Here is a 72,089-nt window from a genome sequence, read left to right on the forward strand (position 1 = left end):
ATCACCAGGACACCCACCTCATTCAGCAGGAGCCCCACATTGTCCCTAGTCTTCCTTTTGCTACTGATGTAGTTAAAGAAGTCCTTCTTGTTGTTTTTGACATCCCTTGCCAGCTTCAATTCCAGGTGAGCCTTGGCCTTCCTTGTTGCATCCTTTCACGCTCTGACCACATTCCTGTACTCTTCCCATGTGGTCTGCCCCTCTTTCTACATTCTATGGACCTTTCTCTTTCACCTGAGCTCCACTAGAAGCTCCTTGTTCAACCATGCAGGTCTGCTGCCTCCTTTGCTCGATTTCTTTCTCAGGGAGATGCACCGCTCCTGAACGTGGAGGAAGTGATGTTTAAACAGCGACCAGCACTCTTGGCCCCCCCTGCCTTCGAGAGCCCTGGCCCACGGGATTCCTCCCAGTAGCTCCTTGAAGAGGCCAAAGTTAGCCCTCCTGAGGTCCAAGGTTTTGATCCTGCTTATTGCCCTGCTTCCTCCATGCAGGATCCTGAACTCCACCATTTCATGGTCACTGCAGCCGAGTCTGCCTCCAACCTTCACATCCTCCACCAGTCCCTCCTTGTTTGTTAGTACAAGGTCCAGCAGAGCGCCTTTCCTTTTTGGTTCCTCTACCACTTTCATCAGAAAGTTGTCATCGATGCTCTGTAGGAACCTCCTGGATTACGCCTGCCTAGCTGTATGGTCTTCCCAGCTGATGTCAGGGTGGTTGAAGTCCCCCATGAGAACCAGGGCCTTTGACTGTGAGGCTGCTTGCAACTTCCTGTAGAAGGCCTCATCAACTTCCTCTTCCTGGTCAGGTGGCCTGTATTACACACCCACAGTAATGTCACCCTTATGAGCCTGTCTCTTAATTCTAACCCCTAAGCTCTCAACTCATTCATCTGCCTCCAGGCAAAGCTCAATGCATTCAGTTGCTCCCTCACATTCAGAGCAACCCCACCACCTCTCCTTGTAGGCCTGTCTTTCCTAAAGAGTCTGTAGTTATTCGTAGCAGCAAGCCAGTCATGCGAGTTGTCCCACCAGTTTAGACTTCATGCAATGGCAGCTACATTTAAAGTAATTTTAAAATAAATTAGTAGTATTGTAAGTGTAAAATATTCTATGACTCATTACTGTTTAAATGCATTATGCCCTATAACTACTACACTGATGTGACACAGTTAGATATTACTTAAATTTTGTGTCATGGTATCAATGATACACGAAAGTAACTTTATGTTATTAAGAACTCATATACATAATGAGCAATAACACTATGGAGACCTAATTTAAAATAAATAAATAAATAAAATAAGCATCACCCACTTTTTACAAATCACATACCAGCCTTTCTCCGGTTTTGGTCCATCAGTCTGATCTGTCTTTTCGTAAGACAAGTCATATAAGCTGATTCCTCTCAAACCTCTGAGCTCTCTAATACAATTTTTAGGGATCAGAACCATTCCCCTCATTGTATTAATTAGTCAGTAAAGGGGATAACGAGTGGTCTGACCAACTATGGAAGCAAAGATTTTTATGTGGATGCGAACACTGGAAGTAATTTGCAAAAAGAACCCACAACATCCTTTAAAAAGTTTTCATTTCTGTTCAGCCTCTTTTCACTCCTGCAAATCTATGTCTGTTGGATAGATAATGTAGCAGTAGAAAATGGCTCCATGGCAGGTAAATGATGGTAAAGGCATTGGAGAGACAGCAGAGACACAAAGGCTTTTGGAAGCAACCCACTAGGGTACCACACAATCAAATAACTTGTTTCCCTGTCATTTCACAAGTTCTGCTGCCTAACTTTCATGCCTAGTTCCAAGTATTATTCTGGAATAAATCATCCAGTTTGCTTTAATACAAAACCCAGGTGAAGTGCTGCAGATTGCTTGCCCTATAGATTGCCTGCCATCCTTTTCATCAATAAGAATGAGGCTGTACTAGTTTTCTCCCTTCTCTGTTGTGAATCTGCATGAATCCCTGTAAAATCTTAGCAAGACTTGCATCTCAAATCTCTCTCTGAGTAAGAGTGTATGCTGTCATCCACATCCCAAGAAACACATATTTTCGTTATCTGCTACAAAATATGTCTCTGGGAGTTGAGATATAGTCATTCTTCCATTATGTTAGCAACTATGAAGTTTAAACCACTTAATGATGTACCATAATGAGCCAAGATGACTCCATGTTTGACTCAGTTTGACTTCTGCACAAAATCATATAGAAGAAGTAGATATCTGACCTATGCCTGAATGTCTTTTGCAATAGGAACTAAATGGAACTCATGGAAACTGTTTCAGAAGTGAGGTGGACGTGCTGCAACTCATAGCTGATGACAGATACATCCCTGTAAGAAGACTGAGGCAAGCCCTGTCTTATCACTGTGGGAGAGTAATACTTAATTATCCATGAAAAGGACCCTCTGGACCAAACAGAGTGGCTTGTAAGTGTAATAAACTAGCATGCACTGTTTATCAGGTCCTTTCATCTGAATTATTTTTGCTCAAGATCAGTTGCTTTAGTCTTTCACACAGAAAAGGAAATTAGTATTTGGTGAAAGCAACATAAGTGACAGTGCAAAGTTCAATCTTTTTAATCCTGAAAGACTGTACTTGCTTTTTCAAGCATTGTTTATTTTACGTATCAAAAAAGTGTTTTTCAAAGATAACAAATATTCCAGGAAAATAAATGTAACTTCTGTGAGATTGTGAAAATAATATGTCAGTTATTATGATGTCATCTGACTGTTAAAAACCTGTTTATTTGGAACTGGAGAGAGATAGTCAACTCCTTCTTATAAATGAACCAATTTTATATTCATTTTTAATGATTATTCAAACAGAATCTAATATTATGTAATAGAGAGTTAGCGTCTATCTGTGTATTAAATTTTATTGGATGTAAAATGTGAGGTTTTAATATTACACAATTTTCATTATGAACAGTGTGATATCTGTACCTGAGGTCACAGGCTATATTTTAGACATTTGTTTCACCATAAAATGAATCGTACCTAATAATTTTCTGTTTCTGTCAATGGGTTATAAAGAAAGTTTGAATTACCTATTCATAAGTAAATACACTTCTTCTATGGTGGTAGAATCTTACTCGGCATGTCTGAACCCTCTAATAAGCTATGTCTTAGATACTCTGGAGACTCCTTCCAACCAAAAAGGGCAAGGCAGAGCAGAGCAGAGCAGAGCAGAGCAGAGCAGAGCAGAGCAGAAAGGAAAAGAAAAGAAAAGAAAAGAAAAGAAAAGAAAAGAAAAGAAAAGAAAAGAAAAGAAAAGAAAAGAAAAGAAAAGAAAAGAAAAGAAAAGAAAAGAAAAGAAAAGAAAAGAAAAGAAAAGAAAAGAAAAGAAAAGAAAAGAAAAGAAAAGAAAAGAAAAGAAAAGAAAAAAAGAAGAGGAAAGAAAAGGAAAGAAAAGAAAAAAGGAAAGAAAAGAAAAAAAAGCTGTGAAGTGAACTTTCTTATGGCTCCCTTGCTTTAAAAATGGCATACAAAAAATAAAGACTTGATGGTTCCAACTATGATATCATCTCATGCTCGGAAACATGACTTTTTTTTAAGTTATTAGGATAATACAAATAAAAGTTCATTTATATTTTCATCATAAATACTTATTACAAAAATAACTGCTTGATGTAGTAATATTCTCTTATTTTCTTATCATAAAATGACTTACAAGCTTATTAAGATCCTTTAATGGATGGTAATATGAAACACTGCAATAAAGCAATATGCACATTTTCTTAAAACTGTGTATGTGCCTGCTATACTTAATGTATGACTTTAAGTTATGAAGTGTGCTATAGAGTACCATATAATTTGATAAATATAAAGAATTATGTACAAGAATGTGCAGATACAGTATAAGTAATTTCCCTGAGGAGACTGGTGACAGAATAATAAACCTCAAGAACTTAGCTCAAATGATTTGTTAATGTCACAAGTAGTCCCAAATGGAATTACAGTTTCTCATGTACACTACAAGTGTATGAAATTTTTATAAAATAAAGTAAAAGAAATTATTCTTTCTGATCAACACTACTAGTTTAAAAATAAATACAAGCTATATTTTCTTCTGCCATTCCCTCAAACTGCTCTCCTTTCTCCTCTTCTTCTCCAGTCGACTTTTGTCACTTTCTTATCCCACTGCTTCTTTTACTCCTATTCTCTATCCATACTTCTCAATTCTCTCTAGCAAATAATATTTTCAATCAAATCCACTTATTGCCATATATTTCCCGAGGGGAGGACATGAATCAATAGCAGATTAATGTTATTCAGAATGTTCAGTGAGATACTAATGAAAGTATTGAATACTCACCAAAGAGAGCCTCTTTTTTTAGAAGGAAACACATTTAAGAATATTTTCTAGGGACCTACCTGGGACAATCCCCACGCAAGAAAAAAGAATTGTGTAGGTCTCTATGGTATTTCTTTCCTTTCCATCAATTATTTCTCATATAAGGCCTTAAGAATGACAACAGGTTTCCCTTCTTCTCTCTACCTCCTAAAACCCACAGCTTAATGTTTCCTCTCCTAACAGAAAACCAACCACTACTTTAGAGTTTTAAGGGAATAAGCTCAGAATTCACTCTAAATAGATTGTTTTCCCTCTCAGAATCCATAATACCAAGAAACACTACACCTGAAACAAGTATTCAATATTTGATTATTTGCTCTAAGTTAGGGAGCAAATATGCTGCACTGTGTTTGAAATGAAATGCTGTTTGCTACTGAAATATTTTTGCTGCCTAAAATACTTACTATTACTTAAATTTTAAACATCTGTTCAAATCAGAATGCAATGTAGAAAACCACCTATGGCATATATACATTTCAGTAATCTTCTAAAAGAGTAAAATTGAAACATGAGAAATTCCTTATGCACTAAACCTCAAATTTTACCCTGCTAATATAATAAACAACTTTGACGGATAGATTCTGTTTACTTTTTTTTCCTTAAATCTTATAAAATTTATTCCATCTCAGGTGAAATATTCTGCTTTTTCAAAGACAAAACTCCAAATTTATGTTTCAAACAAATACATCCTGAGTACCACATGCAGTGCTTCAGGTTTCAACCAGGGTAGATCTAGAGATGGTAGAAAAAAAACACCTGAAAACATCGGTTAGATGGAGTTTCTGACTTATGAAATGATACTAAAATGTCTAGGACTCATCAGTTTGGAAACAAGGTGACAGAGAGGAGACAGGACTAGAGTTTACAAAATCACAAAGACAGGGGTTGAGATGAGTATAAAGCTATTATTCACCAAATCTTGCTGTGCTAGATCTCTGAGGACATTTGATGAAAGAAGGACAAAATATATTTAAAAAACATAGAAGAAATCTCTTATAGAGCAGGTGGTAGTGAACTTCTGGAACTTGCTTTGCCACAGGATTTTTTGGTGCTAGACACCATCATCAGGTTCAAAAAGGGACTGAACAAACTCAGGGGCAACAGGTTCCTAAACAGAAAGAGAGAGATGTGTCCTCTAACATCCATACTGCAATAGCTGTGAATGTTCAGGGGAAGAACAAGGGGAAGAGCAGCAGAAAGTGGCCAGGTTCATGTGCTCTACCTAAGCGGTGTCACCTACTCCAGTCACCAGAGACAGAAAGATGGGGTGGATGGTGTCTTTGTCTGATCCAGGTATGGATAAACAGGACATTTTTTATGTTTCTGTGTAGTGTCTTAAATAAAAATTTTTCGTTTTGTCAAGATACATGCCAACTTAAAAAGCAACTTAAAATGTGATACAACTATTGTCTCTTAAAAATACCTGGAAGAAAAAAAGAAGTCATGGCCAATATGGAAGAGACTTTTTTTTTTTTTTAGCTTAGACAAGGAAGATTGACCAGAACAACAATAAACAGTGGTAGGTAGAGTCCAGCTTAGCTGAAATAGTTCTATACTGGAGGTTGTCTGTTGCAGACAGAGGAATAGAAAACCATAAAATGAAAATCTCTAACTGAGCTCTGACTGAGAATTTTTATTAGGTTCAATTGCAAAACTAACCTGTATGGGAATGCTACCTGGTCTTGAATGAATACCAAAAAGACAAAATAAAATGTATGTATGTATAATTGAAGCATTTAAATACAAAGTATTACAGGTAGACGTTCAAGAAAAAATGAAAAATCACAGTGAAAATATTACTATCATCTAAGATTGTAAAAGTAGATTTAAGCTGAATCCTCTTAAAAGCGTAGTTTCAAAGAAATCCATCTTGGTCTACATCATGACATTGAAGAAAACTAGAGTAACAAATAAAATGGACAGCAAGGGCAATAATTACTTACTTATTACTTGATGGAGCACTGGAACACGTTGCCCAGAGAGGTTGTGGAGTCTCCTTCTCTGGAGCCATTCAAGACCCGCCTGGACAAGGTCCTGTGCAGCCTGCTGTAGGTGACCCTGCTTTGGCAGGAGGGTTGGACTACATGATGCACAGAGATCCCTTCCAACCCCTAGCATTCTGTGATTCTGTGATTCTGTGATTATCATAGAATCATAGACCCATAGGTTGGAAAAGACCGTCAAGATCATCAAGTCCGACCATCCACCCAATACCACCATTCCTACGAAACGATATCCTGAAGTGTCACATCTACTCATTTTTTAAACACCTTCAGGGATGGGGACTCCACCACATCCCTGGGCAGCCTAATCCAATACCTCCTGACACTGTTCTAGACAATCAAAATCGGAATTGTTCTGGAAAATTACTGTACCTACTTTTCACAGAATCACAGAATAACAGAATCACAGAATGGTAGGGGTTGGAAGGGACCTCTGTGGGTCACCTAGTTAAACACCCCTGCCGAAGAAGGGTAACCTACAGTAGGCTGTACAGGACCTTTTCCAGGCCGGTCTTGAATATCTCCAGAGAAGGAGACTCCACAACCTCCCTGGGCAGCCTCTTCCAGTGCTCCGTCACCCTCAGAGGGAAGAAGTTCTTCCTCATGTTCAGACGGAACTTCCTGTGCTTCAGTTTGTGCCTGTTGCCCCTTGTCCTGTCACTGGGCACCACAGAAAAGAGCTTGGCCCCATCCTCCTGACACCAACCCTTCAGATATTTCTAAGTATATATTAGGTCCCCTCACAGCCTTCTCTTCTTCAGGCTGAACAAGCCCAGCTCCCTCAGCCTCTCCTCGTAGGAGAGATGCTCCAGTCCCCTCACCATCCTTGTAGCCCTCCACTGGACTCTCTCCAGTAGATCTTCATCTTTCTTGAACTGGGGAGCCCAGAACTGGACAGAGTACTCCAGATGAGGCCTCACCAGGGCAGTGTAGAGGGGAAGGAGAACCTCCCTCGACCTGCTGGCCACACTCCTCCTAATGTATCCCAGGAGCCCATTAGCCTTCTTGGCAGCCAAGGCACACTGCTGGCTCATGGTTAACCTGTCATCCACCAGGACACCCAGGTCCCTCTCCAAAGAGCGGCTCTCCAGCAGGTCCACCCCAAGTCTGTACTGATGCATGGGCTTGTTCCTCCCCAGGTGCAGGACCCTGCATTTGCCTTTGTTGAACCTCATCAGGTTCCTCTCTGCCCAAATTTCCAGCCTATCCGGGTCATGATGAATAGCAGCACAGCCTTCTGGTGTGTCTACCACACCTCCCAGTTTGGTGTCGTCAGCAAACTTGCTGAGGGTACATTCTAACTCTTCATCCAGGTCGTTGATGAAGAAGTTAAACAAGACTGGGCCCAGTACTGACCCCTGAGGGACACCACTAGTCACAGGCCTCCAACTAGACTCAGCGCTGCTGATGACAACCCTCTGGGTTCTACCATTCAGCCAGTTCTCAATCCTCTTCACCGACCACTCATCCAGCCCACACTTCCTCAGCTTCCCTAGGAGGATATCATGGGAGACCGTATCGAAAGCCTTGCTGAAGTCTAGGTAGAAAACATCCACAGCTCTCACTTCGTCTACCCAGCCAGTCGTGCCATCGTAGAAAGCTATCAGGTTGGTCAGGCATGATTTCCTCTTGGTGAATCCATGCTGACTACTCCTGATAACCTTCTTTTCCTCCACTTGCTTGATCATGGCCTCCAGGATAAGCTGCTCCGTCACCTTTCCTGGGATGGAGGTGAGGCTGACCGGCCTGTAGTTCCCTGGGTCCTCCTTCTTGCCCTTTTGGAAGATTGGAGTGACACTGGCCTTTCTCCAGTCCTCGGGCACCTCTCCTGTCCTCCAGGACCTCTCAAAGATGATGGAGAGTGTCTCAGCAATGACATTCGTCAGCTCCCTCAGCACTTGTGGGTGCATTCCATCGGGGACCATGAATTTGTGGACATCCAGATCACTTAAACGATCCCTCACACAGTCCTCCTCGACCAAGGGAAAGTCGTCCTTTCTGTAGGCTTCTTCTCTTACCTCCGGGGCCTGGGATTCCTGAGGGCCTGCCTTGGCATTGAAGACTGAAGCAAAGAATGCATTCAGTGACTGCCTTCTAATTAGAGAAGTTATAGAGCATTTATATTTTATGTTTTATACACCTACATGATGTACTAAAATATACATTCAAAAATACATTATATTTAATAAATTGTTCTTGTAAATATCCAAACACAAACACAATCTTGTACCACGTTTAAAAAAAAGAAAATATTTGTTTGCAAAATATAGTATTTAATAGGGAGAACTCTTATTCTTTTAATATTAGGATTTAGTGCACTGTATTTTGTCAGAAAACTAACCACATAGACAACATGCCTTTCTTTAACTGTTTTTCAGTCCATTTCTTCAAAATAATACAGTCTTAAAATTACAAATATTTTCAGTAACTGTGCAAAAGCAGTCATCAAAGTATGAATCACTTTTATGACAGAAAAGCAAAGTGTTCCCATCCAAAGTGTAAACCATCCAATCTGTTTATTTTTGAGCAAATTATTGCAAGTGGTCTCACTGTATGTTTATTGATAATATTACCATTTTTGAGGCCTGTTATTTAAGAAAACTAAAAACTGAATTTAAACAAAATTTTGAAGACAGAAAAATATCTCTAAAGTTAACATAACTGACAAAATATTGTGTGCTACCTTGTGTAGAAGAGTTAATAAAGTGCCGTCAACTTAAATAATACTTTTTGGCAGTTAATTCAGCTTTTTTTTGAAATCATGATAAAACATAGTAAGAAAGCATGGATTTTTTTTTTTTTATTTTTTACTAATTTAATTTACTTGAAAGATCATTCAGAATATATTCAACATTGTTTTGAAAAAAAGGGCTTACAGCAAAACTTGTTCTCTGAAATTAATTTATTAATAAACAGAATCACATTCATTTATGCTTTTATTTGTTATATTCTTCTAGATTAAGGTGATGCAAACTCCAGGAACCATGTACATTTTTTGTGAGAAAACAGCATCTTTCTGACTTTGAAAGTGATATAGTTCTTCCCATTAAACCCAGTTCAGTCTCACAAAAAATAGGTTTTTCTAGTTTTTACCTGTTTTGGTCTGCTGGAAAACTTTTTCATGGATTATTGGCAGTCAGAAATTCTTACTGGACCCATGACTAGAAGTACAGCGCAGCTAAATGTTTTTTTTTTTCTTTCTCTCATTGTATTGTTTAGAATATGAAAAGACATTTTCCATCTTCTGTTTTATTCATGCAGCTAGTAAGTGTGGATCTAAATGTAAGTAGCTGAATGGGAGGGACTCATTTGATATCGCATAAATATCTATGTGACTGTTCTGACAAAGTTGGCTAAACGACAGTATTTGTCATTATGTGGTTTGTAGGATAAACTACTCAGCCACCAGTAGACAAAAATTAAAAAAGATTTTTTAGAATGAAAAATAATTTTAAAACTTCTTATTTTAGAGACTGAAATTTTGAAAAAATGGCAATGAAAACATATTCTCATGTTTTTTTTTTCTTGCTAGATTTCTTCAAACTGCAGGTGGGTGGAAAGCAGAATAATTAAATTTCTCTGGAAGCCAATGCATAAGTATTTTCTTTCCTTCTTTATTTTTTTTTTCCTATGAAATCCACCAGAGAGTATCTTCTTCAAAATTCCATTCATCTTCTTGAGTGCTAGTGTTTGCTTTGGGAACTCTACATTATTGGTTTGTATAGTAAAAGTTTGGAGCTATATATCTTCCTATCTCCCCAGCATACTCACATCTGAAGAATCCGTGCATGAACTACTCTACTTAAAGGCACATATAACATTCACCTCAACTGCTCTTTCAAGTGAATGTCAGAGTAGGGGAATCTAATATAGACATAAGAACAGAATTTTTTTTTTTTTTTTTGGTAAGCTGTTAGCTGTTTTGACATAGCTACAAAAGACCATCTTGAAAAAGAAAAAATGAGATCTTAAGAATATAGAAGTTTCTTATTTTGAAGTCATCACTTGAATAATATCCTGGCCAAGGAGGAAGAAGGTCAGATGTAAAGAACGTAGTTTAATCAAGCTACAGTTTTATTAAACTCCTTTGGGAAAGATCTAAAATGATTTTGTAAAATACAGGTCATTATTTTGTCTAATATCATTCCACCTGGGAAAGTGCTGACATCAGTTCCCTTTTCTCCACTGCTAGTCTCTGGCCTAAGACTCATACCTATTCTCCCATTAAACCAGCAAATAAGAAAGGGAAAGACTATTTTTCTCCCCTTATCCCCCATTTTTTGATATATAGGCTTAATAATCTCTAGAATCAATGTCCTACCACATTCCATTCTCCAATGGAACTTTAAATTATGAGATTTTTATTATGTCTGAGTCATTTCGTGTATCTTGCAAAGCAATTCACAGGGCTGCTAAAATGATAAAACTAGGCAGCCCAGTCCACTGATGGAGAAATTTTATTTTCTATTAGAAATATTTTTAGACATAAACTTGTATGCGCGAAGGTTTACAAACACACACAACTATGTAAAATTAAGCAGTAGTATGTAGTCTCCACTGACAAGCTACTACTATTCCATTGACCAGATATCATTGGAATATCAGGAGGGTGGAGCTCACATACTCCAGTCTGAGGATGCTGTTTTTTTAAATTCAAGCTATTTGCAATTTGCTCTCAGTTTCCTTGTCTGGTGTCTTATAAGGTTTCCTATACCTTGTACAAAGCCTGTAACTTTTGTTCACCTATCCTGAATGACTCGGTGTGAAATAAGACAGTATGTCATTGCAGTGGTTCTGGTTGGGTAGTTGGTTGATTTTTATTTTTTTTTAATTTAAAAGGAACATGTTTATTTGGATTAAATGGGAGATCATATGGTAATAAAAATAGCGTGAAAGTTAATACTAATATTGTCATCAACTTAGGTAACATCAAGAAAAGAGTAGAATCTTCGTTAATTGCTAATTTTTGCTATTTTATTCTTCTGAAAAAAGATTTATATAATTTGATTATATTTAGTTACTTGGCAATTCACTCAGATTTCATTTAAATGCTGGTGTACATATTTCCATGCTATTATTCTTCTTGCAGGAATACGTGTCATACATTCAATTAACAACTTTTAAAAACTTCTGTGTAATTTCCAAAATTATTTTCATTAATAAATATGTGTTTATAGGGTAAAGCCAACAGAAGATTAATCCATGCAGTATATTAAGTTGCGTCAACTTAAAAACTCCTGACCTATTCAGCATGGATAGGGAAGGTGAAAGAAATCACTATGCCTAAAGCACTTTGAGAAGTGAATCAATCTTCTCAAATCCCAAAGTAGACTAGCACAGTCACTATGTCTAACCAGAAAATTGATCCTATGCAAAGATGAAATGCATGTCTGACTGACAGGAAAGAGTTTATATAGCTTCTCAAATGTCCTCAAGAAACAAAGGCTAATGTGCAGAATTTTTTCAAGGCGGCTTTTTCCAAATGCTAGCAGGGTAAGGGAAATCCATAAAAGCACCAATACCCTCACAGCAACTCTCAACAGAGCCATGACTTCACTCATCGTAGACCTCTCAGTGCTACATAATATTCCATTGTGTAGGAACACTAGCCATTATGTACTATGTATTGTAATTTGAAAGAAACTGCTCTAAGTGCCAGTCTACTGCTGACTTTTGCAAGACTCATCATAGAATGAAATCATAATGAGTAATAGTGAGAGAAGCAAACGTTAACATCATAGATTTTGTGGGTAAATATGATCCAGATTTATTACTCTTTGCCCACTTTTCAAATTTTGGATGTGAAAAATTAATATGTAAATATCAGTTATAGTTGACAATAACAGTAATTTGAAAATTCAGAGAAAATACTGGAACATTATAAATAAAAATATATTTTTAATGACAATGTCTAGTTTCAATGTGGGTTTTTTTAAAGTTTCTTGGGTCAAGAATAGAAGGTATGAGTTATTTTTCTGTCTGATTTTTCTCAGTGTCTAGGCCTCAACACCACCGTCAAAACAATTATTTTAATCTCCAGGCGGTGAAGTATTCTCAGATAAATGAATGTGCCTCTCTGTCTCTGATGTTCTGTGCAAAGTATATATATCACTTTACTGTGACTAAAGCAAACCCTGATCTGTGTAGTACAGAACGATTTAGTATCCTAAACTGGCACTACAAAAAATGTGACCAAGACAACTGGCATACTTTCTAGCACCAATTAAGAGTTTAAAAATGCATCTCACTTCAGTAGTGACAGATGTAGCAACTTCACGATATTTGAATAATTGTTATATTGAATTATTTGTTTCATTGCAGCAGAGATAATAATGGGGCCCACAATAAAGAATACTATAAGGATTTTCCTCTAGCTAAATTAAAACATTAAAACTTAAACATCATAAGAATATAGAAGCTGTTTTGTTAGGTGGTCCTGCTTTATTAGGAGCCAGAGAAACTAAACACTTTATTGAAGTTGATAAAGGAATCAGGAAAGAATTTAAAAACATGTTGTCCTACACTGCAGCCACTTTTCTCTATAATGGACATGAAGATGACAAGTTGTTCCGCTGAAAACGTCTGAAATGAATTTTAAATGTTTTGATAGATGCTTAAATTAATTCCTCTATCTGCATAAATTCACGATGGTTGTTAATATCATTCTTTACATACTGTGAGCTGTGAGAACTGAGAATATCGGCCAGACCTTTTCTGTAGGTAAAAGTCACATCTTATAACAGGGCTAGTAGTATGGCTAGAAAGAAGTAGCTGAGACTTTGGGAAGGCAAGATTGTCTTCAGGACTATGTAGATAAACTACCTTCCTAAGGCCTACAAAAATATCTTAGCCTTTATGTTCAATCTTTCTTCTAAATACTGTAACAAGCTGCAGTTTTAAAAGTTATTATTACCTGTGCAGACTCCAATAGCACCCATTCTGTCTCTTGAACCATATAAAGTCCATACAGACTGTGCTTTCACTTATTTCTAATAACACAACGTATTCTACACAAGCTTGTTACTATTGGTTACTGTGCCATATTAGCTAAGATTCTTCACTGCATATATCAAGTATCACTCAATTTCACAATAAGACATACAGCTTTCTGGGTTTTTTTGTTTTGTTTTCAGTTTGTTAAGAATTGTGACATAAATCCAGAATCTCATCTGATCCACCATTTAAAAGTGAAATGCTGTGGACTTCTGTCCTTCAGACATGAATTTATAACGGATATATATGGTTCTGAACCTCTGCATTTTTAGATAATTAAAAAATTTTACCAAGTTAATGAGCAGGAGGATTGTCCTGGGTTCAGTTGGGGTAGGGTTAATTTTCACAAGAAGCTGGTTGGGCTGACCCAAACCAGTCAATCAAATGGCATATTTAATGGCATGCTCAGTATTTAAGTGGGAAGCTGTCTGAAGGAAGAGGATTGTGCTACTCAGAAGCAAGCTGAACATTTGGTGGTGAGAACACTGTGTGTTGTATATTCTTTTTATCAGCGTTGTTGTTGTTTTCTTCTCCCTTTGCCATCCTGTTAAACTGTTTTCATCACAACCCATGATGGTTTTTTTTCCTTGTGATTCTCCTTCCCATCCCACAGTGGAGGGTGAAGGAGTGAGGGAATGACTGTGATTTTTTGCTGCCAACTCAGCAAGGGTGAAATTGAAGGCTTCTCTTTTAGCTGCAGCAATTTCAGATAAAAGAGGTGGAGCAAGAGGACTAGGGGAGAACATCAAAGCATCCCCAGCAGATCCCCTCATTCCAATAAAGCTGGGGAATGAAAAAATAGATTTCTTGGTAGATAGTAGAGCCACTCACTCAATTATAACTAGTTGCAAAGTGCCTCTCAGTAAAATTGCTGTAACAACTTTTGGTGCAATGGGAAAGAGAACTTTATGGCCATTTCTACAACCTATGGAATGTATGACTGGAAATATTGTATTAACTCCTGAATTTCTATGTACTCCAGAATGCCCCCTTCCTTTACTAGGACATGATTTGTTGTGTAAACTAAATGCACAAGTAACTTTTTCTGCAAACTCTGTGCAGCTTCACCTCCCACCCGAGACTGCCTGGGAAGCACAGATTTTCCTGCTGACAGAAAAAAATCTCAGAGGACCTTCAAGAAAGCATCCTGAACATGGTATCAGACAGTGTGATTCTTCTTGTATGGGCTTCAAAGAAACCAGTTAAAGCAAAAGTGTAACCCCAATTAACATAAAACTGGAACAGGGAGCAAGACTAGTAATGGTAAATCAGTACTCTATTAGATTGGAGGCAGGTAAAGGACTGGAGTCTTTGATAAACACCTGTATGAAATATGGACTGTTTAGAGAATGGCAATCTAAATTTAATACTCCTATTTTATTAGCAAAGAAACATCGCTCTGAAGAAAGTGTACTAGTACGGGACTTAAGAGCAATAAATCAAATAACTATGCCCATACATCCCTCCGTACCAAACTCTTACACCCTGCTAGTTTTGGCACCTGAAACAAATGCTTATTTTACTTATTTTTACTTAAAAGATGGTTTATTTTATATCCCAGTGGACAAACAAAGACAAACAATTTTTGCTTTTGAATGGGAGATCCCCATAATGGGAAGAAATGTGCAGCTGCGTTGGACTGTGCTTCCCCAGGGGTTCAGAAATAGCCCTACTCCATTTGGTAACATACTGGCAAAAGATTTAGAACCGTGGTAAGGTAATAATAACAGTGTGATTCTGTTACAATATATGAATAACATACTGATAGGGACTGGTACTGAAAAAAGCCGTCTGAAAGCAACTATTAGTCTGCTCAAATCTGGTTTTAGCAGGATACAGTGTGTCCCAGAAAAGAGGCCCAGGTAGCAACAGAAAAAGTTCGATGTCTGGGCTGTGAGATAGCAAAAGGACAATCAGAGCCCTGATACCTGATGGAAAAATTGACTTGACTGTGTAGAAGTTGAGTACCCTGAGGCCAACTGTTTTTGTGTTTAGGTTGCTGTTTATGTATAGAACAAAATTTTTATTGCATGAGAAAAATTATAAGACCCCCTCAGAAAGTGTAATTCATCTAACTCTGCTAAAATGAGAATTGTAAATATTGTAATCATATGTTCAGTATCTGCTCTTTGTAAAGAAAATTTGGTCTTAGAACTTCTCCAGCCATTCAGGAGAATCCACAATATGAGCAGTGTGACTGCCTGTCTACTGTTGCCAAAATCAGCAGTTAGCCACTTGGAATAGGGAATCTTAATTTTAGATCTAAACCAAACGTTTGAGGCCGTGATAGATAATGGAACAGGAATTTTGACTGTAAAAGAAAGTGAAAAGATGTTAGGATTAGGAAAATAGAGGCTTTTAATCTGACATTCAAAAGGATAATAGATATCTGTTGGTGTCTAAATGAGGCTCAGAATACTCCCTTTGGAAAAGGGAGAGAATCCAAATCAGGAAAAAATGGATCTGAACCTTGTGAACGTTATCCGTGGGGAATGGACCTATCTCAGCTATGGACCAGCCCAGGAGAGGGTAAGAGACATAGTATGCAAAGCATATCATGGTGTATTGAATGGACAGGGGAGGGAAGATTTGATCAAAAAGATAGAAACATTTGAGATATTAAACTATTAGCAAATACAATGGCAGCAAAGGTTGAGAAACCACAGTATTTTATATGGTACTGCACTTGAGTTTTCAATTGTTCCACAGTCAATTATGGGATTCAGCGGTTAGGTCCAGTTGAACAAGCACTGCAATTAGGGTGTCCCTGTAGGAATTATTCTACTTATATCAATCATACTTGGACTGATACTAGAATCGAAAGCAAATCTAGTAATTGCAAGAAAAAAACTGTACCCCCTAGGGGTCATACAGTATGGGTGAGTGATGACAGCACTTGGACGACACCGTTGCCTCTAGGAGGAAAACAATGACAAAATACGTCAGGTATGTTAACTTTATGCCCTCTGTGGAGAAAGAGATGTTTAAGACCTCAGTTAAGGGGGAAAAATAAAAAGGGATGAAGCAGATCCCTGGAGATATCCCTCTACAGAGACAAAAGTAGGGTGGACACTAGAGTCAATCTTTATTTCCCAAATCACCTCCTTTCAAAATCATGTATGGTTATACAATCTGACAGGACAAATACAATTATTCGCAAGTGCCACAAAAACAGGATTGCGGGATTTGAATATCCAACTACAAGCCACATGTAAAATGGCCTATAGAATAGACTAGCATTGGATCTATTACTGCTACATTAACACGGAGTATGTGGATTGAAATTTAAATGGTAAAGATTGTTGTGTTCATATTCCAAACATGACTGAACATTTAGAGGATCAGTTCAACAAAACAAAGCAGGTAGCAAAGTCAAGTTGTCACCTTAAGGCTACTGTGGAAATAGCATAGCTGAATACATTACTGCACAGGCTTAGATTCTCCTGTACTGGATGGCTGGCAAACTAACTCAAAACTGTAATCATAATCATAGTCATCATAATCATAAATTGCATTGCCTTAAGTTGTATCAAAAGGTTAATTATACGAATGACCATGGTAAACTATATACTGTTGATGAAAAGAAATAGAGAAATATGAGACAAGTAAGAGAAGGTCTCATAGTCTCAAAGGGGGTAAATTATATCAGGCAGAATCATAGTCTCAAAGGGGGTAAATAATGTCAGGCAGAAAGGCTTGGGTCATAGTGACACTACTTAATTTAGGCCTGACTACTTTATAAGGACAATGTGTACGTTACTAATGACTATGCCCTTGCAGAGGAGCTAATAGACGGATAAAAGGGGAACCCCCTATCCAGAAGCTGCATGATTGCCGAAGAAGCATGAAGTTAACAAAAATCTAGAGTAACTAGGAAAAAGTTAATGGTGCCAGGGGGAGATCGCAACCACCGACTCAATTCAGAACCAGAAAGACTGCACACCCCCAAAACTTGCAAGCATGCGTAGTTAAATAAAGAAGGAATATACCTTTGAGATGAGTGTATAACACGATAAGCCAATCAGAATGCTGTTTCACAGAATATCACAGAATATCACAGAATATCACAGAATATCACAGAATATCACAGAATAGTAGGGGTTGGAAGGGACCTCTGTGGGTCATCTAGTCCAACCGCCCTGCCGAAGCAGGGTCACCTACAGCAGGCTGCACAGGACCTTGTCCAGGTGGGTCTTGAATATCTCCAGAGAAGGAGACTCCACAACCTCCCTGGGCAGCCTGTTCCAATGCTCCGTCACCCTCAGAGGGAAGAAGTTCTTCCTCATCTTCAGACGGAACTTCCGGTGCCTCAGTTCGTGCCCATTGCCCCTTGTCCTGTCACTGGGCACCACTGAAAAGAGCTTGGCCCCATCCTCCTGACACCCACCCTTCAGATATTTGTAGGCATTTATAAGGTCCCCTCGCCGCCTTCTCTTCTTCAGGCTGAACAAGCCCAGTTCCCTCAACCTCTCCTCGTAGGGGAGATGCTCCAGTCCCCTCACCATCCTTGTAGCCCTCCGCTGGACTCTCTCCAGTAGCTCTTCATCTTTCTTGAACTGGGGAGCCCAGTTCTGAATCTCCTACAGACAAATACAGATTTGAATGCAGTTCTCTGGGCACCGGATGCATAATTCAGCAATCAGGTTTTGTATTTGCTGCAGCATGACCTTGACATCTGTGTGCATAATGTTTGTTATATTTTGCACATATTTTAATACCTAGCAATAGAGAATTATACGAATTGAATATGGAAAACTATGTAACCATCTCTGTCTTTTATGCATATTAATGACTATACAAATATTTTTATTATGGTCAATGAGCAAAATCATAGATATTTGTCTAATGTACATTAGATGTATTTTCCCTCAACAGAATTTGTTTCAGCATTTATTGCTGGTGAGTGTAATCCAGAGTTGTCCTTACCTTATGTGGGTACGTTTTCCTTAAGGTTTTGTTTTCAAGTAAAAGTGATATGTGCAGTTTAAACATTTGTGTGGATTGTTTTTGTTTTATTTTCCTCCTTTCACTTGGAGAAATCTCCACAAGATGTGCTTGACTTCAGGATGGAAAGAGTACAGCTTGTAGCAGATCTTACTTAAATTAAACTTAAACCCAAGATGCACAAGAAGTAAGTGAGGACAGAACAAAAATGAAAGTCTTAATGTACAAAGCAGAAATCTAACTCACTTGACATGCAGTATCCTACCTGGATGTCAACAGATGGTTTCAAACTGTAGCAAAGGTTGAATTTCTTTGACATTTGAAGCACAGTGGTCTTTAACATCTGCTGTCCCCTGATGCGTGCTTGACAGCTCATTTCAGTAAGGGATACACAACATTGTACAGGCATTTTTTCCCAGCTTGTACTACTGGGAATAACCTGGCTCACAATGGATAATACCTTTTAAAGTATTTGAATAAACCATCATATTTTCTAGATTTTTTCAATTGTTTCAGCAGCTTCTGACATTTGCAATTAAAGGTCTAATCTGCTATAGAAAAAAAATATTTGTTTACACAATAGCATGTTCTTCTCTATTGCTTCAAAACAATTGAACTAAATACTAATTTTCTTGTATAAATGTCAATCATTCATAAGCAAATTTATTCAGCAGTAATCTTGATGGAAGCAAACAATTCTGACAGAAAATATTGTTAACATATCATTTATTGAACCACGTTTTTTAATTCTATCCGATTCTTGCAGGGTTTTTTTTTCTTTGCTTTTTTCATAAAATAAAAGTGAGAATGCAAGTAAAAGAGGATACATAGAAGTTTTTGATGTATTTTATTTTTTTGATAAATAAAGTCTGTTAAAATGTGTTTTAATTGTGAAAATGTAATATTTTCAGCTGCAAACAGCAGCACATGCAATTACATAAGACAACTTTAAGAAGATGGGGCTACCTTGAATTCATAACTTTGCTCTCTACTTCCTTTTTCTTACCAAAATAAAGACCCTCTTCCCCGAAGGCGAGTAGAGTTAGTGAGTTGATATAAATGGCAGAACAGTACTATGTATTAATGGATTTCCACAAGAAGTATATCCCAACCGTGAGATCTCCAATTTCTTTGTTAAATGTTGAGAGACCACCCTCAGGTAGGGTGTTACTTTACGGTTGCCTTCAGCTGACCTAAAATTGCTCTGCTGTTTCCTGTCATTTCCATTTACTGACTCAACTGAAAACTCCCCATGGTGGATGGGAAGTGATGGTTTTTATTTTATTTTTTTCCAGCCAATCAAAAATAAAAGAAATAGGAAAAATGAAGATTAGCAGATGTTACTTTCCACTACTAACCTGATCTGCAGTATCACCAAATTCTTTATCAGCTTTGCTGTTATGAAGACTAATTGTTTTTCAGTTTGACTAAATTAACTGATTTTTATGACTACTATTATTTATACTTTTCAGTGATCCTTCTTGAATATGAGAGGTGACTCTTTTACAGAAGAAGCTGAACAAACACAACTGCATAAGAACCCTTCTAGGTGAAAACAAACTTCTGCGATTTTAGATATCAAGTTCTTACAAAAGCATCAAGTCTTTAAAAATAATTACGGAGTCTGTTCAACTTTAGAATTAACACCTAACATGCTAAACTTGTTTACTTCAAGGCAAATTCATTGAAGAATTTTCATGTGAAATTGGCCACGGCAGACGTCCCCTATTGATCTTTTGTCATATCTTTCAGTCCCATGTCATTTGTCTTAGTCACCCTGGGTCATTTCAGATGGCAGTAAACATCAGTGCGAGGGTAACTGAATAAAGCCAAGAGTACAACAAAAGGAGGCTAAAAGTTGATGAATCTTACTGACAAAGAAGTGAATTCAATGGATATCTATTAATTTTAAGGGATACCTAGTAGCACAAGACGCGTGTACAATCTTCCACCCTTAATCATTATGTGATTTTTGAGAACACAGTGATAACTTCTGCATTGAGATTATATTGTGCCCTGAAATGTATGACCTTACAGCTCTCTGAACTCTGATGCTGGTAAAGTTCCCCGGGTCCGTTTGGTTTATTAGTAGAGACATAGCCCAAAGAGCTTATATGTTCAATCAGTCTACAGAATTTTGTGGCATTGAATATCTACAGAATAATTCTACATCATGTGTGCAATAGATGAAACCTGTTCAGTATCTATTGCCTGCTGATGGTAGACACCCATTCAATCCCAAGAGCTGGGGCTTTGGCAGTACAGTCCCATGCATTGAGGCCAAACTGCTACTCATACTGACTTACACACATGATCATTTTGTTAGTGCATGATTTTTTTTAAAAACAATCTGATATCTGCAAACAATCTTTTTCATAAGACTAAATATAAACATTTACTTTTGACTATATGGAAGATAAAGTTGTCATTCAAACATTGTGGGCTTTAATCCATGACTTTCTCCTGTCTGCCATTGAACACACTGAATAAATATCTAGTTCCTATGCAGATACTTTAGCAAATTTAAAATTTCAGCACTTACATTCCCTCAGAGAGAATTTTACAAATAAATACAAGACTTTGTTACATCAGGCTTGCTTCACTCTATTATTATCTCATGTATTCTTCAGACATGCAATAAATCAGTTATGCTGTCTTTGAGCTCATTGTTTCCACATTGGGGTTTATACCCTTCAGCTTTCAGTCCTAGTTTATGCAGTTTTTTACGTGGATAAATTAAGTTCATGAACTGAGGCACTGTGTATTACTTGATGTCCAAATCATTCCTTTTCTATAAATTATGTTTTTAATGTTCAAGATTTTAAAATGTGAATATCACAAAATTGTAAGTAATAGTTTGAGTCCATTTCATTAATTCATTACTTTTTAAGGACAATACTACTGCAATTGTAGCAAAATTATGTTTTCATGGTAAAGAGCCATATAACAATAGCAAACAGCTTGCCCGGTAATTAAATATTTAAATATTGATGAGTTAGGACCATTTACTTTGTACTAAGTATTTGAACATTTTTGATAATGACTTCTAAATAAACAAATCACTAACTACAATATTAACTTAAAGCACATAAAAAAGACCCCTTGATATTAAAGAACTTGGACCACTACAGGGCAAGCAAAGCCTGTGTAGTTTGAAAACTGATAACCCTTGCTTATGTGTTGTTCTCTTTCTGCTGAAGACCAGTGTACATACATAGGTGAAATATTCCTATGTGGATCTACTGTTCATGCCTCACCTATCTCCTGTGTTAAATCAGCTTAAATGATTGGGACTATTCAGGGAACAAATGTTTCCTCTGCACAGTTCCCACAAACTTCTGATCTCTCTTTACAAAAGAACTTCGTCACTGCACATATTTATTCCAGCCTTCTGGGAGTCTAAAGGGTTGGATTTTCTCCCTAATGTATTCCTTTCCACACCAGTCTTAGAATGCTAGAATGCTCCTATATTTTAATAAGAACGTGGTCAATTCATAGTAAATGTCACTACATCAAAAGAACTCATTGTCTGACTCATGTAACTTATTGAAGAGACAGGAACTTTTAGTATTTCTAAATGTAAATAAAAAATGCCATCACTGTCGGCAGTGTAATAATGCAACGAATCACATCACACCTCAGGTAGATAGATTCAGATCTGTTCGAAATTGCCAAAGAGTTTCGATCACGGATGTAATAGTGATCTCTGTGACAAGACTTCAAATAATTTAAGCTTGTATGTTTTGCCATTATCTCTTAGTACGCAACTCTTGAATTTGAGAAGTGAAATGAAGGAAATTCTTCTAATGCATGTTTCGGAAATGACAGAATATGCCTTCTCTGACTTACTCATCTTTCTATCATCATAGATTTCTCAGAAATAGGGACAAAGTTTAATTCATCAAAACATTTTTTTAAGTATTTTATGATTAAAAACAAGCTTCCAGTTTGCTCTTGTCCTTTTTAACTTAACAGTAAAAGTATCTTTTATTTATTTGTTTCTTTAAACTGTATTACACTGGATTTTCAGAAAACTTTGCAGGTTTTCCAGAGATTTTGTGAATAAAAAAGCTAAAACTTAGTCTTCTTCCTTCAAAGATGAAGGATAATGTGGAAGTGATATCACCTCTCTGTCAACTTAGCTTACTTCATATCTTAAAGTATAAACAGAAAAATTACCAGTAAGACTTTTTTTCTTCTTTTTTTTCTTGTGAAATGATCTTGCAGACAAAGTGAGACTTTGAGGAGATTACTCCACGGTGGTTTTGACCATGCAAAGAAAAACTTCCAAGAAAGGATAGATCAGGGATAGAACAATCTCGTTAGAATCATTACGTTTAGTTGTTTTTCACGGAAACCTCTTCTAAAGCTCCCCATCAAAGCATGACCTCTAGCCACCTCAACAGAACTTCATTTCAGTGGTGAAAAAATGTGTTACAGGACTTAGATATTTCTTAAAGTAGAAGAGCGAGCCGCTGGATGGAAAGATGTGCGCAATGAGGAGGATGCATGCATAGCATCATATTCATCAATTTCCACCCTCCCCTGCCATGGGCAGAGACACCTCCCACTAGTCCTGGTTGCTCAAAGCCCCATCCAAACTGGCCTTGAACGCATCCATGGAGGGGGCAGCCACAGGTTCTCTGGACAGCCTGGTGCAGGTCCTCACCACCCTCATAGTAAAGAATTTCTTTCTTATACCCATTCTAAATCTACCCTCTTTCAGCCTGAAGCTATTACCCCTTGCCCTATCCCTACATGCCCTTGTAAGAAGTCCCTCTCAGGCTCTCTTGTAGGCCCCCTTCAGGTGCTGAAAAGCTGGTATAAGGTCTCCTTGGAGCCTTCTCTTCTGCAGACTGAACAACCCCAACTCTCTCAGCCTTTCTTCATAGGAGAGGTGTTCCACTCCTCTGATAATTTTTGTGTCCCTCCTCTGGATCCACTCCAACAGGTCCCATGGCTTTCCTGTGCTGAGGGCTCCAGAGCTAGATGCAGGAATCCATGTGGGGTCACATGCTCAGAGCAGAGCAGAGGGTCAGAATCGCCTCCCTCAACCTGCTGCCCATGCTTCTTTTGATGCAGCCCAGGACACAGCTGGCCTTCTGGGCTGCGAGCACCCACTGATGGGTCATGTTGACCTTCTCGTCACCCATCACCCCCAAGTACTTCTTCTCAGGCCTGCTCTCAATCCATTCTCTGCCTACCCTGTATTTGTGCTTGTGATTGCCCCAACCGTGTACAGGACCTTGCATTTGGGCTTGAACGTCTTGAGGTGTGCACAGGTCCACCTCTCAAGGATGTCCAGGACCCTCCAGATGGCATCCCTTTCCTCCAGCATAACGGTTGCACCATACATCTTGGTGTCATTGGCAAATTTGCTGATGGTAGATTCAATACCATTGTCCATGTCCCCAACAAAGATGTTAAACACCACCAGTCCCAATACAGACCCCTGAGGAATGCCACTCATTACTGGTCTCCACTTGGACATTGAGCCATTGACCACAACTCTTTGAGTGTGACTATCTAGCCAATTTTTTATCCACCAAGTGGTCCATCCATAAAATCCGTATTTCTCCAATTTAGAGACAAGTATGTCATGTGGACATTTTCAAAATGCTTTTCTCAAGTCCAGGCAGATGACATCAGTTGCTCTTCCCTTATCTACCAATGCTGTAACCCCATCATAGAAGGCCACCAAATTTGTCAGATTTGTCAAATTCTTTTCAGTTTTTTTTATTATTCTGTTAATGGGCCCTTCAGCACAGATACTAGTTTCATAATTCACCTTTCACATCTATTTCATGTAGTTTTCACCTCAACTTGGAGGATTTTCATTCAAGAGTTGACCTGGCCTGACCCTTTTGAACTTGTGTGATCTGACTGTCACAGAATAAGACAAATTTTTTGAAACTCTTATAAAGAATTCTGTTTCATTTTGCACTATATGTTTTTGTTTAGATTCTGTTTCTTTTTCTCTTCTTTCCTTGAATGCCACAAAATAATGACAAAAATGGAGTCATAAGTCAAAACAGATCATAAACTCCTAAAACATTAGAAGGTTGTGTGTTATGAAAGTTTTATGCTGTTTATTTCTGTAGAGAAAGACAAAAGGATGATGTATAATAATTCATATATATGTTCCATGTGCTAGTAATCTGGTATTGTTTAATTGATGAGTCTAAGGGGTTAACTCAAGCAGAAGCTGACAGCATATACAGAAGAAGGGAAACAATGAGTTGACAGCAGCTGTTCCAGCAAATACCTGAGACCATGAAGAAAACTAAATGCTTTGAAGTCTATCCCTACCCTCCTGCCAAGCTGTCAAACTGGTTTGATCAAGCTCCAGTCACAGGTGCAACAGAAATATTTTCATTAACTTTATAAAGGGACACACTTCTTAAAGCTGAAGTCAAAGCTTAGCTGAAACCAAAATTCTGCACCTGAGTTCTTCAGATGAGTTTGGCCTGTGTAACTGTTCAGATAAGACAGATATGTGATAAATCTTTTCTCGTATTGTAACTTCTTTTTTAGTTCTTAGTCCCATTTTAAATTCAAACAGTGTTTTATCTGGCAAAGGCTGTTTCAGATTACTGTATTAACCAACTCATTACAGCTCTGAGAAAGCTTGCAGGTCTTAAATCTATTTAGGCAATTCATAAATCACATAAATTATTCATTAATCACATAAAGTTCAGTAAAATGTTTAGGTCAAAGGTAAGATGCAGTTCCACTGTCCTGCAGGTCTTGACTCTGGTAGAGGTCAAAAATGCAACTAGATCGGATATCATGACAAGGATGACCTACATGAAAGTACACGAGACAGGGAATTATGTCAGTAAATAGAAGAATATTGTTCTAACTAGTGTGTAAAGTGAGAACAGACATACTTGCATATCAGTTACAGATTCAATGAAAGAAAATGTCAAGCACTAGGAGAGCCTTATTGTTAAAACATTACACCACATAATAACACAATTAATACATGGTATGTAGCTTTATTCTAGAAAATAAAAATCTCTACTACTTAAGAGTTGTTAAAATATACCTGTAGTTCTCAGATGGTTGCTTGCTTAGCAGTTTTCGCTGTTTGGTAGTGTAACACTGAGCTTGCGAATACAGAATTTGATGTGTTTTTCTTCTCTCATTCAACCTTGAAAGAGCTACAAGGGCAGAATCTGTTTGGTGACAGTGGGATTTGTCTAATTAAAACCAGACATCTAGAGTAAAATATTTATGTCTGAAATACACTTTCCAAACTCCCTCTGCAGTTAATAGTAGAAAAAAAGCATTTGTACGGTATGATCTATACTTATACTTACTCTAACTTAGCCCTATAAAGTAGGACAGAAGAATTCCATGTTATTACCCAAGACAGCTTCCAGTTACTGTGGTGTTTAATGACTTAAAAAGAAAATTAGTACGTTGAAGTCAGGAGGGCTGCAGAGTGCTAAAATCTGTGTAAAAACCTTAAAATGCAGCTTAAAGTTCTGAAAGGATCTGTCTGTGAAGGGAAGTTATAAAGATACCACATGCCAGCCCGGTGCACCCTGAGACCTGGGCTGTTTGTCCCAGGTCGATGGACACTGCTGCTGTTTTCCCATTTGAAGGCTTGTCCTTTCAGGAGGCTGAGCATGTATTACAGAGAGCCACACACACATTCACACAGAGGACACTAACATGCTGGCCACACCTAGTGCCACAGAATGCTGCCTTTAACAACACCCACACAACACTACCAAGACTTATGTAAAACTGAAGTAGGGATGGCAAAGTCTTGATTCTCCTCTCTGGCTGATCAGCACTGTGCTAGTTGAAAGCTGTCCCAATCCAATATCGGGGAGGTTTCAATACAATCCCAAGGTCAAGATTAGGATGCAAATGGAGTCAGATGCCGTGAAACCTTGTAAACTTTATTTTGGTGAACCGGGATTCGGAGGTGGGGCGGGGACGGCAGAGGGGGGAGGAGACGAGAGAGAAAGAAAGGAGTGAAGTCGAAAAACCCCAGCGGGCAAGGAAAGGAGTGCTGGGGGGGGAGGGCGGAATCGGTTACCACCACCACAGATTTGACGATGTCCAGCGTGTCCGGTCGGCTCAGTCTCTGTGCAGGCGTGAAGGCCCCGGTGAGGGTGGAGCCCAGCAGCAAGGCGGCGAGGAGGAGAGCAAGAAAGCAGTGAGGAACACGTGCTGCCCTTTTATAGGGGTATTTGTGCATGTGCAGAGCGTGTTCGCGTACAGGCAGTTCGTCACATACGTGCTGCCCGCTTAGACAAGTCTGCTCTTGCCGGTTGCGCATTACTCTACGCGCAAGCGCTTTCCTGCAGGTCGTTGTGGCTGTTTTTTTTCAGAGGCCAGGAAGAGGCGACAATGGCAATGTGGAGACAAAATCAGTTAGTAGCAGTCTTCTACAAAAGCACACACCTGCACCTTCTAGATTCACAAACATACCCATATTTGTGGATCCCTCAAATAGCAGCGTGGGCTCACAGTCTAATAGCCCTGCCCAGATCCTGGGGCTTCATATCCAGTGTATAGGAGTCCTCCTACTCACTGACTAGTTCAGCACCCTGTTCACTGGCAAACAGATGCACACACTCACACACTTGACTCACAAGAACCTCGACACTCGCATATCTCTCAAATATCATCACAGGCTCTCAGCCTGGACAATATCCATGCCTGGACCCTGGACACCCTTTGCTACTCAGACTTTGAGGCTTACCAGAATCAGCCTTTCCTCCTACTTGTCTGCTACTCCAACTTGAATTTTGCTACTGAAAATCGCTATCCGACACTTACATATTGGGTTAAAATCACTAGGGGAAAATATATGCTCAAGTCCCTCCAGTTGCTGGCACATAAACTTTGCAGCAGTCAGACATGGGATAAATTACACAGAAAAGTATTTAAGAAAGGATTTAATGAGAGGATAGGATAGATCACAGCGATCAGTGAAGGACTTAGTCATACAAGTACACTGACTGGTGCCTGCTTTCATGTGACCAGCAGCTTACATCCTCCCTCCTCCCTATTTTCTCATACTTGTTCCTCCCCAGTCTGCCCTGATTCCTCCTGTCCGCACCTCTGGTCTTTCCCTTAAACAGCCCAATAACAGATTTTTCACAGTTCCACAAGATCCTTCTGGTAGCCCATGGTAAGTGTCACAACGTCCCACAGGAACCTCTCCAGTATCCCTTAATACTCATTCCAGTCTGCTTTACCCTTTCTTGTCAGTTACAAAGTTCAGGTCAACTCCCTGAAAGGCTATGCCTGAGTGCTCTCTTAATGGCCCATCAATCAGCCCATAAAGAGTTCTGCTCTTTTTTATTGTCTCTGTTATCACCTGCTTCTCAGGTTTGTGTATGTGTGCATTTAATTTATCACTTTCTTTCTTATTTGTTATTTATTTTATACTGAGTAGTCCTTAACCAGATAACTTAATCAACCAGATGCTCTCACATTCCACATTCCCTTATGCTGCCCGGACTGATTTTCTAGTGCCAGCTGGTGCTTGTTCTAGTTCTCTGATCTTTACTGGACATTTACTGGAACACGTTCTGGCTCCAATTTGAGGGATAAGTCCATGGACTTTTGGAGGCTTTTTTTGTTGTTGTTTTTCAAATGGAAGTCAGAGACGGACAAGAAGTAACCTCTGCCCTGATATTCTGCATGCTCACCTATTTCAAATCACATAATCTGGTTTTGATGCATTCTTAGATGTTGTGACCACATGTACTTTAGAATTGACTGGAAGGTTCACACAATTGGTAGGCAACTGCTTGGTTGGAAAATCAGTCTGTTGCTGACAGGGAGCCCAAAGGAGGTCACAGTAAGAGAGGTCTCACCAGTGAGAAAGCAAGCTGCAGTTGTTAATGAAAGGAATAAAATGTTTTTAAAAGAAAACAATCTTTCTCTGTTATTGCACACAATTTTTGGATTTTGCACTCATTATTTTTTAGTAATTCTAGCCAAATAATCTCTTGGAAATTCTTTCACTTTGCTTAGCGTCTTAATTGTTCCTGTTGAGCATTGTATTTAGATCACGCCACATGGTTGTATTTGAGTTCTTGACAAAACAATAGTTTGCTAGAAGGTAACCGGAAGGAATTTGTATGCTGTAATTTCAAAAGCACTGTTCTTACATTACGTCATTTGCAGTAACCTGTCTGGACATTAACGCTTAGTTCTGGCCTTTTTTTAGTTGCTTTTTATTTAGCTTACTAGCAACACTGTGTTCTTCAGGCAAAATTTTATTCAGTTCTAAAAGCCTGCTTGACAAGAACATTGGCTTTGGTCTAAAGCAATATAAACATTAGATTCACTGACAGGCATACAGCCATAGAAAAATGTAGGTTGGAAGGAAGCTGTTCATGCCACAAAAAGGAATGCAAGGAAATGGCTTATAAGGGAAAGCGTAACGAAATTTCTGGAGAGTTTGTTCTGTTATTCCAACTACTGCTGGGAAACCAAAGTAGAGTGGTGAGACAAAATTCTTACCGCCCTTACAGTAATCTTTATTCAGACCTCTGCTTTGATGACAATAGTAGAAGCAAAGAATCTAGGTTTGCAGGAATTTGTCATATGTTTCTTTATGGGAAATGTAACAGGATCTGCTGTTGCCTCAAGCAACTCTTACTTTATTAACACAGCACGTTAGTTCTTGTCCTTTCTTTCCATCTGCATTTGCACATTGATCTCCACAACACATTCCTGAACCCATACACTGTATGCTCAAATCAGGATTACAGTACTTGCAGAATGAAGTTTCTCTCCTTGTTGTACTGTCACCGAAAATCTGTGAATAAAACCTCATAACAACAATGTAGTGTTAAAAGGCAGGCATTCTTTATTGCAGCGCTGGATGCACGGGGGATAAGTCCACCCAACGCGCATACCTCATACTTTCCTCATGCAGTTTATATAGATCAAAAATATACGTATTCATTAGGTTTCCCAATCCACCTATACATATGCATAACTTATCCCTCATATTAAAATCAGTTCCAAGAAGAAATTTTCATAGACTCCTCCTAGTTGCTCTTGCACAGTGCCTCCTAGTGGTGGTCATCGGGGGTCTCAAGATGAAGGCTCATTCTCTTCATCATAGTTTCTGCGCAAACCTCAGTTCTCTTCTGGCTCCCATCCACACAGTGGGGTCGTCTTGACCAGTTCTAGGCGACTTCCAGCCCCTATCAAAAACTAACCCCTTTGTATGGAGATGCAAGACTCTCTGCTTCAGTTAATTTACACAATACATAGGTACTATAAATGCACCTGCAACTGTTAGGTAATGCTGTTTCTGTTAAAAATCCCCTTCACTACTATTGTTTAACATTAATGGCTACCTAAAGACTAGACCCTCTGTTCCCATACCTAATGTCCAGATGGGTAGGGCTGTACAAGGGACATAACAGCATTGTTCATGTTTATGGTCAACTGATTCTATCACGCTGGTTACAGTACCAGTATCACATTTATATTATCAACTGTATTTGCAATGTAAATAGTCACAGTTCATGTTCCAGTTCATCATAGAAATATTTTGGAAATTTGAGTTTGGAGGAGAAAGCCTTGCTTGTTGAGTAACTAGTACTGAACTCTTTAATAATTAGCTAATTTACTAAGCTTCAGGTTAATATCAGTTAAGACGAATGATGACAAGAAAACTACTGGAAGATTCTCCAGGACCATGAGAATCTGGGTCACAAATAAGTTAAATTGTAGATCCAAACTCCTTCATAGCTAATTTATGCTCATTCCTTCTGGATGTATATTACCTTCAAGTAAGTCTTGATCCCTCACTTCCTTTTTTTATCCCCCCTACATTAATATATGGAGAAAATTAATATCCTTTGTTTTGGTTTTTTTTTTTGTTAGATCAGTAAAGGCCTTTTTGATACTTTCTTAATTCCTTTTCTTAAAATATCCCTTGCCTCCATTATTCTCAAAGCCTTTCTCTACACTTTCTTAGCCTCTTGTATGTATATGAAATCTACTTTTTCATACACAAATTTTTTTTCTCACATGGCATTGCACATTCAGCCTTTGAATCAGGGCACCTTTGAACAGAAGTATTCAATTAATTCTTGCTGTTTTATATTTAAAATGTCTTTTAGTACTAAAAAATCTTGCAGAAAATATCACTGTCCAATCAATTTAGTGTCATCCCCCTTCACAGAACGTAAGTTGGCAACTTTGCATATGAAATATTGTATATAGCTTCAGTTGCAGTCAGATAGGTTATATGTTTTTCATTACTTAATTTTAAAAATTTTTATTACAGAACTGGAACAAATCCAATAAGAATGATCTTCTTATACTTGGTCAGGATACTAATGTGATTATTTTTTCTTTTTCAGATCAGCAGTATGTACCTGCAGATAGAGAATACACTCAATGCATGTTTTTTTAGATTTCAGTGAAATGTATATGTGTGAGGCTGAAATATGATCATTTTAGAACAAAAAAGAGTGAGTGAAAGATGTCTTGAACCACAAGATCTAGACAGGCATGAAGTTATGAAAGAATCACTAAAAAGATATGAAATAAAATTAAAAATGTTGCTAATGCATGAAAAATAGATTTGAGTGACTGTAAGTAGGAAAACTTCAATAACTTAATTGAAAACACAGATGTTTTAAAGTCTAATTCCATGCATATTTCACACGTTCAGAGGTGAAAGCATGATGAAGTAAAAATGGTAAGTCTGAAATCCGACATTTTGTTGCTAAAGGATGCAAAAATAATGTGGGTGATGCGAGTGAAACATACTCTGTATTTGCATATAATAATGATATTATGAATGTTTTGATGTAGTGTTATGCCAGAATAGTATTATTCATCAGGATTAAGTAGCATACAGGGGGGTTGGCACACAAACAGATAAACCAAGATTGTTATATTAGCAGCATCATTCTCTATATACTAATGAGATATTTCTTCATTAGCCTTTCGTAAATGTAAGCAGGAGGTAGTAAGCCAAGAAAAACTCTGAACTGTAAAGGATGTTCACTAATTTTTAGAGTATTTTCTAATTACTTAACAAACTGGAAAATTATTTACTTTTGTTTCAAAAATTTATATACTTAACACTGACAAGAAGAGCAGGATTTAATACATCACACCTAAGCTTATGAACTGTTATACGAGTGAAAATCTTAACAAAGAAATCTAAATGTACTCATTTTTAGAGAAGTAGTGATTTTGGCTTAGTCTCACTCACTCTAAAGTTTAAAATAAGTATTCAGAAAAAGTCTCTATTATTCTTCATCTTTAAAAGTAATTGGATAAACTGTAATTTGGAAGTAGACAAATTGTGTTGTACTGAACCAATATAGAAAAAAAATAAAGGAAGTGTTTTTTGGTGGGAGGCCCACAGATTTTAATTTGAATAAAGGTTCAATGGTGTCTGATAAAACAGTACCAACACAGTTTCCATGGTTATGGATATCTTTTCAAATGACAAAATGCTTTTTCTGGAGAAATTTCACTACAAAATCAAATATAATTCATAGAGTTTATAGCCCACATAATAAAATACAGCAAGTAGCTCAGTTTATAAGCAGAAATGTCTAATGTATGGTCAGAAATTAATTAGGAATACAGTGTTTCTTCCACTAGAAGTTCTCTATTGTAGTGATTCAGCTTCCTTTTTAATCAGTGTGCTAAATTAAGAAGCCTTTAAAATATTTCATACCGAGATGCCACTACATAGTTTATGTTAATGTAAAAATAAAAATAAAAATGATTTGCAAAGGAAAGGATTTCAAAAGTTTAATAACCTATATTTAAAAGGACAGTCATTTTTATTACTTGCATCAATTTCAGAGTTAAGGCACTACGGTAATTATTTATATGGTGCAGATCAGTGATGTTTCAAGTACTGTCACCCAGGTCTCTCAAATGTTAAAAGATACTTTTTAGTACATTCAGTATAAGGAGTTTTATAACCTTACTACTGTCAGATAAAAGGATAAAAAAACCCCCCTACTTATATTTCCTACAAATAGGAAATGACCACATGGTGAATAATTTCCTCAGGAAGCTGTGCTGACACAAAAAACACTTATGTCTCAATCTTTTTAACTATTTTGATGCATACTCTGAAAATGTCTTAGCTATCCTTGAAAACTTTGAAAAAAGCTCAGGTAGCTATCCTTCTTTATATTGTTTACATTGCTGCATTGGTCCCTTTTTATTACTGATATTACATTTGTGTAATTAAAAGCAAAGTTATTATTTTACCTTTGCTGACTCCTCCAGGTCCATAATAAAAAAAAGTAAGAGTGTCTATCCTTATAACAAAACTTAACAAAGGAATGTGGACATTGTGGTTTGTAATAATTGTCAAGGCTCTGAGGACACCAACAGCTCTGCCTGTCCCTGCTCAGCCTCCTCAGGGCTACCTGAACCCTGCCCATGGTGCAGGACCCCATATCAGCCCACTGGGGCCATCTGCCCCTGCTCCAGCATTGCCGTAGCATGGCTGGTCTCCAGCTCCCCGCAGCCCTGCCCTGCTTAACCGTGGGCCACACCGAACTGGGTCCACCCATGAGCCCACATCCCAGCCTGGCCTCAGCCTGTCTCCATGCCTAAAGTTGGGACTGGGGCTGTCCCTGGTGCCTTCCAGCTGCCCTGCTCCTGACTGAGGCAGTGGGGTGGGCCCTGGCTGGCAGGCCTTGCCCTGATGGACCTCATGGGATTCCCCCTTGGGTCCCTGGTCCTCACTATGCCCTTAGATAAATACAAGCCTTAGTGTATTGAATGATACAAACAAGAAGTCTAGGAATGTGTCAAGATAGCAAACATCACCAGTCCATCATATGCTTGTTTACTTCCATACATCTATGTTCTAGGAGAGCCTCCCTGGAAGAAGAGTTTTGAACTGTCCGTGTTATTCCTGACATCTAAGGATAAAGTAGTCTTTGGATTAGGAAGTAGGACTGGACCTAGAACCCTTCTGGTGCATCAGATATGTTGCAAAATTTTTTTGTAGAATTTGGAATCCAGTTATCAGTCACTAAGGTATCTGCATAATTGCAGATCCATGTATGTACTACATCCTTATGACTTCATGGAACTGCTCATGTTTAGTTTGAAAGCTGTAGTCATTTCCTCAGTTTACACTGGTTTCTTCAGTAAAGGGGCTAACTAGTTAAAAAAACTGCAGAAAATCACTAAATGCTGACTTTGTTGCCTTCATCCCGTATAAACTGCTTATGCTACATTTTCTGACAATGTCTGCATCCATGTTCTTAAAAAGTTTTAGGAAGGGAAAGAATCATGCTTTTTCCTCTACCAAAAGGCACTATGCATTTCATAGTTAGCTCATATAAGAACCTTTTCTGACTTACAACTCCTGATCTGTTTTGGCACACTGTCAACTGAGTTTTCAGTCATCATGGGCTAATTTCACAAGCAGAACACAGATACCATAATGCTCAACTAAGCATCAGTAGTTGTCCAGTGTCTCTATTTAAATTTAGCAACAGAAAATAGGTACTAAGTTGAAGTGTATATAAAGAACTCTGGCTCACTGTTTCTACTTTGGAAATGGCTGTTTCTTGCCTAATGGGATTTAGTATGATTTGAAAAACAAGTCTTCCCTTAGAAACATGCAAATTAATTTCTGCCCTAGCTCCCTTTTTTTTCAGATGAAGTCCTCGCTTTCTAGTTAGAATTCTCAAAAAAAAAAATAAAAAAAATAAAAACCAAAAAAAAAAAAACAACCACCAAAACCAAAACTAGCCAAAATAAAAAAAAAAAGGAAACTGTAAAATATCTAGCCATTTTGGCCTTAGGATACCTTTTCGGAAAGCAGAATATGACAGTTCAAACCCTCCTAAGAACAAGTGTGAATGTAAAGGCGTACAATAAGTTGTAGCATTTCTACAGCACACATGCTGCTTTGTGTAGATAAAAAATGTCTCTGAAATTACTGGAAATAATAAAAATCTTACTCCCTGTGTCTTCCAGTTGTCTCGCCTTGGCATGTCCTTCTCTTAAAGGCTTTGTACCTTTCAGAATGGCTTTCAAAGTAAATATATCTGATAGATACCTTTGTCAAAAAAAGCAGCTTGATTCCATGTTCCAGTTACTATAGGTCAGCATCTATGGCCCTTGGATGCCTGGGACCATAAGAGCTCTCTCAGCAGTCCCAGGGAACAGATTGGCTATATAAACAGCACCAAACCAGCACATGCAGAAAAAGGAAAACACTGCTTCTTCATTATTTTTCCTGCAGCTGTATGGGCTGTCTCGTGCCTTGCTTATAGTTTTATAGGGAGTAATCATATTGAGAACACCTGGGGTGACATGTAATTACAGCATGATTGTGTGGAAAAATGTGGGTCTATTCAAATTTCTCAGGGGCTATAGACAGCTGGTTCCTTTTAATTCTTACAACAGCATGTGTTCTGTAACAGCTGGAGATGAGTTTTTCTATTCAGCCTCATTTGATGGATTGATCATGAGGCAGGTGATCAGCAATTTCTAAACTGTAATCTAAACTCTGCCACTAACTTGCTGTTAGCCTTGGGCAAACCACTTAGGGCCAGATCCAGTTGAAATATTTAAACAGCTGAAGAATGGCTTAGGTAGAATATAGACATTTTGTCCAGAACTGCAGTTCTGAAATCCAACTTAATCCTCTCTATCTTCAGAAACATCACAGTACAAAACTACAGGGGACTGCTGTTTTGTTATAATTTTGTCTTAAAGTGCTAGAGACAATTATTCATAGTTTGTCTGCAATCTTTGATTCTTCATATTTAAGGATGATCAGCAGATGAAAAAGATTGCTGGACTTGCTGAGATATCAATCCCATTGAACTCTTGAATTCTAGCACTCCAAGAGAAAAAAATCAAATTGCTTGAACAATGCAGTGATACTATTGGTTTCTTTTGAAATATGACTGCAGAAGAAACCTATTTTAAACCATTTTTATCCATAATCGGTTCTCTTTTCTGCCTGGGGGAATGGAGTTGCCTATCTTCTATTCCTTTCCTTTTCTTCTCCCCTTTGAAAAACCAAAGGCATGCCCTATCCATCAGGTTATAGGCTTACTGAAGATAATTCAAGATTTTCCAATCCACAGAGCAAGAAAAATTGAATATGATTAGAATTTAATAGCTTTTCTTTTTAATAAGAACCCCAGACTGTCTTCTTTGACACCAAAAATTGCATATTTATCTTATTCAATGACCACTTAATGTCAAAAGCTTGAATATAGTCATCAAAACTTAATATCTCTTCTTCCCTGTGCATGCTTGAATCACTTTAGCTACTAAATCACATTATCTCAGGTCTAGTAAGTATTGATTTTTTTCTAATTTTTATACTGTGAACAGATTTTATAGAAAGGGAAAAGATTGTCTTTCTGTTCTTCCTCCATCATGGGAAATGAGAGCTTGAACCTATGTTGGGTAAAGAAGACAATGAACTGCATGTTTTTCACGATGTATTGTAAAGGAGTCTCAGAGCTGAGAAACACAGCATGTATTTACATGTTTATAACCCTACCAATACAGTTCAGAGACCTGTTTCATAGGGTTGAAGTTGTATGTTGCATTGCTTGTCTTGCATTGCTTATCTTCTAGAGAGCAGAATTATTTAGGGAGATATCCAAAAATCCCACATAACCATGCAAAGTACCATTCAATTTATATTTTTTTGTGCAAAGAGCAAACAAAATAGTTGACAGAGGAAAGAAAAAATGAGCTGAGCAAAAGAAAACAACAAAATGCCAAATAGCAGCTGCCCCCAGAGACCTAGTTGCTATACCCTTTTTACAGTGCAGTCCTAGAGATGTTGCCATTTTAGCGGGGCTGAACATGTTGTTGCCTATTTTATTCTTAAGCGGGTTAGGATTTTTAAAATTAGGTATCAGTATGTTCATATTCCATTGAGACCATAATTCAGAATATGCGTTCACTCAACAAGGTACACCTAAATCACAGAAACAAACAAATCAGTTTTAAGGTGTAACAGCCAAAGACATTTTCTGTGTAAAATTCAGCTGCAGAGGAGCAGGTGATACTGCTCACTAAAAAGTATTGTCAGCTTCAGCGATTGTCCAGGAGACAAAGCACATAGGTGGAATGGTTATTTCTATGCAAGGATTTCAAATATAGCTGAGGCAAGTAGAGTTGGGAGTGAGAGCTGACTGCTCCTTCTATTGAAGCAGTACAAGACCTCAAAAACTTGAAGGCAGATGAATCTTCTGTAAAGGATAGGGACATAAGTACCCACTGTGGAAAAGTGAGGCCTTTTTCCTTGCCTCTGCACTGCCATTTTACATTCCAAGGGGACTTTCTACAACCACTGAATGGTTATTGCCTCACTATCAACTTTACCTAGCTTTTATCCAGACCTTTTTTTTCCCCACCAAACATTTGAAAATCTCAGCTAAACATGGTGAACTCACAAAGTGAATCTTTTCTCTTGAAGCCTGGTAGTGTCACTTTATTCTCAAAAGTATTCAGATCTAGTTCACCTTTGGCAATGCTTCATGTTGAAAAAAAGTTTTAGGGGTTGGTTTGTTGTTTGCTTGCTTGCACTTCCAGAAGGCAACATCCTTGCTTAGAATTTAACTCTGTGTTAGAAACTAAGAATGGACACCTTTAACCAGGAAATCTGCTCTGAGAAAAGTTTTGGGACATTCAACTCTCAATGTCTAATGTTACTGTAACATCATGTTTTGTTATTACTTTAAGCTAATCAGCATATATATAAACATATATATACATATATATATATATATATAAAAACTAGGTCTTTTGGTAAAATTATGTTGGCGGTGATAATTACTAGAGTAATACAATCAAAATAAATGTCTTTTTCATTATTTTCCAGTGCTACTCAGTTGCTTCACATTATTTTTTTGAGGTTTCTTTTTTACTTTTCACAATCAAAAGAATACTTATTGTTTTAATGAGTGTCTTTTCAGGTCTCCGCAGAACTCTGCAACCACATCAGTATCATTTGCTGCTGAATCAGGGTAAACCTTTATGACTGACACATCAACTAGGTCCTTTGAAAATGAATTGTAATGATCATAATGTTCATGAAGTTGTGTACAAACACACATATCCTTGGATGTGATAAACACATTCCACAAAGCAAAATAACTATTACCATCACACCATGGCCTCAGGATGCTCCACAGATTTGGCTTTTTGGTCTTTACATCTTTCCAGTTCTTTGATGACTACAGAAGGTTTCCTTTCACACATCCTTTTGAGCATCTAGGGTGATATGTTTATGTGTTAACAGATAGATCATGTTGATGAAAATTCTGTAACAGTGGTATTTTCTTGAAAAAATCCTCTAAAGGAAATATTTTTTAAATAGTCTTCTAAAACAAAGAAACAGAATGCAAAGAACCCCTGCCATCACTTCTTCCAATGAAGTATGCCTTGAATCAGTTTTGAGTTTCTAGTTAAAGTATGCACGCCTTCTGAATAACTTACAGAAAATTACTCTTCTTTAGGATGTTCAGAATTTTTCCCCACACTATTTTCCATTGAACAGTTGGATGGCTAGCCGAAGTTCAGCCAACAGGATATTCCCTATCACCTTATCCTTTTATCTCTTTAAATTGAAAATAAAGAAATCCCAAAAAATCTTGTAACATTAAGCATGTGCATTAAGGTATTGTATTTAAATTAATATCAAAACAAAAAAGAATATCTTAACAAAATTTGTTGGCCAAGTTTCAGACTGAAAAAACATTTCAGGGTTGAGTTCTACATTGATAAGGATGGTTCCATAATATTTAGTATTATTAACGGCGACATCCATGCAAAGAGAATTGTACTTTATTGGTAGTCTAATACTACTATTTGGAACATGGAAGTAATTTTACAAACAGTTCTGTAAGTTACATCTTCAGCCTCTGTCAAACTTTTAAGGTATTACTTGTTAAGGAGAAATAAAAAAAAAATATTTAAATATAACTTCACAAGAAGTTTTCCTCAATTAGGAGTTATGCGTAGGTATAAAGATGTTCACGTTAGCCATCTGTTCAGAGAAAGTGATGACCGTTTATAATATGGTATAAATGTTACTTTGAAGTATTTCTTGTATTACAGCTGTCCAGAATTCTGCCTGTCAATCACATTTTTTTCTGCTTTTCAGATAGACAGATGCTGCCATTCTACTATATAGAAATCTACAGAGAAATCTGGCGAAACATACAGGTTGACTAAGCAGATTAAATGGTGAAACTTTCTATATAGAAAAAGCTACCAAATTTACAGAGCAAACTAAATGAAAAAGTGGAGAGATTTTTTTTCCCCTGAATTTCAGAAGTACTAGTAATTCTACCTTTTCTAGTTAACAACAAAACATAAGCATGTCCTGGTTTTGGTTAAAACTGAACTGATTCTCTTTTAGTGAATCTTCCGTACAGCTAAATTCTTCTAAGTGCTGAGTAGAAAGGTGAAGGATCACTTCATTTGATCTACTGGACATGCTTCTGCTCATAGAGCCTGTTAGACTATTGACCTTTCCTGCTGCCAGGGCACACTGCTGGCTCACATTCAACCACTGTCCCCCAGAACCTTTTTCCACAGGGCTGTTCCCTAGCCATGCAATCCCCTGCCTGCTTAGCTGCAAGGAGGTCTTCCTTCCCTGTGGCAGGACTTTGCACTTGTCTCTGTTGAAGTTTACAAGGTTCACATCAGTCCGAACAAGATCTAGCTTAAGGATATTGGTATCTAATTTTCTTTAAATCCACATGTGCATAGAGCTTCATTCTTTTATCTATCTTGGAGTAAGGGTTATTGAAAGAATATAGTAAAACCTTACTAATGATCTTGTGCTAATTATCATTTAGTCAGTATATTATCTAATTGAGTAAATGTGGGCTACCTTGTAGTGTAATCCCTCTTACCATTTATGTAATTTCATTTAATGAATCTAAAGCTTTTGGAAATATCTGTATAATCTACTGATATATTATTTCTAATATTAGGAAGACAAAAAAAAGGTGAATTTTCCATCATATAATTATTTTTATCATCAAAGTTCTGCCTTCAACAGTATCATAATATTTTCTCTTCCTGGAGGTTCTTGCTCATGTTTGGATATAATCTAACACTTAATGAGCTACTTACTGGTTTTCATTATTACCAGACACAAGATGCTAAATTCATCAACAGTACAGAAGTAATTTTCACGGGCCTGAAACTTCATGTACAAATAGTCACAAGAGCACACCCAACTCATTTTGTCCTTCAAATTTACTGCAGGTTGTATTGCTATTGTTTGACATATGATCTGAATTAAATTTCAAGGGTTTACAAAAGTTCAAGATAATATTTAAACAGTGTTCTTGAAAACATTCGAGTGGAGCATAATGTAACCATGCTTAAACTTGAATAGGTACTTAAGTGAAATTTGTCTGGAAAACTGCCCAGCAGAAAAGGACCTTGGGGTGCTGGGTGTTAGTTGACAGCTAGCTGAACATGAGCCAGCAGTGTGCCCAGGTGGCCAAGAAGGCCAATGGCATCCTGGTTTGTGTCGGGAATAGTATGGTCAGCAGTAGTAGGGAACTGATCGTGCCCCTGTGCTCGCCACTGGTGAGGCCACACCTGGAGTACGGTGTTCAGTTTTGGGCCCCTCACTACAAGAAGGACATTGAGTTGCTGGAGCATGTCCAGAGAAGGGTAACGAGGCTGATGAGGGGTCTAGAGAACAAGTCTTATGAGGAGTGACTGAGGGAAGTGGGGCTGTTTATTCTGGAGAAAAGGAGGCTGAGGGGAGACCTTCTTGCTCTCTTCATCTACCTGAAAGGAGGTCGTAGTGAGGCAGGTGTTGGTCTCTTCTCCTAAGTAACTAGAGATAGGATGAGACGAGAGGCAGTAGCCTCAAGTTATGTCAGGGGAGGTTTAGATTAGATATTGGGAACAATTTCTTTACTAAAAGAGTGTTCAGACATTGTAATAGAATGCCCAGGGAGGTGGTGGAGTTCCCATCCCTGGAGGTGTTTAAAAAACTTGTAGATGTGGCACTTAGGAATATGGTGTGGTAGGCACGGTGGCATTGGGTGGATGGTTGGCCTTGATGATCTTGGAGATCTTTTCCAAACTGTGATTCTATGATTCTATGATTCTGTGATACTTTTGCATGATGAACTGCAGATAAAGCATTCTCAATGACGCAGAATAAGAAAGGTAAGGAGTGAGCTAGATATCAGTATAGTTCCAAAATTCACTTTAATTTCAATAATTCAATATAAGCTATAGTAAGAGAACTCTTCTATTTTTTTAAAAAAATCTATAATTATATGATTTTAATCAATATACTTTTAATTAGTTTTCTGGAGTTTCCCAGTTTTAGAATGACGTTGGTTTAATTAATCCCAGAAGGACCTATTTCATAGAGGCAAGTAAATATATTTGTATGCTAAAATAGATATTATTAGTTGGTTTACGCTTACCATTGAATCTGAAAAAAACCTCCAACTATTTAAATAAATCTTTAAACTTTTCAACTTCTTCTGCATGCTTCAGTGATTACAATTTTTAAAAATAAAATATTTGAAGGATTTCCATTGTCTTTTACATTCCTGTGATTTTAGCTTTTCTTATTGAAAGCACTTTTGTATCATTTCAAATTCTGCAGTTCAAGCTCTTTCTATGAATACTTTGGTGTTTGACAGATACTTATGTTTCACTGTTCATGTATAAAAGACCATAAAAGAGAAGTTGGAGTTGAAGAATAGAAATTAAATTTTAACACATTCACATGAAAATTAGTATGAAGGTAAAGATATAGAAGCATATTTTTAAAGTAAATTGACTGAAATAATGACACTGCTCTAGTATTGGATTATTTATCAGATTATCAGTGGAGTTGCAGCAATAGTTTTATTGCAGGTAAGACTGAGATGGATTTCTAGATGAAGATAAGTGTTAACATTTATTTTGATAAAGAATACTTTATGTGAAGGGTTTGTTTGTTTATTTGTATTTTATCAGAAAACATAGAAGCTAAAAGTTGGTCTGGTTTAGACTCTGTCCCATAAACTCGTAATCATGGATTTTTTTAAAATACCTTATGAGAAATCTTGATAATAGCCGATAGGAAAATTTGTGAAACTTCTGAAGGTGCATTTCTTTGTCTAAAATGTTAATTCTACTGAGATAATTATTTATCATTTGCTTTGGTTCTTTAGTTTGAAACTAGGGTTTCTGAGGGTTCTCAGAAGCGAACAGTACAAACCGAAGAACATCACCTTTTCTCCTGCATCTATCAATGACACAGCTTTTCTTTTATTATTGTAAGGCCAAAAGAACCTGAAATGTTACTGCCTACAGACTGGATTTTTGTCATTTATTATTCATATATCTATTGAATGACTTTTTTTTGTGCAGTTCTATTCCTATGAATATTTTTTATTATGTCTCATCATTGACTTTTTTCAAATGAGCATTGGAACAGATTCATGGTCAAACTACATCAGTGACTACGGTTAGAAAATTTTCTTTGATCAATATATCCAAGGGAGGTCAAATCAAATGTGGATGAAACTTAGTCAGCTGAAGATCAGTTTTCCAGATATACACAAAGAAGGAAAGGGTTTTATAATTTTCAAGCGCTCAGAGAGAGAACCCCAAATTTAGAGATCCTAAATGTAAAAACCCAATGATGAAACCTATTTGCTATCTAGCCTTGTTGGTTTACATGCAAAATGAATATTTACTACCGTGTTTTAAATGATATATGCAAAAAACAGATCTATTTCGAAGATCAGCACTGTCACCAGTAGTCCCCTATATATACAACACATACTCCCATGATGATATAATAATCATTAAGAAAATGCTACAGAAAATTTAACTAAAGTATAATCATCCTTAATTGCGGATGGAAGACTATGAAAGTTAAGTTGAATAAAAAATCATAATGTATCACTTAAAATCGCCTGAAAAGCGGTTAGATAACTCAATGAAGATATTTTTAGTAATTCAGACATTTATGAAATCACATGTGTGGTAGGATTACCCTAAGAATTGATTCACTCAGTAATAGTGTCATCATGGAGTTAACAAGGTAAAGTACTTATAGCTCATGAGTCGCTTTTACTTAGTAGGTAATTTAAGCCTTTAAGTATTAAAATATTCTGCTGCTTTCTAAAGAGAGAAAATTAATCACAAGACCTTTGTTCAAAGTTGTAGAGGAATTTGACACAGTTTCACATCAAGGCAAAAGTCAAACTGGAATGAAGAACAAATCTCATACAATACGAAATATTTACAGCTTCAGAGATCATTATTCTGATTTTAACCTCATTTTATCAGTGATGTTGTTCTAATCAGAAAGAGACACACATTTGTCACAGCCAGACACATAATTACATCCAGCAGTTCAAAAACTCAGTTTCAAAGGTAGAAACTAAAATGAAAGAAGACAGAACAGAAGTAATGCCTTGCACAAAATGTTGGTAATAATCTGTCTTGGCATTGTAATCTGGAATGTCCGGTATATTTCAGATGAATGTCCAGATGGACTTCATTTGTCTTTGGAACGCAGACCAACACAGAAAACTCTGATCTCCTGAACAGCAGTTTCTGTTACACTAACAATGTTTTTTTTTTTTTTTTTTTTTTTTTAAATTGAATAAGTGTCTCCAGTTTCATTGGTATTTAGATTTGTAGTTTCATACTCTATAAATTCACTTCTGATATTGAGGGGTTTTTTTAACCTGTGCTTATTTTCAGAGGAACATTTCTACTGCTTAAGTGTGACTGGAAACATTGTTTTTTCCTCTGCATAAAACGGAGAGTCAGCTAGTAAAAAAATCCATCTTTTATTTCATCATAACAAATAATACATTTAATCTGGAAATTTTACATGAATTCATACTGTTCCTGATCGGAAGACTAGACCATTGAGGAGTCAGTAATTCACATAACAGTTGACCTGAGTAGAGCCAGTTCTGTGCTATGCCAGGCTGCACATACAGCTTGGCCTTCAGGCCTGTCTTGTGTTGCAAAAATCCTTTGGCCACAGGATAAATTTAGCCAGTTAATAGTAACAGAGGTACCTTCAGGCAGCTCCTACTTAGTAGCTACCAGCTAATGACAATTACACTGTCTGCATGTCCTTACCTTAATCTAAAAGAAGTTCACATATGAACATCCTTTTTATATGACAGAAGAAATAATGAATAGAGATGTTTTCTCTTAAGAGAATTGTATAATGACTCAAATAACCAAGATGGGGAAACCTTTCCACAAACAGAATCTGAATCACATGCTGTGCTCTGATTGGAAGACCATTTGAGGCTGCACAGCTCAGGGTCGCATTATCTATGCTGTCTTCTTTCTAGTATTAGCTGTAATATGCAGTATTTTAAATTGTACTTTACAGAGTCTAAGTGCCCTTCTTACTGGGATCAGAGTAAGCCAGCATCTCCTGGTACAGAATAGCAATGCAGATAATAAACTCTAATAAATTCTCATCAAAGATAATAGACTGCCAATAGTTTCAGTCAGACAGTTCATAGTAGGGGGAATGATATATATTTATGTACCTACTACGGATGCTTTGATCTTGATTTACATACCATAGTAAATGGTATAGTAAATATAATGTAATTTCTTTACTTATTTCTTTTGTTATGAAGTAACAAAATTTTGGGTTTGCAATTATGCACCTAATTTTAAAATTATTGCACACTCAAACTTGGAGTTATAAACTTTATAATTGTGCAAATGAAGCTCGTGGAAGTAACAGTTACACTTTCCTAATAATCCTGTAAAAGTAGCAATTAGTAAAGGAATGATCTCCAAAGTGAAACAATGAAAACATTCAAGGAAAGTATCAAAATTTAGCTAACTGATTTTAAACACTTTCCCTATAATACTTGGAACAACTGCATTCTAGGACAGTCTCACTGTTTCAGAGGCTGGTTAGCCAATGGCAGTTACACATGTACATGATATCCTCAGAGGATCCCTTTGAAAATAAGAGTTTTCTTCAGCTGAAACTTCTTACTATGAAACTGGATGTCAAATATACATGGCCGGTTTCCACTGTCTTCATGCCTAGTGTCTCCCTTTTACAGGTTCTGAAGCTACAAACCCACCTATTCTATGGCTATCTATCCCTACCTGTGAGTACCTACTTGTTATGTAACATTTCCCAGTATGGGCCAATGTGCCATGGATCAGATACAAATAATTTTTGGCTGGTAATACTCAACATAATCTACATGGGAAGCAGATCATGAGTGGTTAAGAAACTTTTTTAATTTCTTGACGAATATCACAACAATCCCTAGTGATGTGATTGAATATATCTACAAGTTTGAATGCATCTACAAAACTGAACGCAGACCTCAAATCAGACCTTCCAACATTAATGCTGTTTTCAAACAATGTCAGCATTTTGTGACAGGATACTTTCTTAGACTTAAAATCAGGGTACTCACATGCAAACAGCTTATAATCACTGAAAGTTCTAATTGTCGAGCCAAAGGTTGTGATCGTTTGAGACAGCACTGGATAGCACAGATGAAGAATATTTTCTAAGGGCTGAACAGCATAGAGAATCATGCTCCACTGCCCAGAAACTTTCTGTGTCACTGCTGTTTTTAGTACGGGCATAGCCTAATCTTCTGGGTGCAGACTAGCTTTGACCCAAAAGCCAAGTAAGCGCATTCTAGTGGGACATTGTATTTCAAGAATAGTATCTACACTCACTCAAGAATTTAAGGAACTATTTGGTTAGCTGTGTGAATTCCTTCTATTTCAAGTCAGTCATCTTGATTTTTCCTTCCCAACACATAATTGTTTATTTATTTGTTTATTTATTTATTTCATAAACCTGACCTTGTAGAGGCCTTCCTTCCCTTAGTGTATTTCTACAACATGTAAAAGATTTCTGGGATCTAGCTTTTATGTCAATAATTTTCTGCTGTAAAGAGGTTAGACTTTTTTGCATTCTTTGCCATACACACGGGTGCTAGCATACTTTTCTCTGCATCATTGATCTAACTTTACACCTAGAAAGCTGGGAGCCAAGAGTGATGAAGGGGAACCCACTCATTTATTCATGAGCAATAATTCCTTCTTGTTGTTCTCGTGAGTGATAAAGTGAAGATTTCTCTGTCCTTTGCAGAAAAACTTACCAATGTGTTGTACTCTAGCAGAGAGAACAGGGAGAAAGAAACCCACTTATCACTGCTGTTAACAGTTTCAGAAAACAAGAGCAAAGCGCACTACAGACACAGACAGCTGCTCAAACAGAAGAAAACCAAGCTGTGATTTCCAAAGTATTTAGACATACAGAGGATTCTGTCCCTTTGCAAAACACTTTAAAATCTACTCATGAGCACTGCTACGTGTTTGATATTGCTGTAAATTCTGCTTCTGTTGATACCACTACTACTGTTGTGTGAAAATAGGGAAAGTTTTATATCTTTTCTGATCTGTCTATACCACTGGGTATAAATGGAATAGATAAGATGCTTTGGTAGTCAAAATTAACAATAAAAACAACAGGCTGATTTTTTAAAATGTTGAGCAACTTCATAGCTTTTACTAACCTCAGTGGGAGCTGAAATTTTTGGAAACCAGAGCACGTATTTAGGCACTTTATATTTAGACCTTACTTCTCTAAACCCTCTGGATAGTCTGTCTTTGCACTCTTTGCACTTGTATCTACAGTTCTTACTCTTTTGCAATTCCCATCACTGTGATTTAGAGAAATGAAGCTGGCTTTTTTTTCCTTTCTTTTCTTATTTTTTTTCCCCTCACTTTCCCCCTTACTTCTTGTGATGTGTATGATTGCACTGTTGGAGGTTTGGCTGCCTAAACTTATTTTTACCCTACAGGTGACCTTCTGCAAGTATTTCAGCCACAACACAATTATTTCTTTTCAAATCTGTATTGTGCTGATAGAAATGGAAATGGTTTCAACTCAATTCTACTGTAGAATAGGAAGCCAGCATAGAAGAAATATGTTACTCAGCAAATCTCAGTTCCACGAAAAGGCCTATTGAACAGCTAGTGAAGCAGAGACTGGGTTAAATAACTCAGTGTCAGGTACCAGTTGTCATAAAAGATTAGGCACAGTTACTGAGCACACAGAACCGTTAATTTTATTCAGCATTTGTATTCCTTTCTGGTATAAGATTCAAATGTTTCCACTTCAGCTGGCACTGAATGCACAGATTTCTCTTTACGGGCTACTCTTTACTGATTAGAAGGAACAGGGTAATATAGAATATTACCTTATACTATAGGAAAAAAAAGGCCCAAAAGGCTTCTTGTTGATAGAAGATACTAGTTTTTTTGTTTGTTACGATAATATTTGCTACATTATTGTATAAATACCAGCTTCACATACAGGTATGAATATGCCATAAACCTTCTGTTTCAAAGTCTCAGACTACACAGAGAAAAAAATTTAGTTTAGGTGTTAATGGACCGTAGCCATAAGGTGATAACAGACTCATAAATCCTAAAGCCAAACTGTCTTTACGCTAAGGAAATGTTTTTGATTGCATTTAAGCTTTCTTTTAAAATGTGTATATTAACAGTTAAAAGCACATATTAAAACAGAAAAAGAAGAATCGACAAAAAAAAAAATCTTGTGCATACTGTTATTTCAGACATTGTCATATTGACATATTGTCCTACATTCAGTGGAATTACTCAATACATTCACTTATTTAATGACCACTAGTTCACCAAGTCATAGGTCCTATATGACAGGTACATTTCAGGTATTTTCCACTCTGGTGGTCTATACTTATGAAAATGTCGGCAAGATGTGTATTTGGATCTTCTCTGTGCAATAAAACATCTCACTGAAGACAGATGACATCCAGCATATCTATTCATGGTTTTATATATGGTATTGTTTGTTTATTTATTTATTTTAGAAATAAATATTAAAATAAATATTGATTTATTGCTCATTAATTAATGCTCAAAAAGAGAACCAGTGAAACACCTTTGATCTAGTCTCTGTTAGCTGGCTAGGTGTCTACATAACAGCAAAGCTCCTTGTTCCCAGAGCTTGTCAAACTTAAAAACTTTACTCCACTTTTGAGAGAAGCTAAGAATCAGAAGTGCACTATTACTCTTTTGCATTTGCAAGGTGAAAACAATCTTATTTTGCATGCCTTTCATAGGGTAATCATATTTCCTTCATGAAAGCAAAGGAAAGGCAAGGCAAGAAAATTCCTATTTCAGCTTTAAAATACTGTCAGTAAACTATTTAGTAGAATTACAAGGACTTTCTCTAGTGCAGAAAATCTTGAACTACAATTACAAGGAGTATAAACCCAAAGAACTGAGCTGTGGTTTATTTGTCCAGTGAACTGGTAAGTGATAAGTTTAATGACCTTTTCCTTATGAGACATGTTGATATGTTAATAGAAGATACCTCAGGCAAATGAAATGAGCATAAACATGTTTTTCTTCAAAATGTTAGTTCAGTAATCCTATAACCTCAACTGAAATTGACCCTGCTGTCTCAGAATGGGAATGCTAACAAGAATAACCCTTTGTGAACCTATCACTCCAGGAAAGGGTTGGTAGTAACAGAAATACAAAGGAGAAAATAAAGTGCAGTCACAGATACTGTAGAGACATCAGTGAGTCACAGAGTTGTCATATCAATAGTCATTCTTCAGTAACAGAGTTTCTACGGAGATTGTAGAAAAGATCATAACTGGTCACAAGAACTGCAGTGTGAGCTGAAGCTTCTGTTTTCCTGAGATCCGCTGAAAGTACTGAATGTTTCATTGTTAAATGATTCCAAAGATGTCAGTGTAAATGCCTTCTCCAGTTCTGCTTTTGACCTACCTCACCAGAAAAACAAATGTTGTATCCATCAGTATGAGATGTTAAACAAAAATAGTATTCATAAAATTGCCAGACTAAAGAAAGAATATCTCCTCCATTCTTTGAAATTTAAGCAAAGAAATTAACCAAAAACATTTTCCATATTTAGTGTAGCTGAAATCTATCTAAAAATTTCTGTTACTGTGCGGGATAACTCAGGTACTGGCTACTCACATGACATCATGTGAGTGCCCTGAAGCTATCTTATATTTTTCCTTACTGAAATTTCATAAACTTTTAGTTACCTTTGTGTAATTTGTTTAATTATTAATCTACATCTGACTCTCTAGACAACACTTCTATTTCTTACTCTTGTTATAAGTAACAAGGAGCTAGATTTGCTTGTGTATAAGGTGTGTTTATAGAGCCTTTCTTTTTTATTTTTCCCATGTCCATATTCTTCCAATAAACACAGGGAGAAGTCCTTTTCACAAATAGTTCTTGCTATTTTTTTCTCCTTTGTTTTTTGTTTGAAGTGATGGACTGAGGAGGGGGAAATGTTGGATTAATAACTTCCTTTAGCTATAACAGAATTCATACATAACCCTTCCTAATTAAGCTGAACAGCTAAGAATTGAGGCAACAGTATACTGTTGAAGTAGAAAAATTACAGTAGAACAGATTACAGCATAAAAGCAGAGCAAAACCTTTTATTGCTTTGAAATAGGAAGTAATATTTTCTTTCAGAAGAGAGACATATTGCTAAAATTAGAATTACTACTAAGGATTTAGTCTTGTTACACAACTTACACAGTCTGTTCTGACAAAAACATTTCTTGATTGTTTTCAATACAATTGAGTATATTGTACTGGATTGCATAAGTAATATGCCATTTTTGAAGATTTGCAACTGAAACAAAGCAGTGTCAAATGTCATCTCCTTTATGTGATGTACAGAAAAATCCTTTTTAAAGTTCTACCATAAGTAGTTCATTCCATCTGCAGAATCACAGAATCATAGGGGTTGGAAGGGAGCTCTGTGGGTCATCTAGTCCAACCCTCCTGCCAAAGCAGGGTCACCTACAGTAGGCTGCACAGGACCTTGTTCAGGTGGGTCTTGAATATCTGCAGAGAAGGAGACTCCACAAGCTCCTGGACAGCATGTTCCAGTGCTCCATCAACCTCAGAGTGAAAAAGTTCTTCCTCATGTTTAGACAGAACTTCCTATGCTTCAGTTTGTGCCCATTGCCCCTTGTCCTGTCACTGGGCACCACTGAAAAGAGTCTGGCCCCATCCTCTTGATACCCAGCCTTAAGAGGTTTAGAAACATTTATAAGATCCCCTCTCAGCCTTCTCTTCTTCAGGCTAAACAAGCCCAGCTCCCTCAGCCTTTCCTCATAGGAGAGATGCTCCAGTGCCCTAATCATCTTAGCAGCCTTCCACTGGACTCTCTCCAGTAGCTCCTCATCTTTCTCAGAATCACAGAATCACAGAATAGTAGGGGTTGGAAAGGACCTCTGTGGGTCATCTAGTCCAACCCCCCTGCCGAAGCAGGGTCACATACAGTAGGCTGCACAGGACCTTGTCCAGGCGGGTCTTGAATATCTCCAGAGAAGGAGACTCCACAGCCTCCCTGGGCAGCCTGTTCCAGTGCTCCGTCACCCTCAGAGGGAAGAAGTTCTTCCTCATGTTCAGACGGAACTTCCTGTGCCTCAGTTTCTGCCCATTGCCCCTTGTCCTGTCACTGGGCACCACTGAAAAGAGCTTGGCCCCATCCTCTTGACATTCACCCTTCAGATATTTATAAGCATTTATTAGGTCCCCTTGCAGCCTTCTCTTCTTCAAGCTGAACAAGCCCAGCTTCCTCAGCCTCTCCTTCTAGGGGAGATGTTCCAGTCCCCTCATCATCCTTGTAGCCCTCCGCTGGACTCTCTCCAGTAGCTCTTCATCTTTCTTGAAGTGGGGAGCCCAGAACTGGACACAGTACTCTAGATGAGACCTCATCAGGGCAGTGTAGAGGGGAAGGAGAACCTCCCTCGACCTGCTGGCCACACTCTTCTTGATGCACCCCAGGAACCCATTGGCTTTCTTGGCAGCCAGGGCACACTGCTGGCTCACGGTTAACCTGTCGTCCACCAGCACACCCAGGTCCCTCTCCGCAGAGCTGTACTCCAGCAGGTCCACGCCAAGCCTGTACTGGTGCATGAGGTTGTTCCTCCCCAGGTGCAGGACTCTGCATTTGGCTTTGTTGAACCTCATCAGGTTCCTCTCTGCCCAGCTTTACAGCCTATCCAGGTCATGCTGAATGGCAGCACAGCCTTCTGGTGTGTCTACCACACCTCCCAGTTTGGTGTCATCAGCAAACTTGCTGAGGGTACATTCTAACTCTTCATCCAGGTCGTTGATGAAGAAGTTAAAGCAGGCTGGGCCCAGTACTGACCCCTGGGGGACACCACTTGTTACCAGCCTCCAACTAGACTCAGCGCCGCTGATGACAACCCTCTGAGTTCTGCCATTCAGCCAGTTCTCTATCCACTTCACCGACCACTCATCCAGCCCACACTTCCTCAGCTTCCCTAGGAGGATATCATGGGAGACTGTGTCGAAAGCCTTGCTGAAGTCGAGGTAGAAAACATCCATGGCTCTCCCTTCGTCTGCCCAGCTAGTCATGTCATCTTGAACTGGGCAGCCCAGAAATGGACAGAGTAGTTCAGATGGGGCCTCACTAGGGCGTAGTAGAGTTGGAGGAGAACCTCCCTCGACCTACTGGCCAAACTCCTCTTAATGCACCCCAAGATCCCATTGGCCTTCTTGGCAACCAGAGCACACTGCTGGGTCATGGTCAACTTGTCATCCACCAGGACACCCAGGTCCCTCTCTGAAGAGCTACTTTCCAGTAGATCAGCACCAAGTGTGTACTGATGCATTGGATTATTCCTCCCCAGAAGCAGCAGAATAACATGGTTTGTGAAATTCTTGACATATAAAAATAAGTGATCAAATGGAAATTTTTTTTACTGCTACCAATACAATACGACAGAAACATTAAAAATATAATTATAGAATTAATTTTGTATTTTGCAATCACGTAACATCATGAAAAAGTAAAATCTTTAAGTCACAAGAAGAGGATGAGCAAGTCAAACTACATCTGTTTAATTCTGCTGAGAAGAGTGTTCTTTACTGTATATTCTCCTTTATCTGAGTAATCTACCAGCCTTGCTAATTGTTATTGACCATGGATAGAATGTGATCATTACACTTCTAAAAGAAGATTAGGCATTTGAGAGGCAACTGGCAAAATGCTTTTTATCATGAATAACCGTGCTAGAAAATCTTGTTTTGGAATATTCCTTTAGAACAATTGATGGCTGATATTGTGAGAGAGAGGTAAGAATTCAGAAAAAATATTCCTATGTTCTTCAAGCTTCCAAATAGTTTCAGGTTGTGATTCCAGCAGATTCTGTATTTATACATACAGTCTAGAAATTCATAACATTATCTTTCCTAGCTCACAAGGAAGGTAAGAGTAATGGGACATACCAGGTGGCAGGACTGACCATTATATTAGTCCCTTCTCAAGTTTCTCTTATAGATTATATTTTTCAGGAAAAATTCAGATTTTAGATACAAGTAGAAATTACCAGCCTGACCCAGTAGACTTAGAACTTAATGCTAAACTTTTAACTGACCTCACTGGATCCTGGATTAGGAATTTAAACCATTTTGGCTGTTTCTAACAGTATAACGGATGTTTCACCTGAGTAATATGTCCAGAAATTACTTTTTTTGGCCTAAATTTAAGTGTAACCTCAGCACAAGGTAGCCTCAGATTCAACAGAACCTGAACCCTCCAGAATGTACCTGCGGAATGTCCAACCGCTTCAGACCGTTTTATGACTTTAATTATTACTTCAGCCTTCTGCGAATGGCTGCATGAATCAAGGCAGGAGCTCCAAAGTGAGGGCTGTTTCTGTCTCTCAGCTCTTTCTTTTCTCAAATATTTGCTTGTGCTTGAAAGCCTCAAAGAATAAGCTGGCAGACAAAGGCTCGTAAGAAACATGATTTTTCAGTTCTTGCTTCAAACAGAAATTCTGACAGAAATAGTAAGTGGAATCTAGATGATTACATACTCCAATACACATAAATTATACTTTTAATATAAGCACAGCATACATAACATCAGCTTACAAAAGACTCCAAATGAATCTAGCCCATGTAAATCCTATTTGCAATATTTTAACCGAATTTCAGAGAAATTGTCTTCATTCAGATATTATTACCGCCTTGTAGTGTATAATTTCAGCCACCACCATGATTTGGAAACTTTACTTAAAGCAGTATTTGGTCAATGTCATTAACGAATCAAAGTCAGGATTTGAGAGAAATATTTTAAGTCTAGAGATTCTTTCTTTTTATCTCTTAAATCTACAAGTAAGAATAATTAAAAGAACCTTATTCTCAAATACGTCTATCTATCTCATTCATTCAGTGCAAAATTTACTATTAGTTACTTTGAAAAGAAAGAGTAAGAGCAGTTGGACTTTCTTGTGACAGGAAAGATTGTACGTCTTGACCTACATTTGTCACACTAAACTCATAGATGCACAAGGAGGAGTGGTAAAAAGCAAAGGAATATAAATATTTATTCAATATTTATTATTGCTAAAACAAAACATAAATGAACATTCCATTTTAAAGAAAAACAAACACAAAAAATTTAAAAAAAAGATTACATTTATTTCCTAAAAGCCAAACTGCCTGGAAACATTAGATAAGTCATTGAGGAAATGTTACCCTAAGTATAGAGCCAGTCTAATCTTTACAGATTTGAATCATCAACATAATGAAGATATTATCGAATATCACCAGAGTGTTTCTCCTTTCATTCGACTTCTTCACTTGTTGTTCTTTGTCAGTCCTTCCTTGACATTATAAATTACCTTTGCCTCTATATAAAATGCTCACTATTTTTAAAAGATGGAATTCACATACAGTATGAAAATACACTTTCTCACCCTTGAAACCTTTTTTTCGTAAGAAAGAATTGCATATTCAATAACATTTCTACAAAATTGTCTCTCCCTTTTACTTTCCTCAGTAGTATAACCAAACATAATATTGGTAATCCCCTGACATGGAGTTAATAAATCAGCATTTTCATTTGATTTAATGAAGTACAGTGCTGCTTTAGAAAGTGACTCTCTGAAAGGAAAAAAAGGCAAGAAATTCACTGGGAATACACTTTTATTGTCTATGAAGTTTTTTTTTATCCCATATTCTCCCTTGTAAGTAAATATTTGAATATTCTTCTCAGCCCTGCATACTCGGCCTGTGATTTGAAAATCAAGTTGGCTTCTTTCCATCTCATCTATTATCGCCAATAAAAAAGATTTTGCAGGCCAGATTAGTCCCTTGTTTGCACCTGTGCCCCCTAATGCCATCACTGAGTTTGCACAGCTGTAATTGCCTTGAATATTGTAAACAGCTCAGACAAAGCACAAGGTGGAATTGGATCCACTTGCAAATCTCTTTTAGCTGTGTTGACTATAAGGTCAAGCAGAATAAAATGCAGCAAAAGTTACCCTTATGACTGGAGTTGGTAGATGTAATATTTTCAGGAGCAGCTCTCTACTCTCATTGCTTGGAGCACAAATGCATTTTGTTACACTGGATGGACAGAAAACAGAAGGAAAATAATTTAGACTTTCTGCAGAAGACAGAATTTGAATTTACTATGTGAGTAGTGCTTGGTAGTTCAAATACAAAATCAGATCCATGTTTAGTTTTTCTGGATGTGGGGAGTGAAGACGTGTAGTAAAGAGAAAGCTGTCAATGAGTAGTCTTAAGATTTCAAGATAGTTCCTGAGTTAAATGTTTAAAGGACTAAAAATTTACTCTTTAATTAATGGTATTAAAAATAGTTTTAATCTCTTTAATGGGCTAGATTAAACTTCTTACTGTTATCCATAGCTTACTTTTTTTTTTTTTTTTTTTTTAACACAAACAGCAATTCGTACACTAAATCTAGAAATAGAAGGCCCGGGTGAAACATTTTAAATTTTCTGACTATTTACTAAATCTAATCATGTCAGGATATTCTCTACAGTGATGATAAACACAGTGTGCAGTGTATAATAGTCTTCCTTGCTGTGTGTCAAAGAGCATAAACACAGAAGTCCAAAAGCCCTTAATCTTTCAAGCAAACCTGTCTGCATTGCAGATAAGGGCCTCTCAAATAGTTCTGTGCTCCCAAAACATAATTCTTTTCAATATGGTAAAACAATATCTGAATGAGCATCACCTGCAGCAACAGGAAAAGTAGAGCCTTATCCCAGCCTTTTATCTCAAATAGAAACATTCTCATTCATTTTAGCAGAAATAGGTTCAGAAGCTTAGAGAACCGATGATATTTAAACATCAGCTACATAAAACAATATATGAACAGTCTAATGTTTCCATTCTCTCTGGGCATGAAAGTTACACTTTTTTATAGCAGTCCTTTATTCCTTTGAACCTGTTTTCCCTTGATATCAGGTTGCAAAGTGCTATCCACCAAGGCATCTCTCCAATTCTTAAAGAGAGACCTTTCATGATATTTTTTAATTAGTTTTAACCTTCTTCACATATTCAAGCACGGTTATGGACACTCATTGATTTTAATTAACATGCTGATAGCTTACTGCTTTGCACTCCTTATTAAAATGACCCTCTAGCATTTTTTTTGAAAGAGTCCTACATGTTGTTTTTATTTTTTTACTTTTAAAACATTGATTTCAATTTGTTTGTATATCCTGTGTTAAAAACTTGAGCATTGTAAGATAATTTTACATGTTTGTCAATTTGCATAAACATAAGAGTTTTGAAGACAGACAAGAGCTTTATAAAATGTTTTATCATGAGTACTTATTTTGAGGTTTTTTTGGGTGGAGGAGAGTGTTTGCATGTTTGTCACATAAATGTGAAGCTTGTATATTAATTACATCCCTGAAAACAATCAGATATCTGTTACCAACAGCAGTGTCCAATATTAATTCTCATTTGCTCACCTTCTAGCTAGTCTCACTAGAGTGTTTATCACCTAGAAACCAAATTTGTGTACAGTAATACTCCTTACAAAGCAATTCTCATTAAAGTTTTATGCACCTTCTGTTCCAAAAAGAAAGAATTTTCCAGTTGACCACCAGAACTAAATCATATATTTTCCCAGTATTTCAGATACTCTCATTTCGGTTCTGTAAACCCTCAGTCTCTGCTGTCAGTTTTCTATGTAAAGATGCGCAGTACTTAGTCAGCATAACACATTTTAATACCAGTGTGGTATTGCTGCTTCTCTTTCTCCCTTTCTTGTCTAGGTCATACAAACTCTATAGATTCCCTACTTTATTACTGATAAAACATGTTGAAGAAAGATCTTGGCCTACCCTGTATGAAAGAAAAATTTGGAGACACACCATAGAAATATTTCCTTATTTGGGAATCAGATGCATAAAAATCTTTGCACTCCCTCAAGGTTAGGAAACAGTAGCACAGTTAGAGGTGAAAGTCATTCCGAAGGGAACAGAAACATTGTAAGGTTTTAGTCATGCTTTTTTTTCATCAGTCAATAATTCCAAATCAAACACAGAGGAAATTTGACACAGTCTTTTTTTCTTTTTTTCCCCCTCTGAAGTAGCACTACACTGGTTCTCCCATCTGGTGTGCTCTGTATTTGTTAATACACACTGTCTTCCTACTAAGATATTATTCTTCATGTCCTCATACTTCAAGTATTACTGTAGATTGGGGAGTAAGATGCTTCTATTTCAAAACAGTATGATATTTACATAATCTAACAAGTTTCAGTTGTTCTCTAGCTAATAAGATACAGACATGTCTCTCACCTTGGATTTGAATTAGTGATTATTTATTTTATTTGGGAATCTTGTAATTTTTAGACCTAGGTCCCATTTTAAGGTTCTATAGTCTTATTTGGTTTTGAACTTTCCTCTTCACTGGTAAACAACTACTTAAATTTTATTGCTGGTTTTATGTTTTCATTGATCCTTTTCTCATATCCCATTCAGAGTAATTTATTAATGAACAAATACAAAATAAATACAACTATATATTTGCAAACCCAAAGAAAGAAAATTAAAGAGAGAAGAACAGTTTCTAAGGAAAATAACTAATAAGCTAACAAACCCAGTGGTATCCTCAAGTGTCAGAATCTTATAACTGTTGTTACTAAAACTATCCAGAGCTTCCAGGTTCTAGCAAAGAAAAGATTCTTGCCTTTTTAGTTTCCAGTAGCAGTAATTTTTCTTTTTCTGTTTTTTTTTGTTTGTTTGTTTTTTAGACTTACTGTTCAATAGAAAGGTGGCTGGACTGTGCATTACAAAGGACATTCTTCTTTCTGGCTTCAGCTAGTTTGCATAGAATCATTGCTGCAAGGCAATTGTGAAGTAACTATTAACCCAGATTTGCCTGACATGCACTCACTCTTGTTCAGCAAAAACTTTTAATAGGAAGAATTTTGAAGACTTGATAATGATAGAGGCATACAGGACTGTTAAACTGGTTCAATTTCCATAATCCCTGGTAAAGGGAGTTTTGGCCCTATCTCAGGCCTGACTTGTAAGAGTGTCAAAGCAGACAAAAATTACCTGGGTTTCAACCTTTCTTTGTTGTACCACATTTTCATCACCTAATACTACAGGTTTCTTTAATCTCCTATAAATCTATGACACACATACAGAGACAAAATTTCCTCCTCCTTTATTTTCATGATCCCTTTATAATACCATATTCACCACTACCATTTGCTAGTGACTCAAAATGATGAACAGAGGAAGCCAGGATGATATCTGTGCCAAACGAAAGAGGAATTCCTAGAATGTTTTGAATTGCAATGAAATAAGCAAAGTCCTTCAAAGTTCATACCAGAATTTGAACTAACATATAGAAGCAAATCTCTTTTATGCAAAAGTAACTTTCATTAAAACTTGAAGCTCTGCAGAAAGCTGAACTGCTGGCTCTGCACTATTGGGCATTAAAAAAAAAAAAAAGAAAGAAAAAGAAAAAAGAAAAAAGGAAAGGAATAATTGAACCCAGAGAACGAAGAATGTTGTAGAATGAAGCATATACAATATCTATTCTAAGGTACAAAGATGGAAATCATTCAACAGATGTCTGGATCTCAAACCACCAAGTATTTGAGCTACTTTTGTAAGCCATTTCATTTATTGGAAAGCAAAGTAAAGATTCTAAGTCCTCTCACAATGACTCTACACAATGAAGTGATGATATTAAATATTTTTTTAACGCTGATTTTAGAAGTGAGTTTTTTTCATGATACCTGTATCTGTCTATCATGTGCTAATCTGGTCTTCATGTAAAATGTAAACGAGAATCCAAAGTTTCAACATTTGGTAAAGTTACAATGTTTTATGCTTTCTATTTTTTCTAACTGATTTTGGAATTACCCATTCTTATGTGTGAATATTTCCAGATGCCAACTGCACCAGGGATAAATGAAGTGCAAATCATGTGCATTTTATATTAAAAGCACTCCTAAATAAATCATTTGCACATTGTGGTATCTCTGCATTTCCCTAATAAAAGAACTCCAGAACACAGACATAACTGATCATAGTCTTATCTGATAACTTCCTAGTATTTCTGTTGGTCAGATTGTCCGATATTAGAGACCTCAAGGTGTTCAAGGCCAGAACAGAAAAAAAAGATGTTCAGATTTACTTCATATATATCTTGGTCAATTAGGTTGCATAGAAGAGACTTTTAGCTGGTCAGAAATATTTTGATAACCAAGAAACTATTTTCTGTGCCTCAAGTGAGAAGACAATGGTAGATCATGATGCCCAACAATCCTGCAGTAGCAAAGAACTGATTAGATGAGGTACACCAACATGTTTGTAGGCAGAAAATAGCATCCCATGTAGGAAAAAAAATAGTATTTCTGCAGTCCCAGAACAGTCTCTTAGCGAAATTCCCTCCAATGTAAACTTCAGTGGACACACAAAGCCTCAGTAAACAATTGCACTTACCTCATCTTCACCACTTTAGAATCACTATAAAATAATTCTGTTTATAGATCAGACAGGTGAACAGACAATGTAATGGGTAGGTTATGAACATTTGCTTTACTGAATACAAATTAGAACTAGCCCAACAACGGTAAGACCCAGTAAAAGCTTATTCAAGTGTCAAAATCTTGATAGTCACTAGGGGTGTTTGAAGCCTATAAAATTTAGAAGTAGATGTGCAATTAATATCAAGACTAGACCATTGTCATTTACTGCTCTATAGCCTTCACTAAGATTTCTTTTTCTTTCTGTGTCTGTGCTGTGATAAACAGGCTCAGGAACATTTACATTATGTTCCAGCTAGAGAAAAGTGAGTTATTCAAGTATCTTGGATGGTTCCCAAATTCTTCTCCTATGTCATCTAAAATTACTTGAAGAGTAAGATGACATTAAGGCAAAGAACTAGTTTTTTCAGCCCGTGAATATCTAAGTGGTACTGTACGTAACTTAAATGATTATGAAGTAATTGTCCCTGAAACATATTGTATAATCAGCATCAAATCTTCCTGTTCCTCAGAGAACAAAAAGCTTTATCACACCAAACAATAAGAATAAATAATTTGTTTTGCACATGAAAGTTATTAGAAAAAATTATCTCTATAGCTACAATAACTACCTTTATAGATTTTACTTGCCTTTTTATCATATGCTGAATTTTTCCTTATTTATATTTAGGATATAGTTAATAAGTACAATACTCATTGTCATAAGGCAATCAGGGCAGTAGTTTAAGACATCAAAACACAAAAAATATTTGTGCTCTACAAACCATTCTCCAAGTCAGAACTTTCCCTGTGGTATCTGTTAGCACAGAATGGACCTTGTGTAATTACAATTACCACTACACTGCATCTACCATGAACAAAAATCAGTTAGTTCATAGATTAGCAAATCTTACTGAATGATTCATTCCCACAGTCCTGCTTCTCCCCGTGTTCTGCCTCTCTGTAACATCATGTCTCAAATCTACATGAAAACTATAATAAACTGAAAGGTGAAGTAATACTTTCTTGCTGCTAGCATAGCAAATCCTACCATAAAAAACTGATTTTTACAGTGAAATATCTGAATGTAAGCAATTCCTCAAGCAAATAGAAATTGGTCTTTTTCCTTCAGAGAAGTGAACTTTGAATAAAAAGGATTGAGGACTAATGCTAAATAAAAAGCAATGTCATAAAGTTTAAAGCATATAGATGAAAAAACGTTTATACTTGAGCAGTATTGTACAGTAATGAAACCCCTACTTCAATGTTTACTCTTTACAACTAGACACATCAAGCTTGATTAAAATGCATATACATAATTTCAGCTAAAGAAATGTGAGGCACTGTGGTGTTATTGGACTATTTATACAAATTAAGTAAGATACCATATTTTTAGTGTCAGCGGTTTTCTGTAAAAGTTAAATGAACCAACATAACCACACTAAGCAAAATGCAGAATCTTTGGTACATACAGTGTAAGCCAGGTGCCTTGCTGGTTGTAGCTACTGCACTGTATTCAATACTTGCTTTGACATAAGACTGTGAGGAATGTGGTCAAGAGTTAACATTTGGTGGACAAATTAATTTCATTAGCTCACAATTTGGCAATTGACAAAGATGTTAAAAAGTTAGGGTCACTAATGGTAACAAAACATTGTTTCATTGCAAGATTTCAAAGAAAAGCCACTCAACAAAAGAAGAATTGTGAAACTACTTAAGCTTCAGGTTGTGGAGCACTGTACAAAGACAGGAGCCTTTTCTGACACATACGATATAGTTATCTTTTCCTGTTCAAGTATGAAATATTTACATGGAGTAGGAATTTTCAGTGTATGGCATGGTTTCATTTAAAATTTTAGGTTTTAATTAAACTACGCAATGGAATGATTCAGAAAGTTCAACATGCTGGATAGACTTTTATTCAAGAAACAGCCATTATCATTATGACAAAACTTATAATTGTTAGGTTGAAGAAATCATAATTTCTTTATTATACACAACAAAATACACTTTTCATTATAGTGTTAGCTAATTGGTTGCTTTGACTGTATTTTATTTCTTATAGCCAGAATATACAAATACATTTCAAATAACAATCAAAAATTTTTTCTTACATAACTTCATTGCTGAATACAGTAACTAAACTAGAATTTTATAGCAACAGGCTTTTGTGTAGCATATGAGCTTCTTTAGAAAAGAAACAACTTACTCTTGGAGTATTCCTATCTTTATTTCTGCCTTGGTCAAAGTCCTTAAGTGAAAACATGCAAAATCCATGTCTGCATCTATAGTTATAGTAAGAAAATGTTCTAAGAAATATATATTTTTAGTTAACATGTAACTTGAGAAGAGGGTTGGTTTCTGTCTCCTAAAAGCTATTCACCAAGACCCAGTTTATGAGTGTCTATTGTGATGTCAAGAATTTAGAAGTGGATGCAATAACATCACAAATATATATTTGTATGTTATGATATGATTTTAAGAGGTGAAAATATACATTTTTGATCTTTAACAGTTAAACAAACAAAAAAAGAATCCTGAACAAATTTCAGAATTTACTATAGTAGTTTCTCTAGAGGTCAATCTGTATATTCTCTGTGGAACCCTCACACTTCCCTGCAGTGTAACATCATTCAGAACTGCATTGCTAACAGTAAGTCATCTATGGATATTGACTTTTTCTACTCTATTTCCTCTAATAATGCAGTAACAAATATTTCTGAAATTAACAATGGAAAAAATTATACACGATTGTCCATCTAATTAACTTAAAAAGTCAAGACATGATAAAAAGTGAATGAATGACAGAGTAATTCTGACAGAGACACAGGTGTTACAGAATGACAGGTGTTACACAGTCTGTGTCTGATTTTGTCTGGAAGAAGAAACTCAGCTGAATTGCAACAAAAACAGTGAAATAGCCTTTTCAATACTAAAAGGAATTAAAATAATTAAGGTGCTGTGTTTTTTATTCATCCAACCCCAAAACACCTCAATTTATTTTAGAAGTTTTCTGGAGAGAAGATGTGACAGCATCCAGAGGCTTTGTCTTTTGTATAAAAAGTTACTGCATCATAAAAAATTAAAAGTTAAGTACAAAGATATATTTGGGTGGGTATTGACAGAACACATGTTTTGAAGCTTTCTTTTATTTCTATTACGGATTTTAGCCACATTAAGTGCTTTATTTAGTAGTATTTTCATCAAACTCTCTGTACAAGATACTGTCAACTAGTAGAGTTGTGCATGAGTTATATTAAGATTAAAAATGCAAAACTGTTATTAAGGTATCAGATTTCTTTATTTTTGACTAAGGAGTTGGTAATTTTTGTGTCCAGAAGAATATGATAAAATATATTCTGTAAACTAGTGAAAACTCACTTAAGATGATGGAAGTGATTTAAATGGTACAATATGCTACATTGTACTAAGTACCAAACTTTCAGACAAAACATTTTCAACAGTTACAATACTCAAAATTTGTTCATTTGCTTTAATAAATATTAAGAAAACAAAAGCAACATAGTGAAATAGTTTGGTATTTTATTTGTTTGATTATTTAAGAAGTGATTTGATCAATGGTGATATGCAAAGACTCAGCCTTCTAGCAAATGACATGATTACAGAATCATAGAATCATTTAGGTTAGAAAAGACCCTTAAGGTCATTGAATCCAACTGCTAACCTAACACTACCAAGTTCACCACTAAATCGCATCTCTGATCACCACATCTACATGTCTTTTAAATACCTCCAGCGACTCAACCACTTCCCCGGGCAGCTTGTTCCAATACTTAATAATAATTTTGATGAAGAAATTTTTCCTAATATTTGATCTAAACGTCCCCTGGCACAGCTAGAGGCTTTTTTCCTGTGGTCCTGTCACTTGTTACTTGGGAAAAGAGACCAATACCCACATCACTACAACCTCCTTTCAGGTAGTTGTAGAGAACAATTAGGTCTCTCCTGAGCCTTCTTTTCTCCAGACTAAGCAACACCAGTTCCATCAGCCAGTCCTCATAAGACTTGTTTTCTAGACCCTTCACCACCTTCCACTTTGTTCTTTGGATGCACTCCAGCACATATTTTAAAGCAGTACTTAAAATGAAAAATGGATTATTGATGACTCAATCAGTTGGCTTTATGCTTCTTGGAATTTCGTGGCTGGATCCACAGAAGTATTGATACAGACCATCGAATATGGCATTGTCACGTTTTCCCAATGGATCAAGTCCTAATCTGAGAAATTGTATTATTTTTTAAAAAAAAGTGATACATAAGCTGTGAGGAACCCCCAAAACAGGAAAAGAAAGAAATAAAAGAAGTGTTTAGATACAGCTTTTTTTCTTAAGATATTACAGGTAGGGATAGTAAGTGCCCTTGCAAACATTTGGAAATATTTGTTATCTGATCCAATATTCGTTATCTGATTTTGTATTAACAAGAGAGTGGTTTGTCTTCAGAGACATTTATATCACATTTATTCCCTATTGATAAAAACCTTATTATTATAATTAAGACAGAGAATACTTCTTCATAGTACAATTTAGTTATGAATGAATATCTGAGGTTACATAAAAATGTCCATTATAATCACATTTCACTCTGCTGTGCTTCCTTAGCTGCTTATGCTGGAAAGAAAATAATCTGTTAGTCAACTGTGGTTACTTCCTTTCCGTTTATCCATATTATTGCTCAGATTTCTTTTTTTAAAAGACATCTCTATCATGTATTAATATGGAGAAACAGAACTGCACAGCAGACTAAAGGGAAACCAATACAAGATTTGAAGAAGTTAGATCTTAACTGGATATAGTCCAGTTAAGTGGCCTGGAGCTCTGGCTAAGGTGATTTATTTTATCAGGAATTTATCTTATTAAGAGCCACATGTGGGCTAATTTACTTTATGTGAAGCTCTGTGTTGCAGAAGCCACAGTGTTCTGGGTACCTATCACGGTCTGGACTTGTTTGTTCTGTTCTGCAGTGTGTGATGTTGAAGAGACCGTATTAGTTCATGTTAGAGTGGAGCAAAGAAGGCAAGGGTGCAGGTTAATAGGAATGTCTGGCAGGTCAAGACAACTTCTCAAACCATTTTAGCTGTCAGTAAGAAGTGTGGAATTCAGAAGGGGGGAAAAGAGATATGGCCAAATGCTAGATTTGTAAAGACCTCTTTATGCAACATCATCACACTTCATTTTTTCAGTACTTATCTGAATTCTCAGTATTAAATGGGGAAAACAACTTTTTCTTTTTCCCTCCACAAAAATCTTCATCTTTCTGTGAATAAGAATGGCTACAGAATGATGGCTCAGACAAGTGTGGGACTAGGAAAACTGAGTTTCTGTGGAGAATCTCTGTCGACATTCTTTTGAGTTTACCCTCTGATTCCAGCACTCATTACACTTTTCCACCGCTCCAGTGTGGGTCCTTCCCATGGACTGCAGTCATTTAGGAAATGCTCCAATGTGCGTCCTATCCTAAAGGCCACTGTTTTTGTCAGGATAAGGCTGCTCTGGGGTGGAGTCTCCACTGTCTGCATTTCCTTCAGGGCGTATTTATCTTCTCCAGTGTGGGGTCCTCCATGGGCTGCAGAGTTGATATCTGCTTCACTGTGGTATAATCAGGGAGCAATTCAGTTGTCTGATGTCCTGATTCACTGTCAGGGAGGTTTCATTACAATCCCAAGGACAAGATTAAGACACTAAATTGGGTCAAATTTCGTATAATCTTTCAACTTTATTTTGCAATTACCAGGGGCAGAAGAACCAGGTAAGGATGTAACAGGGAAAACGGGGAGGAGAAAAGGGAGGAGAGGGGAAAAAAGAGAGAGAGAGAGTTCAAGCCAGGGAAAAGAGGGTTGAAAGGGGAACCTAGCTACCACAACTCAATGTCCAGCGATGTTTTGCCGCCTATGTCCACTATTTCCAAGCGTCGTACGTTCTGTTGAGGTAGATTCCAGAAGATGCACGAGGAGGAGGAGAAGAAAAAGCCCCCCATGGGAGGGTGCACAGTCCTTTTTATAGGGGTCCCATGTTCGTGTGCAGAATGCAGATGTGTACGTGCAGTTCATGCTATACGTGGTGTCTCCTCAGGCAGTCTGCTTCTGCTTCTTCACGCCCTGGCCCTTGCGGAGAAGCACAGTGGTACTCGTGCACAGACCATTAGGGACGTGTTCTCCAAGGCAGGATATCAAAACTAGGAAGTGGTGGTATGATGGCAATGTCGAGACAAACTTAATTTAGTAGCGGTCTGCTACATCTGAACACAAGGATCTATAATGCCATTTAAGCTGCCGTTGGCATCCAGCTGCCAGCTAAGAGGTGCAAGTTTCTCAGAGTTCCTACGTTCTGTCTGGCAGCATTATGGAGGCATCTTGGATATCATGAGATGTTTAAAATTGGATTAGACTGCTGTGATTAAAAAAATGAGTCACTTCTTTACAATTTGTCTAATAGACACTAACTATTTTTCAGAGAAGATCATGATTAAATGAATATGTGTGATTTTTTTCAAGTGTCTGACATAACTAACATATTAATTTCATCAGTGTACCCAAAATGACTGAGCTGGATTTATTCTCCTATTAATTTCTATCACTGCCTTCTTGAACACAAAGAAAAGTGAATTCAAACAAATTTCAGTTCCAGAAATAAAATGCTGGATCACATATTTGTGGTAGGGAGTGGGTATTTAGGGATAATATGATGTGGATTTGGGGTTTTCATTGGTATTTTAAACTTTCAATTCTGTGAACAATGCTAGATGTACTTTTGAAATATCTGGTGAAAAATATCTGTAGGGGTGTAAGGTTTTAAAGAAGCTTCTGATAGCTGCACATAGACCAGGTTAGAGAAGCACAAAAGAAAAAGAAAAAAAATTTTAAAAAATCGATTCATTTTCATTTCCTGCTAAAATTACAGAGAAAGTTGGATTACAGACTTGTTAGACTGACGGGAATCCAGAGCTACTCTAGAGACATCATTACTGAGGAGTATGGATATGGTTCTGAAAAAAGATGCACAAGGCACTAGGCTGGTCTTGTCTGTATGAGTTATCTGTGTCAGAACGCATAAGGCACAAAGTAAAAAATTTATCAAGGAAGGTCTTGCAGGTCTCTGCAAGAAATTTAATTTCTTTGACAGAAAATTCCTGGCTCTATTCCCAAGAATTTAAATGCAGAAAGTAAGACAGAATAGGATATATATATGACCCTAGATCAAAAAAATCAAAGTATGAAAGTGTTTATTTTCATACATTCACTTTCCTTTCTTCAGCAGAAAAAAACACCTGAAAGGCAGCAACAAAGAAAACAATGTAGTCCAATGCAAATGCATGTATTTTGACCTTCCTGTTGAGACACAGGATCTACTACACATAGCCTGTTTCTTGTGCAGTATGGTCTCAAGAACTGAAAGGACTCTTCTGTATATAGTCCCTTCACGTAACCTTCAACTGTGAGAGAGGTGTTCATTAAGGAGAAATAGCCTATGATAATTCTCTCCACAACATTGCCACCACCCCTTTCTTTGTTTCTTCTCAGCAAAACCTGTCCTTCTCCCTAGATGCTCCCAGGGTCCTCAGACAACCAGTCCTCCAGTAGCTAGCCAGTGCAGCAAAAGCTGAAGCAGCAAAAGTAAGAGCAACATTAACATGAAAGATTTATGCACTTGCAGTGGAATTGCTTGGCTCAGCAGATATCTTCAGGCTTAAACCTGCAGTTTGGGATGTTATAGCCTGGTTAGGAGCCTGTTCTTGTGGAGTACGAATGAATGCTCACAATAAGCCAATCTCAAAGCATTCTGTACACCAACACTGCTAGTGAATTTTCACCTCCAATTTTGGCCAATGAAACCAGGAGTCTGGTTACCAGAGCACCATGATACAGCCAGCAACATTTACCTCTTAGAACAGCGCTCAGAGACCACTCTATGAACAGAGAACCACCTAGTTGAGTCAATATGTGATTTCATCTCCATTCTCATTCACCCTGGAAAGATCTGACCCAGGCAGAGAACGGTTTCAGTTCTGCACAAACCATGCCAGTGCAATCCACACAGGCAGTTTGAGGTGCAAGAGGCCTGACAGTGAAGTCTTATTTCCCCTCTACTCCAAATCACACTTCTCAGTGATGGAATATCTGTATCATCCCTGATGACATATCATCCCTGATGACATATCATCCTGTGCTGCCATTCAGCGTGACCTGGGCAGGCTGGAAAGTTGGGCAGAGAGGAACCTGATGAGGTTCAACAAAGCCAAATGCAGGGTCCTGCACCTGGGGAGGAACAAGCCCATGCATCAGTACAGGCTTGGGGTGGACCTGCTGGAGAGCAGCTCTGTGGAGAGGGACCTGGGTGTCCTGGTGGACGACAGGTTGACCATGAGCCAGCAGTGTGCCCTGGCTGCCAAGAAAGCCAATGGGATCCTGGGGTGCATCAAGAAGAGTGTGGCCAGCAGGACGACAGAGGTTCTCCTTCCCCTCTACACTGCCCTGGTGAGGCCTCATCTGGAGTACTCTGTCCAGTTCTGGGCTCCCCACTTCAAGAAAGATGAGGAGCTACTGGAGAGAGTCCAGTGGAGGTCTACAAGGATGGTGAGGGGACTGGAGCATCTCTCCTACGAGGAGAGGCTGAGGGAGCTGGGCTTGTATAGCCTGGAGAAGAGAAGGCTGAGAGGGGACATTATAAATGCTTATAAATATCTGAAGAGTGGGTGTCAGGAGGATGGGGCCAAGCTCTTTTCAGTGGTGCCCAGTGACAGGACAAGGGGCAATGGGCACAAACTGAAGCACAGGAAGTTCCGTTTGAACATGAGGAAGAACTTCTTCCTTCTGAGGATGACGGAGCACTGGAAGAGGCTGCCCAGGGAGGTTGTGGAGTCTCCTTCTCTGGAGATATTCAAGACCTGCCTGGACAAGGTCCTGTGCAGCCTGCAGTAGGTGACGCTGCTTCGGCAGGAGGGTTGGACTAGATGACCCACAGAGGTCCCTTCCAACCCCTACCATTCTGTGATTCTCTGATTCTGTGACATCAGCCAGCCAACACTCAACAGCTCTGAGCAGTCTGAGCCACTGTGTGCCACTGTGAGGAACTCCATAGTAGGACCACCACTCAGCTCAGCAGTGCATTACCCACCTAGTAGAACTGTCTGTCCTCATGTATGTCCTCTGGGTGAACATCAACTTCAACTTTTCTGCACACAAGTGTAGAGAGTGAAGCAAGCTTCTGTGATACTCATGTAAGTATTCTAATGTAATAACAAAATTACATATTAGGAATATTTTTTTAGTGTTCCCTCTGAATTTTAGCTGTTGTTACTGTTAATTTTTGAAAATTATGAGTAAACCTGAGTGATGTCACACCCATTACAATACTACTTTAAACATTATTTCCTGACGAGATATAAAGATACTTCTGCCTCATAGTCAGTTAAAAGCTGTAAAAGCACTCAGTGCCAGCTGCTTAGCAAGTATCAGAAGAATATGAAGAAAATTCCATGCTTATAGAAATTAGGAATAGTATTCATTTTAAGTATTAGTTCTAATATTTTTGATTATGTTACTACTTTTGTAACCACAGCATTATGCAAGGCAGATGAGTCTACTACAATATCTGTTATCAAAAATACAGGAGTATCAAAAATTTTCAAGAACTTGCTGAAAATATAGGAGTTTCAGTATTTTGGTAGACCTATCCTGCAGCTCAAGTATACTTTGATGACCAACAGAAAACAGTGCCATGCACCGTAGTCTTTTCTCCCATAGCTACATTGTGCAGCAAATCTTCTTCCTCTTTCTGATTAATTTCAAAGTGAAACTAGTAAAAACAATTTTTAAATAAATATTTCACAAGCAAAATTTAGAATGGATCCCAAAGATTTCTGTGTCATTTGGGGCTGGCTGCTTAAATTCAAGTCAGTTTATCTCCCTTCTAGTGTTTTGACACTACTTCGACATGATGTTTAGAATCCATGTAAGGGTTTCTGTGGATTATATTAAACAATGATTATTTAAACAATAACTTGTTATTGTATCACAATTATTTTCTTCTAAAGTTAAGAGATTCCAGTTGGAAGCTGAACTGCAGCTGTACAAGAAAAGTCTGTACATAGAAATACTTACTGGCAGTCATTGCTGCCTAAAAAGCATTTCAATTACTACAACGCATTGTAGTCCTGTTTCATATGCATGTATAGATATAGATAGGAAATCAGTAGGAGAAAATCAGGTATGCTTGTAATCAAAATTAAATGCATATCTAAACAAGGTATTCCTGGTTTCAAGCTACAGAGCTAAACAAACAAGAAATATTGTTCATAGAAAATATCATTCACACCAGGCAAATACAATCAGATGTCTAAAAAAGATTTCTCTGTAGTGAACTCCAAACACAGGAAAGAAACAACCACACCAAATATATCTAATACTGTTACAATTCACAGCAGTATATTTACATATATCTCATGATAAAAGAAGTAACCTTTAAAGCCACTTAAAGATAGCAGACTTCACAAATTCAGAAAAATATATGAAGAACCGTGCCTCCATTGATTTTCCTCATACTTTCAACATTCAGTTTGGCTGGGCACACAGAGACCACAACACTACTGTTGATGTGTTGTGATTGCTACCATGTATAACTAACAGAGCTAGATGTCATCTGTTGTTAAACAGGAACCCAGATATGGATTTATTCAAGGGTTGTTGTTTATTTTAAAGGCGTTTCCTTTTTGGGTTTTTATTCTTTCTTTATTACACACAGAGTTTTCTAAAATGTGTATACGTTGTGCTGAATTAGACATTGCTTAATGTATACGTTTATTTCTTCGAAATCTACGGTTAGGAAAAATGCATGCAGGAGTTATGAAATTTGGTATGAAAATAGTTAACCTAGATCCTGTAAATAATTTCTGGATGATTTCATGTATTTCCATATGTGAAAACTAATTATAATTTCGTGAACTGGCATATTTTAAATACTGAGGAATGAAATCTTCACCCTATTTTTCTTTAATTTCAAATTATGCCTTTAAGTTGCAGAAATCCTAGATACCCAGATCTGCAAAGGAAGATAGGAATCAAATGTCAGTGTTAAGGTCTTCTCATGAAAGTGTGGAATTATTAGTAAAATTAAGGTTTTACATCTGAAAATTAAGGTTTATATGAAAAAAGTAGCAGTGTTCACCCATTGAGGAAACGCATGAAATCAAAAGGAGCTCTGAGGACGGGACACAGCTGCAGCAGGCATGCGAGAAATCCACTAACACAGCAACTCCCTGCAACGTACCATAGAAGACGGAAAGGAGAGGAGACTCCATGTCTGTGCTCCGTGATGATAAAGCGGGAAGAAATGGTCCTCTAGAACTGATAAGCAGCTCGTCTGGTCCCCTGAGCCAACAGGTTTTCGAAACCTTGCCAAAGTGCTACCCTCTCGTGAACTTTGCTTGTTTTAATATCATTTTAATACCAAAATACACCTCCACCCCGAAGGCTACCTGCCTCCGAGGTGCGACCACCCCTCTTCAAGTCTGCGCTCTTGATTTTTCGTAAACTATAGATTTAAATGTGAAACGAGAAAATTTTACACCAATCATGATAAAAAGTATGTATGACTACAGTCACTCAAACTCCACCTTAAAGGTAGAAAGGATATAAAAATAGCCAGGGAAATAGGGGATTTTCGGAGAAGAAGATAACACCGTAGATTTTCGGAGAAGAAGATAACACCGTGAGCAAGTCAAGGGAAACTCCACCTCAGACTGCCTCCGACAGCCGGGATTGGCCGACGGGCTGAGCCTTGTTTCTCCCCCCATTGGGATGCCTTGGGTGAGACTTAAACTAAGTACATTTCTCGGGAATAGTTACTCCCTAATGTTTATAGCCAGGCTGTATTATTTATAACCTTTTCACGCGTTTTGGATTTACACGTGCTTTCTTGCAGACAGTGACTATCACCGGCAAATCAAAAAACCTGTATACCTGTTGCACAAATAAAACTGCACTGTTTAAGTAGCCAGTTGTCACAGTTTCTCACTGAACACGACCAAACGCAGCCGTGCTAGTTCATGAGCAAGACTGGACTGAAGGTGCAGACTGCTATTAGTGTATCCAGAATCGTGGTAGTTTAATATACGTATTAAACGCGACTGGACTGGTAGTGGCAAATTGGACATCACTCAGAATTTAAACCTAGCCGCACCTAACGTCTCACTTTGGTGAAGAGCATTAGAAAGCAAGGAGGTTTATTTTCTGCCAAATTGACGCGACAGACAGCTTTCCTCATAGTGTACCTAAATGTAAAACTGTATGAAGTTCTTTACAGCAGACTCTGAATGTATGCAGCTTAGAAGATATAGAACAGCCTGCATTCTGACAATGCCACGAGCTAAGATGATTAATTTGGAGTTAAATCCTAGCAGGATTTGCAATCTGAGCATTTGTAGTCCCAGCTGCCGACAGAAAACACCAAATTACCTGCAAACATAGTTGGAGATGGTGAAAATGTTTCTGTCAAGCTATTTCTTCATTACCTTCCCTTACTTTTACTCAATAACAAATACTTGGAGAACTTGTCTTGGGTAGAATTTTGGGGTTTTTTTAATAGAAATTTTCTATTTGTCTTTCTTCTAAACTGTCTGTCTTTTCTTATAATATTTATTAAGCCAGACAGACAGAAGGTGAAAATGATTCCTCAAGTTAGCGATCAGGGCATTTATTAGAAAGAATGGACATGATGATTCACATTCCTGTCCCAATGAATGTATGCTGAAATGTTACAAATCTTCCACATCTACCTCCAGGGCAGAAATGTGATTTCATCTTCAGTGGTATGCAGGGATGCACTCTAGTCCTAATTGCAATAAAACATTGGAAGTATTCATAGCCACATGCTACTAAAGTAGTTTAAATTGTACTTTCCCTGTGCAACAACATATAAACAGCATGTCATACCATATAACCTTGCGGCGGTCTCCTCTTGCTCCAAACAGAGTGACATCACTGTATAATGCAAATATCTTGAAGTGTTTTGCAGACACCGTATTTTAAGGAACACTGATTAGAAATTCAACCCAACCTTGTATACAACAAGTACTAAATGGCAACTAGGTGTTCATTTGAAGAAGGCCTGAAGAAGGCAACAGATATTTTCCACTTGTGCTGTAACACAGTATTACCTTTTCAATGAGCTGATCAGATTACTGAAATGCCAAGATTAATTCTTTAAGTAAACCCAGAAAAGCATCATTTTAACTGGGAATGAGTTGAAAACTAAGAAGTAAAATGGGGAAAAAAGTGAAATAAGAAACAACATCTTGGCACAAACACCTTTAAAAGCATCCCTGTCTTTTCTCAGATTGTCCTGATCACAAATGTCTTAACACTCAAGGGAGCCAAAATGGACATTAGAGATGAGATGAAAAAAAACTTTAGCACCAAGTTATCATTGAAGCATTATTTGGTCTTCTGGTGTTTTCTTTTCTTGCTGCTTTCCTATCTAAACTAGGCTAACACTGTTCTCCCTCAAACTCAATGAAAGTTCATTTTCCTACTTTTCATATTCCAATTTAAAAACAAAAATAAAGAAAGAGGAAAAATAACAAGAAAGGTATCCTGATTCATGTTTTCTTTAAATACTTCAGTTCAGGATAACTTCTGTATTTCAAGTGTTTTTGTCAATCATACGTTTTAACTTACTTCATAATAGTTTCTGTCAGACAATAAAAGTATAAAGTTAATATGTCACTAAAATACAGAATTAGTTTTTAAAAGTGTTGTTTGAATTTTAAATTCTTTGAAAGAGTTACATACTTGAAATAAATCAGCATAGTTCCTTGTATGAGTTCTTTGCAAACGAGACATTTAAAAAAGAACCTCAACCTAAAAACCCTTTGATACTGATGGAAAAAGCAGTATGGA

Source organism: Opisthocomus hoazin, chromosome 1, assembly GCF_030867145.1.
Source record: "Opisthocomus hoazin isolate bOpiHoa1 chromosome 1, bOpiHoa1.hap1, whole genome shotgun sequence".
Classification (NCBI taxonomy): domain Eukaryota; kingdom Metazoa; phylum Chordata; class Aves; order Opisthocomiformes; family Opisthocomidae; genus Opisthocomus; species Opisthocomus hoazin.